The sequence below is a fragment of the Microplitis mediator genome, chromosome 6 (genome assembly GCF_029852145.1).
Source record: "Microplitis mediator isolate UGA2020A chromosome 6, iyMicMedi2.1, whole genome shotgun sequence".
Lineage (NCBI taxonomy): Eukaryota > Metazoa > Arthropoda > Insecta > Hymenoptera > Braconidae > Microplitis > Microplitis mediator.
In genome coordinates this window covers 5,163,009-5,235,097 of record NC_079974.1, presented here as the reverse complement: position 1 = coordinate 5,235,097, position 72,089 = coordinate 5,163,009, and the positions used below count along the sequence as shown (strand labels likewise).

The window sequence follows — 72,089 nt, the reverse complement described above, 5'->3', positions numbered from 1 at the left end:
GAAAGTTTATTATTTACAAAAAATATCAACCTTAATTATGAAGATTCAAGCACTTTTGGATTGTTTTGATGATAAAGATTTGACGGAAATTCATGATAAAGAAAATTTTAAAAGGAATTTTATACTTCGGTTTCTTGGTTTTGTCATGCGTAAGTCAATAAAAATATTATTCTGTACTCTTTAATAATCAAAATTAATACAAACGATTTCAGACAATTTAATTGTCCTTTATTATTAAGTTGAAATTGTGATAGTCTAGCTTACAAAGTATTTTTAAGGGATAAAATAAGTCATCTAATACTAAATTGCTAATTACATATTTTTGAATTTCATAGTTTTTGTAAGTTATTGTTAGATGAGTCACTTTACCTCTCTTCTTTTAAGTTTTCATACTCAAACAAATGTTGCTGCCTAATAAACGTTATTATATCTGTCTGAGATCAAATTGTTGATGAATATTTTATATGTAATATAAGAAATCAAAAAATTTTAAATTTTCTAAAAAGTCATCATTGTTATCGTTTTATTCGGCATCTTAATGTGCAAAATATTTATACTTTTGTAGAATTTTTTCTCTTCCAGCGGAAGAAAATATTTTAAACCTATCGATTTTACGTTTCAATTTTCCATCGTTTTGGTTAGGGAAGGGGGGAGGGGGTGTACGCTATTAGATTGGACTCGAACTTGTGAAAATGTGAACAGATGTTATGATAGGATCGGAAATATTTTACAATGATTAAAATAACGGACAAATATCTATGTATGTAGAAATATAACAAATATTTTTTTTCTTTTAACAGCTGGGGTGCTCACGTTTTCTACTTTAATAATATATTCAACAATTCAAGGGCTTTCAGAAGAAGTTTTTTACGACTTTCGGGTTTTCATACCTATTGTCACAATGATTTCTGCAGAAATACTGATACTGGGTATGTTAGTTTATAATCTAAAGCCGGAAAATCCAGGCGAGATTCTATCTATATTCAAGTAAGTTGATTTCGAAATTTTCCGATGATGGCGAGTATCTGGTAAAAATTTTGTTATTAATTTTTTTTTTTTTGCAGAAAAATGTTTGTGCCTATTACTGAATTAGCATTAATAATTCTTATAAGTATTGGTTACCAGTCTCTAACTTATGATATAATTGCACGCGATGCAGAAAGGCAAACACCTGTAGTGAAGTTGACATTGTTCACGTATTTTGCATATTTTCTGGCCACCTTTATGGTTTTGTCGGCCTATTATCGCCGCAATACACGATGTACCACTGACTTGGATTCTGAGAACTGTATTAAAGATCAAGAAATTTGTAATGTAGAATCGAATCATTTACTTATGTAAAACAATAAAATAATACAATCTCAAAAACTAATAATTGATAGCTATTGTCACTCAATAAATTTTTTTTCAATTATTTACTGCACAGAAAAAAAAATTATTTGGCTCAAAGAAATTTTTTTTGAGCCAAGAAATTTTGAGGGTATGGAATGGAAACCAAGATTTTCTTGACGGAAGTAAAAAAATTCCTTGGATTTTAAATCTTGAACGAAGAAAAAATATTTTTGACTCAATATATCTTCAAAGATTGATTCAACAGTTGAGTTACTTAATTAAATAATTTAAAGTTCTTGATTTAATAAATATTGTTCCTCACTGTAATATATTTGTTACTTTAACCAAAAAATGTAAATGTTCAGTACAAGAAAGTTACAATGTTAAATAAAGTAATGCGATGTTTTGAGTTTTTGAGTCAATAAACAGTGATAACTGTTTGAACTAAAAACATTTGGAAAATCCAAAAGTGCACGACTTATAATGCTCATTTATTATGAAATAATAAAATATTAAAAAAAATGGCGGGAAGCATGAATAAATATAAAATATATATATACACGGAAAAAAAATATTAGTAAATATTACTGAGATTCTCGTCAACATCGCGCCTAGACCGAATCTCAGCAAATATTACTGAGTAGAACGTAAGAAATTAATAACAGATGAATTTTTTTGGCAAGAGTCTTGAAGTTTTTTAAGGTTTAAGTAGTAATTTTAAATTGTAAAGCAGTATATTTCAACGGTTAACTGTTAATTATAGCAGTTTAAACATTAAAATCATAATTTTACTGATTGAAACGACATTATTTATTGAACATGACATAAATAATTAGAAGTTGAACTACAATTATTGTCAATCATTTTTATCCGTGTACTATTTTCTTTCATCCAAATTTGTTATGTTTTTTTTTGGTACGCGATAGCGGGAGAGGTTGTGCTCTATAATCGACTTGTCGTGAAAACCGGATTTTTTCTACCTTTAATCATTTCTACTGATTTTATGAATCACCTCTATGGAAAAAAACAATACACCAATGTCTGGAGGAAATTCTACAGAATAATTTGAATTAAATTAAAAGTTTGATTCAGCAACATTGTATTAATGAGAAAAAAATTATTTAAAATGAGACTACCCGGGAAAAAATGTTTTTATAAAATTTTACAAAGTTTTATAAAATTTTATAAAATTTTATTCTGAAAATGGCCGGGTAAAATTTTATGAAATTTTACAAAGTTTTATAAAATTTTATAAATTTTTATAAAACTTCATAAAATTTTATAAAATTTGATAAAATATTACAAGGCCATTTTCAGTATAAAATTTTATAAAATGCTAGTACTAAAATTTTAAAAAATTTTATAAAAACATTTTTTCCCGGGGAATATCTCAAAATCTTGCGGCCTCCGATTTCTGATTGGTGAAAATAAAAGCGCACGCGCAGCACATAGTTCAAATTTCTAGTTTTTAAGAGGTTGGATACAGCTGTAAGAAAAAATAAAAAAAAAAAAAGTATAGGAGTCTTTATGAAAAAATTAACAAATCGTAACGTAAACATTGAATCTAAATAATTCGTGTATGACACGCGCGTTTGAGGCATGCTCATTTGGATTTTTCAAACTTTATTATTTTTTATATAAATGTTTGAGTCGAGTTTAATTTTCACATTCTAAAAATGAACAGGAAATTTTTGACTTGTTAATTTACAATAAAGAAATGTTAAGATACAAATTGGTTAAAATCATTTAATGACCCATGTATCCATTTTTGCTTTTAAAACGATACGATAATTATATTACATTTAATAATTTATGAAGATTTAAGAAATTTTACTTCTTCTTAATTTTGAATCAATTGCTAATTTAGTTTTTTCGATACTCATACATATTTCGAGCATATACATTTTATTTAGTTCTAATATCGCCACTAGATGGCTCATGAGGTATAATATTTCTCCTACGTAGGAAATAATATAAAGAAAATAAATTGAATAGAAAAGTAATTTATTATTTATTTATTTCCATTTTCTTTCATTTTTATTATTCATTTATCGTCATTTATAAATCATTTTAAAATATTCATCAATTTGTCAATTTATCCTTTCTTCTCTTTTAATTCAATCCTGAATTTTAGCTCACCCCCAGGTATATATTTGGCAACACCTGGGTCGTTGAGGTCAAGAAAATCTTCAAAATTTATATTATGGCTACCTATAGTCCCATATTTTTTCTTAAAATAATTACCGTCTGTCGTCTGTAGATATATTTTGAACTCTGTGACGATCTCGGATGAGAAGGACGTTGTTATCATTATTCGTACCTTCCCATCCGAGATTTTACTCATCGAAAATGGTACCATCTTTCTAACGGCGGATTTTCGATCCTCATCGAATAACTCGCAGGAAAACTTGAAAATGTGGCCAGGAATTTTTCCACAGTTCTTTCAATAACCAGTGCCATTTTTTTTTTTTTTTATTTGAAATAATCTGCCAGAATCGTGTTACGTCCAAGATGACGAAAACACTTTTTTCAGTCCCTTAATTTTGAGTCAAAGCACTTAAGCCATTTACTCGGGTAGCGGGGACCTCGCTATTTAGTGTCGAGTATGTCAATATACGAAAATAGGATGTACGAGGTGAATGGATGTGTCTTATCACTAGATAAATGAACAATTTATTAAACTTACAGTTGGTTTATTCAATATAACAATATGTCAGGATACAAGATTTTGGCGGAGCTGGAGACCAGATCGTTGATTAGAATTCGACTCGTATGAAATTGTTGTTGATTGAAATTCGATTTAAGATGAGATGTTGTCAGGTGGCTTGATGGTTGGTTACGGTTCTTGAAGGTTGATACTTGTTGATGTGACTGAGCAAAGGGGGGTACTTATACTGGGTAATTGACAATCTGTCTGAATATACTTTTAATATGATGAAATTTTATTTAAATGTGAATAATAAAAATTAAGCAGCAATAATGTTCAATAGAAATAATTTAATTATTTAAATTATTTATAATATTGAATAAACAAATAAAAAATCGAAATTATTTTTAATTAAAATGATTCTATTTAAATTGTATAAATTCTGAATTTAATATTATAACGACTCGAGCAAGAAATAAAAATTCGATATTTAAAATATTAAGATTTTGCGTAATCAAGAGCTTGATAATTAATGGGCGCAGAGGACTGATTCGCGGCAGCTTTTATAGGCGCATTCCTAGGCGAGGGGTAACACGCGCGACCTTGATTTGAGATTTGTTACCAAAAACTAATGTTATTTGGAAGATTTGACGAATTGCGGGGCGTGGTGTGGGATAAAGGCGTACGTGACCATTTCGGGTAGAAGCTTCTAGAACAATGTCCCCACCAAGAAGAATACACCCGTTCTCCATGTTATTAGATAGGGACTATTTTAAATTATTAATTACGGATTATTAATTAGATTTAAAGCATAGGTGTTTATTGATTATTAATCTCCTTATTATTATCTTCGATTGATTATAATTATTTCTTTTTATCACTATTGGTGTAGATGTTATTCATTTTTTTAATTATTATGGATTAGTTATGAATAATTTTTATATTATTCTTGGTTTAATTAATTAAGGTGGAAATTCGGGTCACGATGACATTTTTAATTTATAATTATTTCAATTATTTATCGATTTATTCAAGGTGGTAATTCATAATAATTTCATATGTGTTAGTGAGAAGCGGAGGGATACATTATGTAGAGGAGCTTGAGCTGACCTTCACAGAGCTAATGTAAAGTCGTCTTACGATATTTTTAATTATTATGAGATAATTATGGAAAAGATTTATATCATTCTTGGTTTAATTGATGAAGGTGGAAATTCGGATCACTATGACATTTTTAATTTATAATTATTTCAATTATTTATCGAGTTATTCAAAGTGGGAACTAATGATAATTTCATATGTGTTAGTGAGAAGCGGAGGGATACATTACGTAGAGGGGCGTGAGGCTAGTCTTCATAGAACTAGTATAAAGGAGCTTCATGACATTTGTAATTATTATGGGATAATTATGAGAAAAATTTATATTATTCTTGGTTCAATGAATTAAGGTAAAAATGCGGACTATTATAGCGTTTTTAGGTTGTAATTATTTCAATTATTTATCGAGTTATTCCAAGTGGAAATTTGGGATAATATTATATGTGTTAATGAGAAGCGGAGGGATACATCTTACGGAGGGGCGGTAGGAGATGGGTCAAGCAGCACGTATCCCCAAATAAGGAGAATTTATAATGATGGCACGCGTCAAGAGAAGAGACCGTGAAAGCCCAAGCGTCAAATACAACACTTAGTTGAGTTATTAGAGACAAAACTATAGTCCTACATATGTGTTAGTGAAAGATAATGGGAACGAAATAGTAGATTCCCTGACTGATGTATACTGTTTAGCCAGTCGGTATATAAGCTTTTATCCTAATCTCGCGTTTTTTGTCGTTACCCGCTGGGCTATTATAATTCTCTCATGTTGTTATGAATAGGTGGCTATGAGGTTTATTATCTGTAGAACGTTAAAATTATTATTTATATTTCCTGTCGCGGTATGTTATAGTGGTTTCATGATATGTAGTTTATGAATGGTTATCCTATTTATTTTCTCGTCAGTACGTTAGAATATTGCGTCTCCAATTTTTAATTTGCTTTTTTTCTTATTTTATCTGGGGTCTCGTTTTTTTGTTTCACATCAACAGTCTCAACAATCATCTGACCTTAAATATATAATATACTCTTTTATGATTATTTTTTTGTTATTTATTAAATCTTTAGTTGTTTCTGGAATTTGACATGTTACGCCGTAACAATCGTTCTTAAAATTTTCATTTATAACTTTGGAATAAGTTTCTTACAAGGCCCGAGACGAAAAATTCAAGTCTCTCGGAGTCTCTGAGAGTCTCTTGGAGTCTCTGAATGAGAGACTTATTGTAGTCTCTGGGAGTCTCTGTGTTGGCAGCCACAGAGACTCGTAGAGACTCGATCTCTACGAATCTCTCAGGAAGAGACTTCCGAAGACTGTTTTAAAGTAATAGAAGTCTCCGAATCAGAGACTCTGCGAGACTGTTTCAGAATCTCCGAATGAGAGACTCTGCGAGACTGTTTCAGAATCTCCGAATGAGAGACTCGGCGAGACTGCCCTAGTAGAAATGTTCAATTTTTTACTCGATTAAGTCTAGTATCTGGCTAGCGTTCATATCTAGTAACTGGCCAGCAATCTTATCCAGTAACTGGCTAGTGAAACTAGGTAAAAACTGGAAGTTGCGCCACCTATAACTGAATCGTAAACATTGGTCACACTGATGTTCTACTTATACTAGTGTATGTGTATGTTTATTTTTTCACTTTAACCTGTAAGTTGAATAATATTTAGTAAACATCAAGAAACAATACAAATAATTAACAAAAAATAAAAATTATGTCTTTCAAAATAAAAATAATCGGTAATATATTTTAAAAAATGAATGAAGTTAAAAAAATCGACACAATAAACGAATTACGGTTGTGGGCAATCAAAACAAATACTCCAGATTGTCATCTGGACGAATTATTAAAAATTTTACGAGGAGTTATCCCAGATTTGCCAATGTGTGCAAAAACATTTCTAAATAAATGCAGTGTATCATTTGAAAAAAATAAATATCATTTTTATTGTTTTATGTTATGAATGTTTCTCGTTTTATATTTAAAAATATAATATAATAAATTAATAAATAAATTTTATAACTTTTCCGTGTATTATTATTATTATTATTATTATTATTATTATTATTATTATTATTATTATTATTGTTGTTGTTGTTGTTGTTGTTATTATTATAATTTTTAATTGTAATAAAATCAATATTTAAACTCAATAACCTCAAGATCAACAAGAGTCGCCATGTTTTATTTGCTATCTAGTAAAACTGGCCAGTTACTAGACAGTTACTGGATATTATACTAGCCAGTTCCTAGCTTAAGTCTAGTTAAACTAGCCAGTTACTGGCCAGATACTTGATAACGTTTCTACTAGGGTCGTCATGTGAGTATTCTCCCTCAGAATTTTCTACGATCTGAGGATAACGACGAGCAGGAAAAAATTGACGTATTATATATATATATATATATATATATATATATATATATATATATATATATATATATATATATATATATATATCAGGCAAACTTCACAGAAAAAAAGGAAATCTTGAAACAAGAAATAAAATGTCTTCGAAATTTTTTTCTTAAACCAAGCAAAATTTCTTACTTTATTGAAGTAAAAAAATTATTTGGATCAAGAAATTATTTCCTTCGCGGAAGACATAATTTTCTTGGTCTAAAACATAAATTCTTTAAACCAAGAAAAAAATTTCTTGGTCCCAAAAATTTTTTTTTTGGTTCGAGAAGATTTTTTTTTCAATTCAACAAATTTTTTTTTTGGCTGAAAATTGTTACGTTTTTAAGTCAAGAAAAAATATCTTGAGCTGAAACGAAAAAGTTTTTGAACCATGAAAAATAATGTTTTAAACCAAGAACAAACTTTCTTGGCCCAAGAAAGTTTGTTCTTGGTTTAAAGCATTATTTTCTCGGGCCAAGAAAGTTTGTTTTTAACTCGAGAAATTTGTTTCTTGTCTAAAGACTGTTACCTTATCGAGTCAAGAAGCAATGTCTTGAGCTAAAAAAAAAAGTTTTTGGACTAAGAAAAAAAATTTTTTAAACCAAGAAGAAACTTTCTTGGGCCAAGAATTTTTTCATTTGTCGCAAGCAAAAAAAAAATTTTCAGCCAAGAAATTAATTTCTTTAATTAAGCAAATAAATCTATCGAGCTAAAAAAATTTGTTTTTTTTTTGTTTCATTTTTTTAATGAACAATTTTTTTTTTGTTTAAATATTACAAACAATGCTGTGAAGCAAATAAATACTGTATCAGAAAGCATTTATAAGGGATGGGGGCAAGTTTCGCAATAAGCTAAATATTTAAACAAATTGAGAAAAAACAATTATCGCTTAATCGAGGAATCGAACCCAGATCGATTCGGCGTCACGCGAGAGCTTTACCAACTAAGCCATCCCAGCCTTTGCTAGGCTACGTTTACTTTGCCCACATATACTGAACCACACTGGCTTATGGTCAGTCACATTTTTAAATCCTAAACCCAGAATTAATATTACAAATGTTATCGCCAATAATTTAGAAACATGTTAGTTTTGACATTTTACCAAAATACTGAACGGATTGTATGAATCATTCATAAATGAATTTCGACATAAATATAAAAAAGTTAAAAAAAAAAAAAACAAATTAATTACAAAAAAAATTGAGAAATTATTCAATATTATATAATTACATTAATCAATTAATTTATTATAATAATATAATTTGGTTATTTAATTTTTAATTTATTTAAAATAAAAAGGTGAACCCAAATTCCATTTGCTGCGCTAGTGTGAGAAAGAGAGAGAGTGGGGAGCATTCATTCCTTCGGGTGCGAAGGAGGGAGCACCTATGAGTGAGAATCCAAGAGAAAACTTTCTTGGCTTGAGACTCTAGTAATCTTGGTTTGAGATTTTTCGTGTGATTGGTCAGAGAAAGTACACTATGCTCAAACCAAGAGTTTAAATTTCTTGAATCAACTCCCTTTATTTTTAGTTCGAGTTCGTACCGTTTATTGTTTCAAAACATCATAGTTCTTTAATTAAGTGTATAACTTTCTCGAACTAAATATTTTTATTTCTTGGTTTAAGTAAGTAACATACTCAGATTAAGAAAAATTATTATTAAACTAATAACTGCAAGTTTTTAAAACAAGTAATTCTATTATTGGACCAAGTATGAAATATGTATTGGCTTAAGAATTTTTTTTCTTAATTGAAGATTTAAAATTCAAGAAATTATTTCACTTCTTTCAAGAAATTTTCGGTTTTCATTCCACTCGCTGAAAAAGTTCTTGGTTGAAGAAAAATTTTCTTGAGTCAAGAATTTTTTTTTTCTGTGTTGAAACGGTCCAATAATGTGGAAATTTTCCTTTTAATAGAGTAAAAATTACAATCGCTTAATCCTATGAACTACATTATAAGTAAAATGACTTTGAGTTTTAGAGTACCACACAAAAGCATTCACTAAACTTTACCATTTGATTTAGTAAAAAATCTATCTTAGAATAAAACTTTCCCTAAGACTGCTACTGAATTTTTACTAATCCAGATTGTAAAAATTGTCTCCTTGTGTGTAATAATAAATTTTTTTTCCAACATAGGGGAGGGAGGGGCAAAAGGGGGTACTTAAGGAAATACCAAGTTTCCGAGGACTCAAATACGCTAAATCTGTTTTTTTTTAATGATATTCAAAGTAAATAAAAGAAATTTTCAGTTACCGTTGAAAAAAAAAATTTTTCATTTCTGCGGGCAAAGTGGGATACCCCCTAAAAAAGGTAAAAAAAAAAAATTTCTGGATTTTAAACGAATTTGATTAAGTTGAATTTTTTTTTAAGTAATTTACATGAAGAAAAATTTTATTTTACATGTTTATTGGATACAAAAAAAGAAAAAATAGTAGTTTTAATAGTTTTTATCATAAAACAAACGTCATTAATATTTTTCAATTGACAATTGATTTTTGAAAAAGTTTATCAAAAAAAATTTTAAGTAACGCTTAATTATATTTACAGAAGTGATTTTGGAATGTTTAAAAACCATTTAAAATATAAAATTTTTTTTTATCAAATTTTGGGGGTACCCCGTTTTGCCTACCCTACCTCCTTTTGCCCCCCCTTCCCATATATATATATATATATATATATATATATATATATATATATATATATATACATATATATATATACATATTGTCGGAATTTATCTGTATATTATTTAAGTATATGTCTCAATACCAATTTAAAATCCACCATCTTTTTTTTTTTACCACTGTGGGATTCGTACCTACGCCTTGCGAGTATTTTAGTTAAAGTGCAAGCATGCTAACTACTCTCGGCTACGGGTACCCTTCCAATATCTCGAAGTATATGCCAAATATACTTTAGACTTAAATTGTGGGCAATATTAAAGATATGAAAATATATATAAAAACACAAAATAGAAAGTAAGAAAATTTTTCAAAATTATTTACATTTATAAGACTCAAAAATTATTTGTTGAATTGACAAAAAGAAATTAAATTTCTCGTAATAAGTACTGCACGGAGAAAAAAATCTGGTAATATTCGTTAATTTTCAAATAAAAATTACTATTTCGCCGAGGCAAACTTGAAACGGTCCAATAATGTGGAAATTTTCCTTTTGAATGAGTAAAAATTATAATCGCTTAATCCTATGAATTACTAAATTATAAGTAAAATTACTTTCAGTTTTAGAGTACAAAACTAAAGCATTCAATAAAATTTACCATTTGATTTAGTAAAAAATCTATCTTAGAATAAAACTTTCACTGAGACTGCTATTGAATTTTTACTAATCCAGATAGTAAAAATTGTCTCCTTGTGTGTAATAATAAATTTTTTTTCCAACATATATATATATATATATACATACAGTCGGAATTTATCTGTATATATATTTATGTATATATCTCAATACCAATTTAAAATCCACCATCTTTTTTTTTTTTTACCACTGTGGGATTCGAACCTACGCCTTCCGAATATTCCAGTTTAAGTGCAAGCATGCTAACCACTCGGCTACAGGTACCCTTCCAATATCTCAAAGTATATGCCAAATATAAATAAAATACAATGACCTCTATATTATATCTTACGCATTAAAAGTCACAATGGCAAATAGTAATTTTTACCCGCTAAGTAGCAATTCACGTTATCGATGTTTTAAAAACTGCAATACTTTAACAAAATTTATTTGATATTATAATTTTTAGAATACCTGAGTTCTTTTTACAATGTTTTCAGTAATAGTTTTAAAATGTTATAAAATAAAATTAATAATCTTACAAATTGTAATAATCGGGATATAAATGAATAATTTTTGCGAAATTCATGTAAACATAACTTGAGTCATGAGTGACTTTTCTGTTGTTTCCAAATGAAAATCACTATCTACTCTATACTAATATTTTTTATTTTATCTACTGAATTTTATGGAATAGATAAAAAGAAATATAAGTTTTATAGTAATTTATTTTTAATGAATTGTAATATTCAATTTATACACTTACAAATGTTTTTAACGAAGAATTGTAATATTATCAAAGAGATTTTTGAATATTGTTATTTCCAGAACGATCGTTGTAAAATAATTATGGATTATTACCATTCTTTATTCAATTTTTGCTAATCTGTATTATAACTTTTACAAATCGTAAAATTTACAATACTGATTGTAAGAATCAACAAAAAAATGTAATTTTCCATTGATAATAGTAATTTTTGGTTTGGGATTGTAAATTTCTCTTAGGAAAGTAATTTTTATTTGACGACTATAATTATTAGCTAATTTTGAGCTGCGCTTTTTTCCGTGTGTTCTTTCGACGCAAGAATTTTCGTATGCTCCAACTAAGAAAAAAAAGTTGATTAAACCAAGAGAAAAATTTCTTGGGAGAAAAAATATACATAAAGAAAACGGCAATAGGAGTAGTTCGGTGCTCGTCACTATATAGCGCATAACATTTGTAGTGTCCCTTGTAAGAAACTTATTCCAAAGTTATAAATGAAAATTTTAAGAACGATTCTGGCAGATTATTCCAAATAAAAAAAAAAAAATGGCACTGGTTATTGAAAGAACTGTGGAAAAATTCCTGGCCACATTTTCAAGTTTTCCTGCGAGTTATTCGATGAGGATCGAAAATCCGCCGTTAGAAAGATGGTACCATTTTCGATGAGTAAAATCTCGGATGGGAAGGTACGAATAATGATAACAACGTCCTTCTCATCCGAGATCGTCACAGAGTTCAAAATATATCTACAGACGACAGACGGTAATTATTTTAAGAAAAAATATGGGACTATAGGTAGCCATAATATAAATTTTGAAGATTTTCTTGACCTCAACGACCCAGGTGTTGCCAAATATATACCTGGGGGTGAGCTAAAATTCAGGATTGAATTAAAAGAGAAGAAAGGATAAATTGACAAATTGATGAATATTTTAAAATGATTTATAAATGACGATAAATGAATAATAAAAATGAAAGAAAATGGAAATAAATAAATAATAAATTACTTTTCTATTCAATTTATTTTCTTTATATTATTTCCTACGTAGGAGAAATATTATACCTCATTAGCCATCTAGTGGCGATATTAGAACTAAATAAAATGTATATGCTCGAAATATGTATGAGTATCGAAAAAACTAAATTAGCAATTGATTCAAAATTAAGAAGAAGTAAAATTTCTTAAATCTTCATACATTATTAAATGTAATATAATTATCGTATCGTTTTAAAAGCAAAAATGGATACATGGGTCATTAAATGATTTTAACCAATTTGTATCTTAACATTTCTTTATTGTAAATTAACAAGTCAAAAATTTCCTGTTCATTTTTAGAATGTGAAAATTAAACTCGACTCAAATATTTATATAAAAAATAATGAAGTTTGAAAAATCCAAATGAGCATGCCTCAAACGCGTGTGTCATACACGAATTATTTAGATTCAATGTTTACGTTACGATTTGTTAATTTTTTCATAAAGACTCCTATACTTTTTTATTTTTTATTTTTTCTTACAGCTGTATCCAACCTCTTAAAAACTAGAAATTTGAACTATGTGCTGCGCGTGCGCTTTTATTTTCACCAATCAGAAATCGGAGGCCGCAAGATTTTGAGATATTCCCCGGGAAAAAATGTTTTTATAAAACTTTGTGAAATTTCATAAAATTTTACCAGGCCATTTTCAGTATAAAATTTTATAAAACTTTGTAAAATTTTATAAAAACATTTTTTCCCGGGTAGTCTCATTTTAAATAATTTTTTTCTCATTAATACAATGTTGCTGAATCAAACTTTTAATTTAATTCAAATTATTCTTTAGAATTTCCTCCAGACATTGGTGTATTGTTTTTTCCATAGAGGTGATTTATAAAATCAGTAGAAATGATTAAAGGTAGAAAAAATCCGGTTTTCACGACAAGTCGATTATAGAGGCAATTTCGTAGGTTATTCAATACTCTAAAATAATGCCTCCATGAATATCTCTGTACCACCAATAGTTTAGCCTCCAGACGCTCTCAAAGTCCAATTTTTTTTCAAAAATATGCTTTTAATGCACTTAAAAACGAAACTAATGGTGATAGACAAAAAGTTTAAATGACAACTTTGTCGGTTATTCAATACTCTAAAATAATGTCATTATGACTATCTCTGTACCACCAATAGTTTAGCTTCCAGACGCTCTTAAACTTAAAGTTCTCTCGGAATATATTGCGCAAAACAAAATTTTTCGATATATAATAATAATTTATAATAATTACTTTAATTATTTAAAAATATACTATAACAATAAACAAAAGTATTTTATTTTGGTGAATGTGTACAGAAAATATCAAACTTCTGTTTAGAGTCACTCTTTATTTTAACTTATGAGCAATTATCCCTGATTAAAAACTCCGATTGAATCTGATTGAAACTCAATCAGAATTCTATCAGTTTCAATCGGAAACAAATTTTCAATCAGAAATGTTCGGGAGCGTTCGGGGTCTTCGATTGACTTTCAATCGGACTCAATCGGATTCAATCGGAAAAATTTTTTTCTATTTTCTGATTGAATCTAATTGAAATATTTGAATCAGATTCAATCAGAGTCAATCGGAAAAAAATCGAGAGATAAATTATTATTTTCCGAATGAATCCGATTAAAACTGATTGAAATATTTCAATCGAATTCAATCGGAAAATAATCGAAAATTCTAATTATTTTTTTCCAAACCAAAATAAAATATTTTTGTTTATTATTATAGTATACTTTTAAATAATTTAAGTAATTATTATACTTGCGAAAAAATTTTGTTTTGCGCAATATATTCCAAGAAAATTTTAAGTTTAAGAGCGTCTGGAAGCTAAACTATTGCTGGAACAGAGAAAGTCATAATGGCATTATTTTAGAGAATTGAATAACCGACAAAATTGTCATTTAAACTTTTTGTCTATTACCATTAGTTTCGTTTCTAAGTGCGTTACAAGCATATTTTTGAAAAAAATTAGACCTTGAAGCGTCTGGAGGCTAAACTATTTGTGGTACAGAGATATTTTTGGGGGCATTATTTTAGAGTATTGAATAACCTACGAAATTGCCATTTAAACTTTTTGTCTATCACCATTAGTTTCGTTTCTAAGTGCATTAAAATCGAATTCCCACAAAAATCACAATTTGTAACGTGAATTATGATGAAGATATTGCACTTACAGACTCGACTCAATGAACTTTTTTGCAGAGCATTTAGTCTACTATAAGAACGTCAGCATGATATTTCAAAAAAAAAATTTTTTGATGAGATGCGGAAGCAAAAAATTAAAAAAAAAGTTTTCCCGTGTTATTTAAATGGAAAAACTAAAAATTCGTTGAGAGACCTCTAAAAATTAAAATTAAGAGCTCAAATTTGCTGAGAATTTTTTATTTTTCATATGCTACAAGATTTTTGAGTGGGATTTGAAAAAAAAAAATGTTGGTTTAAAATGAATCACCCTAATATCAGATACAAAAAAGCAAAATCCAGAATGAACGGCTTAATTGCATCCAAATAGTATGAGCAAATATGTAAGTCCATTTTAGAGATAATCGGCTCAAGTAAAATTAATTGATGAGGAAAAATTGTTAGATGTCATCGATTACTTTTGATCGAATTTATTTAATTTATATTACTTTCTAAAGATGGAAAAGTATATTAATTGTAAGCCATCGAGCGGTGTCATTGGAGTTACATTTATGAATTAATTTTATCTACAAATTTCATTTATTTGCACTTTTACGTGTGAGACTCTTGTCAAATAGAAATATTTTTCATTATAACAGTGTTTCCTTCTGATGGACCTGCAAGAAAAATATATATGTGAAAATTATATGCAACATATATTGACATATATGTGCGCAAAAAAAAAATATGTCAACTAAATTTTCAGATAAATGTATGAATTAGACCGGGCCAAAAAAATTGACTATTTTTTTTTTTCATAGCTATATCGAAAATATTATTCAAAATGACAAAAAAAAAAATTTCATAAAAGTTTGAGCCCTTAATATTAAGTTTAAGAGGTCTATCATCGCTATTTTTAATTTTAATTCATAATTGCATGCCTTGAGCGCGAAGCGCTGAGGCTATGCTCTATACTCGCCTGAAAATAAAAACTCGATTTCGTCATATTAAATTATTTCTAAATTTATAAATACACTTAAATGATACAAAAAAAATATATTATTACAAAGAAAAATGATTAAACAACAGATTTTTTACATTGTTAAGTCGACTAATTACGATTTTTCTATAAAATATCTGTTTTTAGTGACTTATCGCGTTAAATTCCTCAGGAGTCATGGGCTAGTAAACACTATAACTTCCGAAAAATACAATTTTCCAACTTAATTTTTTTTTTTAATATCTTCGTATAGTTAATGCGAAGACCCCTTTTGAAAATGGCAGCTAAATGTCTTATGGCTTAATTATAATTAATATTTTTAGATAGGCATAACACGACAATTTCTACCCTTTGAGCAGCCATATTACTTATTTTTTTAAATATACATTCATTTCAAGAGTGAACATAGTCAAGATTATGGGTGCCACGACTTGTGCCGAACGGAGGTTACGTAGAAACGCACACTTGCCACAAAAGTAATAGAGTGTACACGGAAAACACGAGATTGAACTGGCTCCCATCTCGGATGGGACTCACTGCCATCTATAAAAAAAAAAACGTTTTGATTGGAATCACTACCATCCAGATGGTAGTGAGTACAATCCGCATGTAACTCAGTCCTATCCAGGATGGTAGCCAGTCCCATCTTACATTTATTTCGTTCAGATGGTGGCCAGTACCACGCGCATGTTTGTGGGTCCACTCTTACATGTGAGTGGCTCCCATGTCAGATGGTAGTGGAACCGATCTGCAGATAGTAGCTATTCCTACGTTACCATGGGATCTAGTACCATCGAAAATGGATGTCACTGCCATCTCAGATTGTACTCGCTACCATCTCGGATAGTACTGACTACCATCTACACATTTTTTTCTCTTAAACTTTTTAAACGCCATCACTATGGAGCCTATATACGTAGTTTTGGAGTTCGTTTGGAACATCTTCTACAGAAGCTGTGCACATGATTGACGCGCTATTGTATTCTTAAAAGTAAGCTCTATATTTGAGTAATCATCATTGGTAATTGATAAATGAAAATTGGACTCATAAAAGATTCTTCAAAAAAAATTTTTTTTTAGCTTTGCAACTGTGTATAACTCCTTAATTATTGTGTATTACTCTAATATAAATAATTTGTAATTATGGTGTTGAGATTAATTTATATATAATTTTTCTATACATAAATTTTTCCCCGGTAAAATAAAGAGTCAGTTGAGATAAGGTTATAAATATAAAAATAACTTAGATTGTTCATATTTTTTATTTATATTTGAATTTATTCAATATACATTACAATATTCATTCAATTATTATTACATTAAAAAAGAGGTATTATATATTTACTACTAAAATTAAACCCAACGTTTAACAATATATTTCGTCGCAGTTATTAATGGAATGAATATTTACTTTTAAAAACAAATGTATTTTTCCAAATACTTTTCCAAAGCGCTGTTGAATTCACTATCAAGAACAGTATAATAATGGCGTGATGCATATGGCGTTTAAAAAGTTTAAGAGAAAAAAATGTGTAGATGGTAGTCAGTACTATCCGAGATGGTAGCGAGTACAATCTGAGATGGCAGTGACATCCATTTTCGATGGTACTAGATCCCATGGTAACGTAGGAATAGCTACTATCTGCAGATCGGTTCCACTACCATCTGACATGGGAGCCACTCACATGTAAGAGTGGACCCACAAACATGCGCGTGGTACTGGCCACCATCTGAACGAAATAAATGTAAGATGGGACTGGCTACCATCCTGGATAGGACTGAGTTACATGCGGATTGTACTCACTACCATCTGGATGGTAGTGATTCCCATCAAAACGTTTTTTTTTTTATAGATGGCAGTGAGTCCCATCCGAGATGGGAGCCAGTTCAATCTCGTGTTTTCCGTGTAGCGACCCGTCCGAATAAACGAAGGACCGACAAAAGTTAGGTTCGAATAAACGTAGGAATGAATAAACGCGGGTAACGCATAACGAGCGGTTAGTATAAACGGAGGAACGAATAACGTGAGATGTGTACAATGAGCGGAACGGTTAATGTGAGGTTTGTAGAAACGGAGGAATGGATAATGAAACGTTTGTATAAACGTAAGAACGGAAAACGAAACATTTGTATAAACGTAGGAACGGACAATGAGACGTTTGAATAAACGCGGGTAACGTATAACGAGAGGTTAGTATAAACGGAGGAACGAATAACGTGAGATGTGCACAATGAGCGGAACGGTAAACGTGAGGTTTGTACAAAGTGACATGTGTATAAAAAATTATTTGACAATACCGACCGTTAAATTGACTGAATTCAGTTGATGTAGTAGATTCCCATGATAATAAAAAATTATGGAACTCGTTCTTAAGGATTTTAATAATCTAATTGTACATGTATTATTTTTTGGTTTAAATTAAAAATTTATAAATTTATTTATTGTTCAAATGATGGTGATTTAATTTTGTAAATATTTAAATTTTATTGATAAGGCTTAAAGTTAAAAAAAATTATATTTAATATTAATTAAATAACAAAGTATTGACCGTAGAAATTATTATGAAAAATTAGACTCAATAAAAAAACTAATTTATGTAATAGTAAAATAATCTAGGATGAAAAACTTGAAAACAATTTTTTTTTTTTTTTTTAAGGAAAATAATTTATTTCTTTTTTTATATATTGATATAAAATTAAAAGTATAATTTATTCATTTTGAATAATTAAATTTAATTCTTGGAAGACTTCCATCCTAAGGTACTCCTCCATTGGTCGAAGAATGATACCTGCAACAGTTTGTAAAATTTTAATTGACATTCTTAATATTTGTAATTTAAAATTATATCGTTTTATTAATGTCATTAACGACATAATATTTATTGATTATTTAGTGAAGATTTACCTCCTATTTCGAAAATTTCTTCCTCGTCGTCTGTTCTACCGTCCATATCATTCAAATTTTCATGTAGATATGTTGGTGTTAGAAAATAACTAGCATAAGCTAGGAAATTCGGTATATCTAAAATGTTGCTATCATATAGTAGCCAAGCATTTTTAATCGCTTCATCTCTTTTTAAGCTCTCGCTCCGGGGATGACGTATAACTGGTTCACCACTCAATAATGATAGGAGCTCTAGATGAGTTACAGCCTGTAAATCTCTCAACTTCTCTGCAACCACAAACATTTTTTATTTCATATTTTTATTTTTTAAATGTAAAATTTTCTTTCTTTTAAGTAATCAATCAGTTGAAAAATATAATATCAAAAAAAAAAATTACAATTGATATTTTATTTTTCAAATTATTAAAATTTCTATAACTCGGAAACTATGGACTTTAACGACTTGACTCATAAGACTTTTTTTTAAGAGAATAAAATTTCCTATAAAATTTCTATTTACATTTTTAGTGTACTTTCATTGGTTTACGTTCTGGAAGCCAATAAAGGTCAATTTCATAAGAAAAGAGACTTCCGCAACGGACACAAGTGAAACAGCTGGAATTACAGCTAAGTAACTATGGGCACTTTTAAAGAACACAAAAGGCCCTACAATTTGCGACCAAAACCGCGTCGATATCATAAAACGCAGCTGAGTATTAGAAAGTTAAAAAAAAAAGTAATTTAATTTACGTGTAATTTTAATGGGAAATCTTTGAAATCAAATGGTAAGTACATAGGATTGGAATTAAGAGCTCAAACTTGGCAGGAATTTTCGTTTCAGCATAAAAAACAATATTTTGCTTGATGAGCAACAAAAAAAATACTTTCGCCGGAAACGAAGCACCCTAATATATATATATATATATTAGGGTGTTTCTTATTTAGGCGATATTTTTTTTCTGTTCTACCTGAAAAATTTAACAATTTATAGAACAAAAAAAATATTCCCGCTTTAAAAAAAATTCAAAGTCAATTAGGGGCTTAACGCACCGAAAAATTCGATTTCCCATTTAAATAACATGGGAACAAAAATTTTTTTTAGTTTGGAATTTTTTACCTCGGCAATGGCTCATTGTAAGAATAAGCCCAGCATACATTTTTGTAGGGAATATAACGCTCTCCAAAAAAAGTCTCTTATCATTTTTTGATAAATCCATCTGTTCAAAAGTTTTTGGACCTCGAAGTCAAGTTAGAGTAAATTTTGAAATCTTTTTACTTTTCCGGCGAAATCATCGGACTTATCATAAAATGCCATGGATTCTTTTTTGTAGACAATTTTATTTCCTACAAATTATCTCTGATAAAGTTTTTTTAAATTCTGCATTGTTTTCTAGTTATTTCTATTTTTATGCCAAGCTCTTAAAGTATATCAGAACACTATTTTTTTAGGAGCTTGGCATTAAAATGGAAATAACTTGAAAACAATGCAGAATTTAAAAAAACTATAAGCGATAATTTGTAGGAAATAAAATTGTCTACAAAAAAGTTTCTATGGCATTTTATGATAAGTCCGATGATTTCGCCGGAAAAGTAATAAGATCTCAAAATTTACTCTAACTTGACTTCGAGGTCTAATAATTTTTGAACAGATGGATTTATCAAAAAATGATAAGAGACTTTTCTTGTAGAGCGTTAAATTCCCTACAAAAATGTATGCTGGGCTTAGACGTACAATGAGCCATTACCGAGGTAAAAAATTCCAAACAAAAAAAATTTTTTTTCCCATGTTATTTCAATGGGAAATCTAATTTTTCGATACGTTAAGCCCCTAATTGACTTTGAATTTTTTTTAAAGCGGGAATATTTTTTTTGTTCTATAAATTGTTAAATTTTTCAGGTAGAACAGAAAAAAAATCTCGCCTAAATATGAAACACCCTAATATATATATATATATATAATAAAGGCTTTATATATTATATTTTTCTCAACCTTAACTTTACTCCTAAACACTGCAGTTGATATTATTGTAGTTTTAAGAATTTTTAATGTAATCGATCAACGATATCATACATGCATTAAAATAATAAACAAAAATAATATTTATAATTACAATAAATATTATTATTATTATTATTATAATTATTATTATTACTTTTATTCTGAAAATCTTGTTATTATACCTGTAAATGTCCATATTTTAGGATGAATTCCAAATCTAAGTTTGTTACGACGGTTACTAGATTCTGAATTATTATTAGTTCGATATTCTTCATTATGTACACTATATCTTATTGGTGGCACTCTAAGCAGCCACTGACGTCTAAAATATTGTATAAACGGTGCAAATATCTGATGAACATCAATGGGCAAGTTTTCGACCAACCAATTAAATGCAGTTAATATATCATGGTGTGGCAATAAAGCTAACGCCAAAAATTTTCGCATTATAATTTGACCTGGTAACCATTCTTTACAAAATTGTAATAAATTGTACTTTTTAAACTTTTTCATCAGTGCCTATATATATAAATATAAAGAAAAAAAAAAATTAAAATAATTTCTTTTATTATACGTTACGATTGAAAAGAATATTCTGTATTAATTTAATATACATTTTTTACTCACCTGACAATAATGAAAGTTACAGCCGACAATTTTAGCTAATGGGAATGCTAAGCGAGTAGCAATTTCCAAAGAACTCTCAAAATCTATAATTATAATTTCAGGTTGGATGTGAGGAGCTAACTGATTTTTAAAATATGTTAGGCCTGCTGTATAAGCTAATGATGACTTCCTGGTCATAAACATCCAACATACTGGTAAAGCCTAAACATGGAAAAGAAAAATTTTATTTATTACGAGATACTTTATTCATGTTTCCTTTTTTTCCCTACTTCACTAAAATAATTATATTATACTATTTGAAATATTATTATCTTTTGCGTTGATATAAGAAATATCATTGGTATCATAAATATAAATACATAAATATTACTGATTCTGTAGCTATTAAACACCTGACACTTTGCATATAAAAACTATAAAAATATTATTTTAATTTATTTTTTTATAATTTTAAATAATTATTTACCGTTATTTTATCAATTTCCAATATAAATATTTCAACAACTATAAATTAAAAAATTTTAACGATTCTTCTTTTTTTGTTTTCGAAAAATTAATTTTTATATAAATTTTGCATTTCAATTATCTAAGTATAAATATATTCATTATTTTCTGTATCATTAGATATTAATTTATTTTATTCATATACTTGTGTTTTGAATTCATATTTTAGTAAGCTTTCAATTTTTAATTTTATTTAGTTATAAATTTTTAGGTACAAATTAGTATTGAATAAAGTATACCGTAAGATTATTATTTTCTCATTAGAAAAAGATGATTTTATCGTTCATAAAATAAGTGGATTAGAACTTCTATTGCTGCTATCAATTATACTTATTGTTTAACAAATTATCAGAGTTATCATCAACTGAATAATATAATAATTAATCTTTTTATACTCAAATTTTTCATTGAGCTTTTTAACGATAAATTCTTACTCTTATTATGTTTTTTAATATTTACCGTATCATCTATTAATCCCATAATAGTGAAAAACTGATAAATTTGTGGCTTTTTGGGTGTAATTTTAAAAGTTGCATCCATGAATAATCTTGTAGGGTTCAACAGTCCCAAAAAGTTTACATTGCCAATAACACTTACAAATGACCCATCAGCAACTGGAATTGTTTGTACACTTAATTCACCATTCTCATAACTTTTTAAATTTTGCCATTCTGGCTGTTGAAGTAGATCCGCATATTCCATAAGATTTCTAGGCGTTAAAGGATGTTCTGGTTGAACTTGTTGACGCCATCGTTGCATTATTGGTTGCATTTTAACCCATGTAATCGTTACGGCAGCCACAGAGTATCTATAAATTTAATTTAATGTTATTAGAAAATTTTTTTTTTACCATTATCATCATTTATAATAATATAAAATAATTATAAAATATAAAAACATTACAATTGGCTAAGATTATCATAAATCAGCCGTAAGGATTGAAATGGACGAGTAATGGCAGCATTATACAAATCTTTTTGAAATTCATGTTGACAGCTTAACAACGGTTTTTTTGCATGGTTATGATCTCTTGATAGCTTTGGTACAGCATTAACCATTTTTCCAATTGCATTACAGCTATATTGTTTATGATCACGGCACTTGATATAACTATATTAATAAAAAAGATATCCCTGATTAAAAAAAATGATTAAAAAGTATTTAGAATGATTTGTTTTTTAATCATTTTAAATACTTTTTAATCCTTCAAATCATTTCTAATCCTGTCTCTTATGGACATTTAACGTGTGAAATCATTTTTAATCATTTTTTTTAATCAGGGATAGAACAGAATTACTAATTACTAATTATTATTAATCCTACGTATTATATTATCTATGCATATCCTTCATAAGTAATATCTAATGGAACTGATTAATTCCTATAAAAAATCTGTCTGATTTAATCGAAGTTTTTAATTAGGGATAAACATTTATTTCATTTTCGTATAAGTATGTATGCATGTATATGTGATAGTATAACTTATAATTATCTCTAAAGTTAATTGTGCTTCTATCTTTTTTCGTACACTGTAAAAAATCCGGAATGAATTCGGATTTAATTTCAATCCGAATTTACTCCACCACTCGGAGTTCCGGAGTTTTAAAAGAAATCACTCCGCATGCGGAGTGAATTAGGAGTTTTTTTTTAGCGGAGTGATCTCGGAGTCACGTGGATTTTATTTAACTCCCAATTCACTCCGGTCCGGAGTTTCAATAATTAAATAAATTTATATTAAGTTACGATATTAAACTGTTAAACAATGTGTGTGTGTGTGTGTGCGAGTATGTGCTTCCGTGCATGTGTTCCGGTGTATACGAGTGTGTGTGCGTCTGTGCAATAAGTTTGAGCAGTGATTACCTGATGATTGTGCAATTGATTGGGATAAGATTAAAATCAATAGGATAGGTAAAATGACGGATGGCAAAGCTCGTCCTGTAAAAATTGTTTTAAAATCTAAGGAGCAGGCTAGACAAGTCTTAAGAGCAAAACCGAAGGATGAATCAGTCTGGTTTAAGCTGGATCTAACACGGATGCAGAGAGAAAAGCTGAGCGAGCTACGCAAAGAGATAAAAAGTAGAGAAGGAGCTGGGGAAAAGAATTTAATCATAAAGTATAAATTTGGCGAACCATTTATTGATAAAAAAGATAATTTTCGGCGGGATCAGCTAAAAAACTTGATAAATTAAAAAACATAACAATTGCATACCAGAATGTTAGAGGTTTACGCACCAAGTTGAAGACCTTTTTAACATCATTAGCATCTAGTGGATCTGTTATTGTGTGTATTACGGAGTCATGGCTCAATAATAGTATATCCGATGGTGAAGTGGTAGATTGTACATACTCATTGTTTAGGAGAGACAGACATTACTTACCAACGCAAAAACAACGTGGTGGTGGTGTTCTCATTGCAATTAAGAAAAGGTTTCATGCTGATCAAGTTCATTTAAGACATCAAGATGTTGAGCAAATTTTTATCAAGGTAAAGTTGGATCATGAGGAACTTACTATTGGCAATGTGTATATGCCCCCAAACAGTGAAGCAAGTATTTATGAAAGACATATTCAGGACGTAGTTAGTATAGCTAATAGTCATTCTGGATGCAGGATAGTACTCTTTGGTGATTATAATCTCCCAGATGTTAGATGGAGGAAGACCAATGCGGAGAATTTCTTCGGGGATTCTGTGAAAGCGGGTATTGTATTGGAAGAGTGTTCATTATTGGGCTTAAATCAAGTTAATCTTATGCAGAACTGTGATGGCAAGTTTCTCGATTTATGTCTGACCAACTGTGACGTATAATTGCCGAGGGACGTTAAATAATTAAATAAATAAAAAGAAAATATTCATTTTTCAACAAATATATTTCATGAATATCTTCAAATATTTTATAAAAACGTATTTATTTATTTATTGTATTAAATATTATGAACAACTAAATTGTCATTCGAAAAATAATAATTAAAAACATGAAATTAAATAATTAAAAGATATGATAGTATATAATTATCGTATTTTATATTATTAATTCGACAGATAACACCTCCGCTCTACAATAGCTGCAAACAAAAACCTGCCCCGTGTTTGTGATTTCTGTTACGTAGTTCTTCTGACAGTTTTGACAGAACATGCAGTGGTCACATGGCTTGTAAACCACCTCTGCCAGAGCATCGTCATCACAACAGCCGATACATTGCGTACGCGCTAAAAACATAAATTATTTTACCTCTCAATATATCGCGTGCCAAATGCCAAAAGGGCGTATAAAAATTATACGCCCTTTTGGCTTTGAGGAACCAAAAGGGCGTATAACTTTTTTTTTTTGGTGCCAATCGTTTTGTAAACATGTTCAAAGCCTAAAAATGAAAAAAAAATTTCCAAAGCCAAAAGGGTGTATGTCTCAAATATTAGCTCTCCATCATACGCTCCGTATGGCGTTGAATAGAAGAACGAATATTGAACTTTATTATCTCTAGCTTATAATTATTTATTATTTGAGAATTTCCTAGTTGATTAAAAATTAAAGTTAATGATTATTTTAATTACATTGGACTGTCCAAGATGATAAAAAATTAAAGTTACTACCATCGAAATAGTTGACTTTTTCGAAATTTTTTTTTTTACAAACCTTCTCCGGGCAATTTTGAAGACTGGTTTTCGAAATTTTTAAAAATTCTGATTTTTTTTATACGCCCTTTTGGCTTTAGACCGACAATTTCCTAAAGCCAAAAGGGCGTACATCTTAAGATACGCCCTTTTGGCGTTAGTAAGTCAAAAATTTTTTTTTCTGCAGATCTTTGCGTTTTGAGCGATTCTAAAAAGAATGGCAAAAAAAAATTTTTTTATACGCCCTTTTGGCATGGAACCCTATCTAACTGCTGTAATACGCCCTTTTGGCATTTGGCACGCGATATAAATGAAAAAAAAAAAAAAAAATAAACAAATACCTGCATTATAAACATTAGGCTGTAAATTTTCAAGTACAGCAGCCACATCTCCGTGCGCTTGTTGAATAACAACTCCATAGTCATGATCGAGTTCTATGTTATTCATAGTAACAGCAGGCGGATTATTAACAACAGCAAGCGGATCCTCATTTCTTCGCCGCGTATTTTCTCTCGGGCCAACTGTAAATTAATAAATTTTTATTTATTAATATTAATGCAAAACATCTTAATTTTTAGGGACGTATAATTTATCTCAAATATAAATTTATAAATATAAAAGTAACTTGCCAGAGGAACTGTCGGACTCGTTTCCACTTTGAGGATTTTCTTCTCCAACATCTAATAATTGCAGCGGTATTTCTCGCTCCAAACTTCTTACCTGCTCCCATGTCATAACTGTAAATTATATAAATGATATTATGTACTTATTAAAAAAAATACTTATTTTGCAGTTCAATACCTACCCAGTTTGTGGTCAATGGGCACAAGGTCAACGATCGAAAAATCGGTCCTCGCACGTGGATTCTTAAATGCCAAGTCTTGAATATAATTATTAATAACAATGGTCCCTCTGGATATGAATTCTAAAATTGTTATTTTTTTTCCTTCGAACAAACGATGCAGCCTTTGAATTTTTGATACCTCTACCAAATTTCCGGCTGGCAGTGTTCCTTTGTTAATTCTTTTTTTGCTCATTGCCAGTTTTATGTCCCGACTACTTTCTGACTGTAGATGGATAATTGTTTCTGAAACATATATGCATCCATACATATATTTAATATTTTATTTAAAAAAACCGAAATACTCTGGACTCTGTTAGTTAAATTTATAAAAATCTTTCCTTTTGCTGCTAAATTTTATCTCTTGAATTCTAATAAAAACCAGTATTTTCATTCGTTCTAATCATTTATCATTTTATCGATTTTCAAATATATTAAAAAATCAAAAGATATCGAAAAGCTAGCTAACTTTTATTCTCAAATGTAAAACAATTGTTCCCTGATTAAAAAAAAAACAATGATTCAAACCGATTACTAATGATTGGAAACAATTGAAAGCTATACAATTTCGATATAATATACAGATTAGATTGTGTCAGAAAAGAAAATTTTTTTTTCATTTTAATTTAAAACATCTGAAAAGGTATTTTAATAACCAAAAAAATTCCCCTAAAATTTCTGCTCCATATCTCTAAAATTAGGCTGGCGCACGAAGGGGGGGGGGGGGCTTTCCCATTTAAAATACATTAGAAAATATTTGTTTTTTCTATTTTGTAAATAACTATGTCAAACAAATTTTTTGTGATTTTTGAATTCAGCAGTCTTGTAGGAAATTAAATTCTCTAAAAAAAAGGTCTCTTGTGTCATACGGTCAAAGTTGATAGGAAAAAAGTTATAGAGGTTGAAACTTAGGAGGAAAAAATCGAATTTTGAACATGAACATAATTTTTTTGTTTTTTATTCGTTAACTAGCAGGATTTCATTTCTTTATTATTTTGCAATTAAAGTCCTTATAAGAAATGTAATTATCTACAAAAATGGTCCTTACAGTCGTTTTAACAAAGCTCATAGAAAGAAAGTTACAGAGCTCTAAAGTTAAGAAAAATTGAATTATTGAGAAAAAAAATTTTGTAATCAAATATTATTTTGAAGGATTTTAAGTCCAGGAAACATAGATACAATGAACCTGAATTTTTCATTTCAATTACAATTTAATGTTGTAGAAATATAACGGAAAAAAAAATATTTTTTTTCTCAAAAATCCAATTCTTCTCAACTTTAAAGCTCATCTGTAACTTTATTTCTGAGCTTTATTAAAACGACTCTAACGACCATTTTTGTAAATTACATTTCCTATGAAGACTTGAACTGCAAAATAATAAAAAAATGAAATCCTGTTAGTTAACGAATAAAAACAAAAAAATTGTATTCATCTTAAAAATAAAATTTTTCCCTCCTAAGTTTCAACCTCTATAACTTTTTTCCTATCAACTGACCGTATGTCACAGGAGATCTTTTTTGTAGAGAATTTAATTTCCTACAAGGTCTCAGAATTCAAAAATCGAAAAAAAATTTTTTTGACATTGTTATTTACAAAAAAAAAAAAAAAAAAAAAAAAAAAAATCTATCTTCAATGTATTTTAAATGGAAAAGGGACCCCCCTCCCTACGCCAGCTTAATTTTTGAGATATGGAGCTGGAATTTTAGAAGAAATTTTTTTTTTTTTAAAGTAACTTTTAAAGTGTATTTTATGAAAATAAAATATACATTTTTTTTTTCACACAGTTTAATACGGATATACTTAATATTGAGTAAATTGTTATGTTTTATACGAGTTGTCACTTACCTAAAAGAGTCCATGTGTTCGGCTGAGTTCCACAAATGTTTTGTATGCGAGTGGAGTGAATTTGGCTGCAGTTACTGATTGCGTCGGTGTCATTGTGGAATGACAGGTTACTTACTCCAACTTTATTAACCCACTCGTCTAAATAATATTGAAGAAATGGTTTGAAAGTATTAAACAAATCTTCGCTCAAATTTTTTACAGTAATTATTAATCCCTCTACTATGTTCCCAGGCGGTAGGAGACTCAGAAATAAAACCTTCCCGAACACTTGTAGCTTATCTGTGTTATTCTGTCCACGCAGTTCTGGTACTAATATTACAGCTTGAGAGTACAATAACTGTAACAGTTAAATAAAAGTCAAAAATCATTCATCTAATTTGTTATAAGAATTATAACTTTAAAATTTTTATTTTATTGTTTGTATTTATTTAAAGTCGCATTAACCGTATTTTCAAACGTATTTTTCGAGTGGGAGATTTCACAGTACTCATTCTAAAAACGATTCGAAAATCGAAATTTGAACCTCAGCCTTTATTGTATCAATACTTTTACTTGTATGTTAGACATTAAAATACTATAAGCATGTGTTAACTAAGTTCCAAGTCATAGCACGCCTATATATGACATGAATGATAGAAAGTGCTTTACGTTCAGAATTTTTTGTACAATCATTTGCTTGTATTATGTGCTTTTGTAACAAAAAAAAAAAAAAAAAAAGAAAAAAAAAACAATTTAATTTGATACATGAAAGAACATAATTTCTTATCGAGACACTGAATTTTTGACGTATGAATTTATTTTTGGTCTTTATGTTAAATTCTTACACGAAATCAAATATTTTTTTAAGACATATTATTTTCCACGAAATCCTGAACTATAATAATAATAATATTCATTATTATTATTGCTAACGGAAACAATAATATGAATAATTTTTAAAATGAATATTTTCTGATTATTTTCAACTTACGTTGGAGTGATCATAAAAAGTTCCTTTTGATCTGGACGCTGGATATATTTGTTTCAGTGCTGAAAATATTTTTCCATCGAAATTGTAATAAAAAGTGTTCGGCTGAACATTGCCAATGAATTCGGATAAGCCCTCACGAACAAATTTATTATACATAAAAGTTTGCTTGTCAATCATTATTGCCCATAGACTTGGAAAAACCTAATGATAATTAAAAGAAAAAAAAAAAGAAAAAATTAGTTGCTTATACAATTGTATATGGGGCATTCCATGCCAAATCACCGAGATTTCGGCCCGACCCCCTTCGATTTCGCTGAAAATTTTTTATCATTTTCTACCCTACCAAAGACATTTTCCTGAATTTTTTCAGATTTTTTTACCCAACCCAAAAAAAGTTACGAATTTTTGAAAAAAAACGCTCTTTTTTTTTCAAATTGCTGTAACTTTGACACAAATTGACCTTTTGGCACTTTTTTTTTTTGAAAAATTTTGTTTTTAATTGTAGTTTTCAGAAAAAAATACAAAAAATTTTTCGGAAGTCACGATATATAAAATATTTCAGTTTTTTCAATAAAACCGTAATTTTTTCGAAGTCGGAAACCTTCGATTCTCAATTTTTTTGTCTCAAAAAAAACTTCAACCAAGACAGTATTTAACCCCGCCATTCCCATTTTGTGCCGACTTTCCTTTATATTTTTTTTTTTCGATTAAAATTAAAAAAAATTCTAAATTTGGCTTATTTTTTATGACTTTGCGCTGAAGTTTCTTTGAATTGTTTTTAAAAGCTCAGAAGTTGAATAAAATTGGACCAAAACAACCGTAAAGTGTATTAGGGGCAAGGATTGATTTTTTCGGAAGAAAATTCCCAATTATTAAATACAGTAAAACCTAAACCTACAATTAACCTTCTCAATAAGACAATTTATAGATAAACTGAGAAAAATATCGATAGCCTCCCGGGGAAAACGATTTAGATCTGACCATATATAATTATATCTGATCAGATCTGATTTGTCAGATCTGGCCAGATCTTTAAATTGTCTCTATCTGACGAGATCTGATCAGATATAATTATATGTGGCCAGATCTAAACCTTTTTTCCCGGGATCCCTATTAAAAAAAAAGAATTAAATTGCAAAAAAAAAATAACATAGTTTTCATTCGATCCGAAATGTAATCTAACGTATTAGAAACGTTACTTAGAAGAGTTATACATGAATTTGATTGATGAAAAAATCCCGATGACTGCTGGGCTCGAACCTGCATCCTTCAGATCCAAAGTCTTTGACGCTATCCACTGCGCTGCCCCACGTATGTGATCGCGTGAATGTAAATAATCAGATATGAACAATTTTCATGATTATATCTGAGCAGATATAACAAGATCTGATTATGTTAATTGTTGTATTTAGTTCAGATATAGTTATCTGATCAGATCTTACGACATATGCGCAGATCTGACCAGATATAAACAGTTATCTATAAAAATAAGACATACATAATTATATCTGAGCAGATGTAATAGGACCTGACTATGTTAATTGTTGTATTTAGTTTAGATATAGTTATCTGATCAGATCTTATAAGATATACGCAGATCTGGCCAGATATGATAAGATCTTTTCATGTCTAATGCATTTTGCAATCCGGATATAGTTATATCTGTTTAGATCTGGCCAGATATGATAAGACCTTTTCATGACTAATGTATTTTGCAATCCAGATATAGTAATAACTGTTTAGATCTGATCAGATATGACTAGATCTGATCATGTCTGATGAATTTTTTAACTCAGATATAGTTATATCTGTTTAGATCTGATCAGATATGACTAGATCTGATCATGTCTGATGTATTTTTCAATTCAGATATAGTTATATCTGTTTAGATCTGATCAGATATAACTAGATCTGATTATATCTCAAATCCCATATCTAACCAGATATAAATAGATCTGATCAGATATAATTAGATCTGACCAGATATAATTATATCTGGTCAGATCTAATCCGTTTTTCCCGGGCTTATAGACAATTTTAGATCAAATTGAACGGAATATAGTATAGTACCGGATATCTCAACTGGTAGAGCACTCGGCGCGATACCGACATGGTCTAGGTTCGATTCTCAGTTCGGGCTATCGATATTTTTCTGAGTTTATCTATAAATTGTCTTAGTGAGAAGGTTAATTGTAGGTTTAGGTTTTACTGTATTTAATAATTGGGAATTTTCTTCCGAAAAAATCAATCCTTGCCCCTAATACACTTTACGGTTGTTTTGGTCCAATTTTATTCAACTTCTGAGCTTTTAAAAACAATTCAAAGAAACTTCAGCGCAAAGTCATAAAAAATAAGCCAAATTTAGAATTTTTTTTAATTTTAATCGAAAAAAAAAAATATAAAGGAAAGTCGGCACAAAATGGGAATGGCGGGGTTAAATACTGTCTTGGTTGAAGTTTTTTTTGAGACAAAAAAATTGAGAATCGAAGGTTTCCGACTTCGAAAAAATTACGGTTTTATTGAAAAAACTGAAATATTTTATATATCGTGACTTCCGAAAAATTTTTTGTATTTTTTTCTGAAAACTACAATTAAAAACAAAATTTTTCAAAAAAAAAAAGTGCCAAAAGGTCAATTTGTGTCAAAGTTACAGCAATTTGAAAAAAAAAGAGCGTTTTTTTTCAAAAATTCGTAACTTTTTTTGGGTTGGGTAAAAAAATCTGAAAAAATTCAGGAAAATGTCTTTGGTAGGGTAGAAAATGATAAAAAATTTTCAGCGAAATCGAAGGGGGTCGGGCCGAAACCTCGGTGATTTGGCATGGAATGCCCCATATTTACCTATAAAACATTAATGTTATTTTCTTTCCATGATAAAAAGAAGCTTCGTTTGCAAATATATACTTTTATTAAACGGACATGGATAGTTATTCAACTTGTATCGTTTGTTGTGATATATCAATCAGTTTATCAAAAAATGGTGTTAAAATTTCCTTTTAAATCATACTGTAAACTACATTTTCAAAAAAACAATTATGACGCCATGGTTGTGTATTAGAGTGGACCAAAAAAATCAACTATTATTTTTGTTTCTTTTTTTTTTTTTAAGTGAATATTGAAAATAATATTTGGAACCACAGAAAAAAATTTTTGTGAAAATTTGAGCCCTTCATATTAATATTAAGAGATGTATCATCGCAATTTTTGATTTTTTTTGCTGAGCGGTTTACGTGTTTGCGAGGAATACATTTCTTGTAGGAATGCTCTACAAAAAAAATCTTTTGACAATTTTGGATAAATTCACTCCCTCAGAATTATTTATTATATTTCAGTCGTTTTGACTTCAACTTTACCCCTGAATAACTTTTGAAGGAGTGAATTTAGCCAAAATTGTTAAGAAACTTTTTTTGTAGAGCATTAAAATGCCTTTAAGAATTTTCATTGGGTTTTTTTAGAATATTGATTTTAACAGGAATTACAAAATTTTAAAGTTAAAAAATCAAGCTGTAAAATTATACCAATGTTCAAGGCATGATTAAAAGGAAACAGTTCATCTGATGAAAAATTTTAATCCGACATTTTCTGTCGGGCATTTAGTTTCCTTCAAGATATGTGGTCAAGTCAATTTTGTTTATCTTGAGGGCTTAGGAGTTATAAGACAAAAACCCACTCAGAAAAAAAAAAATTGCGATGATAAACCTCTGAATTTTAATATTAAAAGCTCAAATTTTACCAATAACTTTTCTTACTTAGAAAAAAAAATATAAAATCATAAAAAAAAAAATTTTAAATTTCTTCAATCGAATTAATATTTTTTTGTGGGTACAATTACTCGATCAAAATACTGTAATGTTATTAATTAACTTACATAGTTACTATACCGCACTGTCAAGGTTATTATTGGTGCTGTAGGAATATCTTTTAATGAAATAAAAGTTTCTTCGATATAAACTGCAGTTTGAAAGCTTTCAGTAATTGATCTCAAAAATTCGAATTCCCCAATAGTAACTCCAACAATCGTGTCCTGCTCTATTTTAATTATTTTTATTGCCATCGCACCGTTATCATAAGACAGGCTTTTCTTCCCAAACTGATCATTGTTAATATAATTAACAAATTCAGGTAATCCGTTCTCTATCTCGGGAAAATTTATAACGGTGGGCCCTGGCTACTGCGTGTCCAGATAGCCAAGAACCACAGTCAATTAAATTTCCCGAGATTATTGATTTTACTTAAATTTTCTATCATTAATTCTCCTTAATTTATTCTAAAGTTCTGGTTCCGAAAGACGGGAAAACTCTCAGGAAGCAGGTACTCGTCCTGACCGGACACGCGGCTGAAAGAAAATCTTTATGCTAAGTGACACTGGTGATAATTAAATTTAATCAAGAATTTACAATCAAACTTATCCTTTATTTAACCAAGATCCCAATTTATATACAGTTTTCCCCTTCAACTTAAAACTAATGTAATTTTATATATATGTACAAATAATTCAAAAGAATTTGTCGACTCGAAACGCGCGGGAATAAATTGGTAACGAGTGAGAATAAATGAGCAAAATTGGCGGGAAACTACCGCGTTGAAGAGAGAGGCATTATATAGAATTGTTATAGAAAATTTATATATATAAAGGCGAGCAATTGACCGGACTTACTGCTGGTATTGGGCGGCGTTCCATTCTCCTGGTTCCAAATGAATCACCTGGTTGACGGGAGTCCGGTTCGTTCAGCAATTTTTCCTCCTGGGAAATATGGATGACAGCAACCACTTGGTTTAACTTAACCACTCGAACACAACCCAAAATCCACTGTATAAAATTTTAATATTCACAAAGAAATAAATTTTCAAAAGAAAAAAAAGCGACTGAACAGTAGGCGCACTGGAGTACAAGTGTACTTAAACTTAACTATTCTTTATATAAATTGATACACGGAAAAGACAAATTTTATAGAGTGTAAAGTGGATAAGACCGATCGGTTCAACCACTTGAACTTGAGTGTCGTCTTCAGATTAATTGTCTTGGGTCAACACCTCGTGTTGACCCCTCCAAATTATGCGCAGTGACCGAAAATCGCTCACCTGCTGCGCTAAGACTAGCGCCGAGACTCAGCCAAACTCGCAAACGAGAAAATTATACGAGAGAGAGAGAGAGAACAAATAGAAGCGAGAGAGCCTCACTCTCACGTCTTAAAATCGCTGCTGCACGGTTACACTCCCCGTCGCCAGACTTGAGATTGGGGCTCGGAAGCTGAAAAAGATTAAGTAAATTTTCCCTTGATTCGGCGGTCACTCTCTTCTCTTGTCAACAAATTAAACGGTCTTCATCAGCCTCTGACTGCGTCTGGGCAATTTTAAATCGGGTACATAATGATTGCCCAAAATTTTCCCAGTATCTGATTTTAACTCAACAACTAAAGGACTGATGATTTTATTGACAATGGCTGGTCCCAAGAATTTGTTAGCCAAACTAGACGAATATTTATCAATTTTCTTACTCAATTTTCTGTTTGGGTAATATACCGAATCACCCACTTGTAATTTAGGTGGCTCTTTAAGTCCCTTATCATGATATACGGCTTGTTTTTCACTTTCTGTTCTCATTGTGTCTTCTATTTTGTGACGTAACTGATCAAGACGATTTACCCGATCGCGCCATGAATTATCATCTGAATCTAAATCATCTATTTCTAGTCCGGTTATTTTACCCGACAGCCGCGGTTCTTTACCATGAACCAAATAATATGGTGACATATGTAATGAAGCATGGTAACTACTATTATAGGCGAGCTGGAATTCACCTAAGTGCTCATCCCACGACGTCTGATCTTTTGAAATAAATGCCCGTATCATTGGTTTCAGAGTACGGTTAATTCTCTCAACCGGGTTACTTTGCGGGTGCGCGATCGCTGTAGGCACAGATTTTATTCCCGTTTCTTTTAAATAATCTTTGATTTCATGATTAATAAATTCTTTCCCATTATCGGTGATTAAAAATAGAGGGTATCCCCAACGTGAAAAAACGCGACGAAAACTTTTCTTGACATTTAATCCAGTCTGCTTACGAAGTCTGAAGACCTCAATAAATCGCGTGTATAGGTCTTGTACTATTAACACATATTGATAGCCGGTTTTAGATCGCGGAAATGGGCCAGTCACATCGGCTGCGACTATGGCCCAGGGTTCAATTGGTTGTCGCGTGCGCATCGGCGCTTGAGACGAGGTCTGTTTATATTTGACCTTTTTACACGTCTCACAATTATCTACATACTCGCCTACATCGCGATACATACCAGGCCAATAATAACGTGTACGTATCCGATGGTACATTTTATCGCGACCCAAATGTCCCGCATCTGGCACATCATGGTTTGCTTTCAAAATATCGGGAACCTGGTTTTCAGTTAAAACCAATTTCCACGCGTCTTGATCATCTATACATTCTTTTAAATAATCCGGTTTATAGTATTCTAATTTATCCTCATTATTTATTCGCCAATCAACAAAATTTTCCGGGTATTTTCTAACATTAGCTTTCTTTACGTCGTACCACGAGCGAACTTGAATATGTACAAAATCTACACCTTTATTTTTAATTTCATCGAGGACTTCGGACCACTCCACGGGCTCCTGGTCCTCGTATAAGCGCGATAAGGCATCCGGGCCTTCGTTCTCGGTCCCACGACGGTGTTCAATCGTGATCTGGTGGGCCAAAAGTTCCATTGCCCAACGGGCAAGCCTACCGTTCGGGTTTTTTAGTGTATGGAGCCATTTTAACGAAGCGTGGTCAGTAACTACGACAAATGGAAATCCTTCCAAGTAACATCTTAATTTTCTTACGGCCCATACAACCGCCAAACACTCTTTCTCGGTTGTGGTATAGCGTGTTTCGGCGCCTCGCAACGGTCTACTTAAACATATAATAAGAAACTCTTTCCCGGTATCTGGTTCTTTTTGAACCAAGAACGCGCCTAGACCCGTATCACTCGCATCGGTGTATATATAGTACGGAAGATTTGGCTGAGGTACAGCCAACGGTTTCGCGTTGACAAGAGCTTTTTTAAGATCTTGGAAAGCCTTTTCTTCCTCATCTCCCCACTTCCACTCAGTATTCACGCTACATAATTTATTTAGAGGTCCTTGGACCTTCGCGACGTTTTGTAAATGCCTGTGGTACCAGTTAACTAATCCACAAAAACTGCGTACCTGTTTTCTAGTCGTCGGACGCGGGAAATTCGCGATAGGTGCTATTTTCTCAGGGTCAGGTCGTAGACCCTCCCTATCTACTATAAAACCAAGAAATTTCACCTCCGACCTCGCGAATTTACATTTACTTGGATTTATTAATAGTCCAGCCTCGCGAAATATTTCAAAAACTAGAGTTAAAATAGCTTTATGTTCGCTATAGGTCTCGCTTATTATTACCCAATCGTCCAGGTACGCGAAAACTTTGTCTATCCAAGACCTCGGTAGATTTCTTTCATGTACTCTAGCTACAAAACGTTCACGGAGCTTATCCATCGCTTTTTGAAAAGTTGATGGTGCACCCGCGAGCCCATAAGGCATACGAACCCATTCAAATTGCCCCCTACCCTCTACGGAGAAGGCAGTGTAAGGAATGGACTCCGGTGCCATTAAAACTTGATGGAACGCCTCCTTGAGGTCCATCGTAGTTATATATTTTGCATCATGTAAAGCACTTAAAATACGTAGCATATTTGGAAGAGGGTGAGCAGGTAAAATAGTATATTTGTTGATTGGTCGATAATCGACGCAGAAACGCCAATCGCCGGAGGCTTTGGTCACCATGACCGGAGAACACGACCAGAAACTGTTACTGGGCCTTATATAACCCTTCTCGAGCAGCTCGTCTATTTGTTTATTTAATTCCGCCGATATAACAGGACTACGCCGATATGGACGGATTTGTATGGGTTTTATTCCCGGCTGTAAAGTAATCGTATGCTGCACGAGGTCAGTTAGACCTTGGTTCGGTAACTCCGCGAATTTTGACATTTCCGATTTTAAAAATTCATCGAAATCTTTTTGTTCATTGGAAGTTAGTGATTGACAACGGGTTTTATTATCATTACAATTTATTAATTGAAAAGGATGACTTTCATCAGTGCCTTTAAATTTCCAAGTTTTATTAGCACAATCGATTAATAAGCCAAATTGAAGAGCAAAGTCCATACCCAGGACTACTGAATAGCTCAGGTCCTCGAGGACACTCAGATACTGCTCTCCGGCTATCGTACTGATTTGAATAATGAATGGAGCCCCGCCGATAGTTTTACATTCGGTGTGATTCGCGAGAAGAACTCCCCGACGGTTCGTATCGTCTGATTGTAATTGACCAGAGCTTAGCTCACGTATTTGGTCATAAACTCGCCGATTGATATAGGACCTTTCACTTCCCGTATCAATTATACCGTTTACTTGCACCCCGAATATCCAAATGGACACAGGTATTCGTGCTGTAATTATAGGTGGTGCTGGACCAGTACCGGAATAAAATTTGGTCCGAGATGCAATACGATTTGCGATACGTGAGGGTAATATTTTATCTTTAAATATTTCTGGTAAATACGACGCACGTGGGGATGAAGGACAAGACGGTGGAGAGTCAGTTAACGCGGGATCTTCAGGTTCAAAACCTGGATCCAATTCTTCCTCCCACGTCTCTTCGGTCTCCTCATCATTTTCGAGTGGCTCCAATCCACATAAATATGGCACCCCAGGAACATTAACGGAACCTGGTTCCTCAGATTCATCAGAACCAATTGACTCAATGAAATCACTAACTTCAAAATTTTCCAAAAGATTTAGAGGAACTTCATAAGAATTATCCCGATTAAAATTTTCATAAATATCTTCGATTAAATTATTAGAATCTGGTAAATTAACCGTGGGCTGTGCTTCTTCCCTCAAGCCTTCCCATCGGTTAATTTCGTCAGTATTTAAAACAAATAAATTATTTAAAATAGGGCAATCTTTATTTAAAACAGACAAATTATTAAAGACCGATAAACCGTTTACGTTATCGTATATTTTACAAAATTCCGAGAAAGTGTCTTCCTCGACACACCTTTTCTCAACTCTATCATTACTACTTTTATCATCCTCATTTTCGAAGCTAATTAAATCAACTACTTCTTGATTAGAATTATTTTCGACCATAACTGGGTCGCTTAGGTCGATTAAATCGACCTCAGTCTCAAATTTATTACTATTGAATATATCGGAGCCAATGCAATTTAAATTTTGATTTTCTAAAATTATTTCACCGATTTGTTCACCACTGGTTAGAACAACTTGACCGACAGTACTCTCTATGCTGTCAGGTCTTAAATTTTTCTCAATTGGATTTTCATTAATAATTTCCTCAGACGAACCGACAGTACGCACCGAGCCGCCGTCTGGTTCTAAATTTAAATTTAATAAATCTGGTAATTCATTTTCTTCAATCGGGTCGACAGTACGCACCAAGCCGCCGTCTGACTCCGGATTTAAGTTTATTACATTTCCAAAATTAAGATATTCAATCGGGTCGACAGTACGCACCAAGCCGCCGTCTGACTCCTGATTAAAATTTATAAAATTTTCTGAATTAAATTGAGCATTCGAATCGACAGTACGCGCAAAGCCGCCGTCTGATTCCGTATTTAATTTATTTTTGTTATCTACAGTATTCTTAAATTCATTTGGTTTATTTAACCAGTTCGCGTGTGAATTATGGCTACTAGGACTCCGATTTCCCCATATTATTTGTTCCCTAGATCTTCTGGATTTCGCGCCCTTTCTCCTCGGGGAATAGGAGGGCGAAATTAGTTTTTTGACGACTGAGGGTAACTGGCATCGCCAGCACTGGTCGACTGAACTTCGACGCGATTAAAGGGGTTATTATTACGATTATTATTTACATTATTATCGCCTTGAGAATGAGAAATTGCCCGATTAATCTCATGAAACTGATTGCCGCTTTCATTGCCATTTTCATTTACTCTAAAATTAGATTGCCCACGATTTTGATTAAAATTATTGCTATTTACATACGAATTATTATTATAATTATTTCTATTTACATTATTGTTATTATAATTATTTCTATTATTATTATTATAATTATTTCTATTTACATTATTGTTATTATAATTATTTCTATTATTGTTATTATAATTATTTCTATTATTAAAGTTTACTTGGGCAGGACCATTCGACCGACGGGAATTAAAATTTTGGTTAAACCCTTTGTTGGGTGGACCACCGTTTGCTTGAAAGCAGTTTTGTTTAATATGCCCTGCTCTAAAACAAAAATTACAGACATCAACTCTAATGTTGTTACACTGGTCAAATGTGTGACCATTTTGTCCACAATTGTGACAGAAATCTTGGTCTAAATTTCGACCAGCAGTAACTTCACTATACGAGCGCGGTGCGACGTTAAAACTACCGTTGTTACTCGCGTTATTTGAATTTCGCGCTCTATTATTTTGAGGACGATAGGATGAAAAACTTTGTTGAGGAGGTTGTACCGTTGCTGCCGACGCGCAAACAATAAATTGACCGTCCTCACCCTCACGAATTTCTTCAATAATCAGTGGTTGTTTCCCGTTCATCATATCAACCAAAATAGAGTTACGCGGTGACGTATGTACTGCTGAGAAACGCGATTTTTCTTTCGTTTTGGAACTCGACTTCTCGGATGACTCTAACGTGCGTTTGTTCTCCTCTAATAATACGGCAGCTTCATGTAATACCGATAACAGGTCATCATAATTATTTACTAGCCTAGAAAATACCAACGTTGATAAGTTTCTAGGTAGATGGTTACGTATACACGTCACCTGTTCAGATTCGGGAGGAGGGTTGCGCATTTCACCGTATTTCTGTTGTACTCGGAAAACAAAGTCGGTTGAAGATTCACCGGCTTCTGGTCTTAACTGACCAATTTCCATTTAGAGTTGCGTATCTGTTTTATGTGAGCCAAATGCTCGTAAAAATTCCCGCTTAAAATGGTCATAATCTATCCAATGCCTACTGTAAGTATCGTACCATTTATTAACTTTACCGACAAAAATATAGCCGAGGATTTTTATTAAATCCGTAATTAACCAACCCTCGCGAAACGCCATGGCTTCAAATGAAGCCAGAAAACTATTGGCGGATAAATCGCCTTGCGGGTATCGTACAGGCCAAGATCTCACGATTTCTCTTATATCCCGCCATTTACGTAACGAGACCGCCGCGACATCTGGTAACGCTAAATTATTCGCTCTGGGTTGCTCGAAAAACCCTTGGTATCTCTCACTGCCATTATTATTTAAATATCTGTCATGGTAGCCACCGGTTCCTAAGTTTTCCCCCAATATATCATAATTATCATTACCGTTATTCCCGTAATTATTCATCGGGCGATAATTATTATTATTTCTTAGTTCGCAATAATTATTATCGTTTACATTATTAATTTGTGACCCGATCGGGTGATTATTGTTGTTAAAATTATTATCTACGTTAATATTATTGTTTAAATTGTTGTTTTGTGGTGGGTAATTATTTGGATTTGCATTCGAATCAATATTTGAATTATTATTTATATTATTATTTATTCCTGCTAAGTTACTGTGGACATTCATGGTTCCACTGGTACCAGGTTGTTCGTACGCCGGGAGGGCTGAAGACGTCATAGCCCTAGTATCTTGTGTCAAGTGTCCTGTACCACACTCCCCGTCGCCAAAACTGTGAGTTACGGTGCGAACAGTTTGTGTGTTAAGTTGTACAGGCACTTGTAAAGTATTTTCCCGCTGCGAGTTTAAAGCAAGGGTCAAATTTTGGATGCAACTCATAAGTTGAGTTATCGCTGTTTGAGAAACCCCTTGTTCAGCTTGTGCGGAAACTGAAGCGGTGCCAGGATAAGAAACGAATCCCGCATTAGGCTGAATCTGTGGTAAATGTACCGGTGGGGGGTTTTCAACAAATACCCCGTCCACAGACGCTTGTGAATTATTATTATTTATTCTTTGGTTTATTTGCGCATTCGAATTTATTGCCGGTGAATTATTCGTTCTGACTAACCCCGATACGGTAGTAGTTGTTATCGGTGGATGTATTGTTGTAACCGGTGTAGTTGTTACTGTACTCGGTGTGGTTGTAACGATAGTTGTGGTCATCGTGGTGACCATTGACGTGGTACTTGGTACCGTCGCTAAATTATTTCCTAAACTACGCCTGACTGGTGGTCTGTTTTGCAGCGGCGTGCCTGCAGTGACAACCAAGCTTGGTATACTGGGTACCGTGGGAGGGGGAACCGACATTGTCGAGTTCGCGGACGAAACGGTAGTACTCGAAGGTGGTGAATGTACTACCCTGGATTGATTACTCTGGTTCGATGAACCAACCCCGTCAAATATTACCTCCCCGCTATCCTGCCTATTCTGTTGTTTAGAATTTTGGCGCGTCAATGGTCGCGTATTACTCATTTTCAAACAACTTAATTCCCAATTATTTATTTTTACTCGATGGCTATTATCAGCTTACGAGCCCAAATAGACTTAAATTTAAACAAATAATGACGAAGCACAATTATTAATATATACACGGATAATTTTTATTTCCGGATTAAAATTTTATTTTATCTAAACCGATGACTAATATTTAATCCCCAAATGACAGCCTTAGTTTTATTTGTTCTCAAGAAAATTTATTATTTTACCGGAATTAACTTCCGGAGAACGTTTATCCGATTACTTGGATAATTATTGTCAATACTAGGATGACAGTATTGTCTTTATTTTAATTATTTATTTTATACTAAATCTAATTATTCTTTTAGAATAAACTTCCTCAAACAAATATCTTAACGACTGTTCTCGACCGGTAATTACTAATTTTAATTTATTATACTACACAGAAAAAAAAATCAACTTGAATCAAGTAATATTTACTTGAACCAAAAATATTAGAATGAAAAAAAATTTTTTTCTTGGCTCAAGAAAATATTTCTCTTGAATTTGATGTTCTTGGTTTAAGTATATTTTTTTGTTAATTGATAAGTTTTTAACCTTCACTCGACAAAGAATTGCTTTCAATCGATAAAATCAAATTCTTCACCCAAGCATAATTTACTTTTATTTTAAAAAAATAAAACTTCCCTAGAGAACCTGCAGTTTTTCATTGGAGTAGTAATTTATTATTTTAACAGACTTACCAACTTGAGTCGAGAGAAAGAAAAACTCAGCCCAAGAAAATATTCTCTTGGTTTTTGTAATAGCTTCATGTATATATGTATACATATATTTAATATTTAATATGTATATATATATATATATATATATATCTATATAAATATAAAATTTTGTCATTGCATGTCATAATAATAAAAAAAGGTATGAATTTAGCAGATGTGAGATAATTTATAAATTTTAAATAGATAAATAAATTAATGAAAATAATAAAATGTATTGGACTTTCAATCATCTAAGTACGCATTCTTTAATTTTTATAAAACATATTTATTATTATTTTTTTATAATTTAAATAAATTTATTTATTATTATTACATAAAAAAAGTATAAAAAAGTTTTCTTAATTCATAAATTATCAATAACATTGATAATATCAATAATATTCAGAGGCAATATATCTTGACGAGTTGTCACTCTATATACGCATCTCTGAATTAATAAATGTAAATGCGAAGAAGCTTTTGGATATTGGGCTTGAAGAACATGGAAACATTTGAATAAGCAATCAAATGCATTTGTTGCTGACGTAAATTGATATTTTATATCATCAATAACTAATAAAACTTGATTGTGTTCACGCATGTTTCCCTGTATGATGACATACGGTTGTACGGAATCTTTTTTCTCTCGTGCTCGCTGTTTTTGGTTTTCTATTTCAGTCGTTATATCACCAGGATTCTGAAAATAAGGATATAAGTTAGTTTCAATTGTACTGTATAGTTGATTAATGAAACTTATCTACTCAATCGTATCATAATTAGAAAATTCATCACATACTTCTACAAAAATTAGTATAGATTCCAACGACTCCTTGGTGGAATATTTGATTTTTTTTGATGCTCTTCCTTTAGGTGGAATCAAAAATGCCAAAATCGATAGTTCGATTGCAATTTTAACTATAAATAGAAAAAGCTTTAACTGATATACATGTTTAACAAATATTGAATTAAAATTAGAAACTGTACTTAGCTAACGATAATATTTAATATTAATGTTAAAATTAAGCATATTAACTTACGGTCGTTAAACGCTGGACCGTTTCCTAATTCTGTAATAAGTTCTTTCCATGGCTGAATAACTTTTTCATTTGAATATTTCAATATTCTCAAGGTTTTAACTCTGTCAAAAAAAAGTGACCACCCAGTAGCAAAATGTCCACTTTTGCCCGGGTACAGCTGTTCAAAATCCAATGAAATCTGTAAAATAAATTTGTTTGCAATTAGTTGTTTAGATGATATATTTTGTTAGTGAAAGACTAAATAAAAAGAACGAAGTAAAAAATTATTACCAAGGATTTACTTCGTAAATCATTGAGTATGGTCCACTCTTTGATAAAATCATAAACTGAATTATGTTTAGAATTTAATCTGACGTTAAAAGTATTCGACCATTTTTGTTCAACAAGGTCCCATGGATCCCTGTTATTTTTCAACCATTCGATATCCTCCTCATGCGTACCTATACAGAAATTAATTGAATATTTGTGGAAAATTTATAATATATTACATACAGTTAGATACATGTAATAAACTCTCTGAAAATGACGTAATGAAATTCACTAGCAAATAATGAATATTCACTACTTTTCACTAATTCACTTGTGAAAAAAATGAGAATTGAAGGAGAAATTGATAAGCATTGCTAATTTAAATATACATAGCTCAATACTAAATTACTCACCTAAAAGTTCAGTGTATCGCTGCTGTCTTTCATCAGTAGATTCAAAATTATTTGGTAATTTTCGCTTACAGTTGATGCCAGTAGTGTACTTAATATTTTTTATCTTGTCTGGTAATTTACCTCTCATTGGAATCGGCTTGTTTATTGGGGACAATCGCTTGGGAACGGGGGGCATATAATAAACTCCTATGGGTTCTTCAGGAAAACAATCGTATAATTTTTTTATTATCGAAAGGTAATGATGTTCTTTCATTTGGCTATAATGAGATTAAAACGTAAATGTAATTAATATAAAATTAGTGAGACCGGTAAATTTACAAGAAAAAATTGGGGTAAAAACAATAACTTCCCGAATTTTCGAAAATTTACAATTTTTTTTAGCGGGAAGTTAAAAAAATTAGTGAAAAAAATACATTAAAAAACCATTGATATTGGATTAAAAAAAAAATACAACTATGCAAAAGAAATTCAAATACTTCATGGACAAAAAAAAATGTTACTTTAGATTTATAATTACTTGTTTTTCAACCACGGATAAATCCAGCGACCAATAACGTTCATCAGTAATTGCTGGTTGGAAGAAGATAACATTTCTCTTGTCTCATATTCTTTCAAAACGCTTGGTCCTTCTGGTGATGATTCTAATAATTCTTTCACATTTAAATCGGGGAAATAGTCTGGTACGTCCAAAATACACTCACTATTGTTAGGAGTGTCCAATGCATCGACATCACTAATAGTATCAGTATTATTGTTATTTAGGTCACCATTCGATCCGCGTTCTTTCTAAAATTTTATAATTCAGATGAATTAAATTAATTGATATGCGATAAAATATTTCAAACATAACAGTTAATTTGTAAAAATAACTAACTTGGCATACGAGGAATTCTTCAATTTTTTTTTTCAGCTTCAATCTTGTTGCCATATGTGGACAAAGTTCCTTCATATTCGCAACAGTCAACTCTTGCAACAAATCAATTGTAATTCCATTATCTGAGAAAAGAAAGAAACATTTATAAATAAATATATATATATATATATCATAGACTGAAGTAAGTTTTGTGTCCAGTGAAAATTTATTTCTTGATAAAAAATTCTAAATAAAAAAATTACTCTTCGTAAAATTTATTAAAAATAAATAGAATAATATAAATGATCATACACAGTGACCATTGCTTACTTGATTTATCACTATAAGTTGTTAAAGTAAATGTGATCATTCGTAATACTTGAATATTATATATTTCTGAGTAATTATACTTTTATTGCAGTGTAAACAAGTCTCAAATAAATAATTATTGACAAAAAATATTTCACATTGACAAATATTGTATACAGGCTGACATTCATATTTGATTTTTTATGTCTCGATCAACGTATGTGTCTTAAAATTTCTCTCTCTCTCTCTCTATTTAAATTATTGTAGAGTTTTGAAAGGATAAGGAAAAAAAATATGATTTCAATAAACGTTACCTAGAAAATTATTTATGACATCTTCGGCGACATCCCATTCTTTAAATAAATCAAATAATGATCGAGTTTCAGGATGATGATCACCCGCCATTGCTTTTATCTTTAACCTAATATTGTTTGTAAAATAATTTAAATAATAAAACACAAACACTAAATTACTAATATAAAGTTTGAAAATATGTATAAAAAGTTAAGTATAATTTTTTTATTTTGATTAAAAGTTTATGATATCTAAATATATCACGAACGCGTAGAAAAAACACAAACCGACATTTGATAACCAATAAAAATTTCAAAATATATACAGTAAGTTAAATAATAAAATTTAATAACCACAATAAAATTGTAAAAATATTTCCAGTTAGTTTAGTTACATATAAATAATTTTTTTTTTAATAACAGTTTAGAATCGTCGAATGTATCATGCATATAGAAGAAAGACAATTGCCCCACGATTTAAAGAGTCTTCTGAAGATAGAAACTGTAGGTGGGGTACTAGTACATTTAAAAAACCCGGCATTGTAGTGCGATTGCCTTTTTCTACATGCGTGATACATTCGACGATTCTAAACTGTTATTAAAAAAAAAATATTTATATGTAACTAAACTAACTGGAAATATTTTTACAATTTTATTGTGGTTATTAAATTTTATTATTTAACTTACTGTATATATTTTGAAATTTTTATTGGTTATCAAATGTCGGTTTGTGTTTTTTCTACGCGATCGTGATATATTTAGATATCATAAACTTTTAATCAAAATAAAAAAATTATACTTAACTTTTTATACATATTTTCAAACTTTATATTAGTAATTTAGTGTCTGTGTTTTATTATTTAAATTATTTTACAAACAATATTAGGTTAAAGATAAAAGCAATGGCGGGTGATCATCATCCTGAAACTCGATCATTATTTGATTTATTTAAAGAATGGGATGTCGCCGAAGATGTCATAAATAATTTTCTAGGTAACGTTTATTGAAATCATATTTTTTTTCCTTATCCTTTCAAAACTCTACAATAATTTAAATAGAGAGAGAGAGAGAGAAATTTTAAGACACATACGTTGATCGAGACATAAAAAATCAAATATGAATGTCAGCCTGTATACAATATTTGTCAATGTGAAATATTTTTTGTCAATAATTATTTATTTGAGACTTGTTTACACTGCAATAAAAGTATAATTACTCAGAAATATATAATATTCAAGTATTACGAATGATCACATTTACTTTAACAACTTATAGTGATAAATCAAGTAAGCAATGGTCACTGTGTATGATCATTTATATTATTCTATTTATTTTTAATAAATTTTACGAAGAGTAATTTTTTTATTTAGAATTTTTTATCAAGAAATAAATTTTCACTGGACACAAAACTTACTTCAGTCTATGATATATATATATATATATATATATATATATATATATATATATATATATATATATATATATATATATATATATATATATATATATATATATATATATATATATATATATATATATATATATATATATATATATATATATATATATATATATATATATATATATATATATATATATATATATATATATATATATATATATATATATATATATATATATATATATATATATATATATATTTATAAATGTTTCTTTCTTTTCTCAGATAATGGAATTACAATTGATTTGTTGCAAGAGTTGACTGTTGCGAATATGAAGGAACTTTGTCCACATATGGCAACTAGATTGAAGCTGAAAAAAAAAATTGAAGAATTCCTCGTAAGCCAAGTTAGTTATTTTTACAAATTAACTGTTATGTTTGAAATATTTTATCGCATATCAATTAATTTAATTCATCTGAATTATAAAATTTTCAGGCTGCCCGCGTATCATCAATTATCAGCAAAGTTCCGATTGATGAAACATCGTCTTATCGAACCTCAAATTTTCAAGAAGACTTAAGTTTGATCTGTCCATCATGTCATCGACTCCAAACATCTTTCGACCAATATGTTTTGCATGTTGCAGAATTCCATCCTAATAGATTTTCTTGCCCTGTAAAAAACTGTTTTCGCACGTTCCACACAAAATACAGTCTACACTATCACTATAATCACTCTCATCAAAATATTACATCGGTCGTACAAAGTCAGTTACAAGAAAATTTAATTCCTGCACAGAATTGTAATTTACTTGACTTAAATTTAAATAACCCCGTTTTGAATACTTCGAAAAGTCAGTTTGATATAACTGATCACAATCCGAATAGAATTAATTATGATTTTGTTTCATCTCAAACTCATAACGACCCAATTAAAACATGTAATATTGATAGCTCTAATAATTACTTTGCTATTATTGAACAATTCGTAGCTCAAATGTACGACTTCTTAAATATGCCGAGGTCATTGATTCAGAATTTATTAAAAATTGTTGCATCACTAATCTCAACTTTTGTTTCTGACATTGTAAGTTTAATTAATAGTTCAGATTCTACGTTAGACAAATTAAAAAACCAAGTTACTCTAATACACTCTAAAATAAATGACGCCTTTACTGATCTTGGCAGTGAATATAAACGTATTCAACATTTTGAAAGTTCAAAATTTTACGTAAGACCTGTCAGTGAAGTTGCTGGTAACATTCAGAAGGAAAAAAAAGTTGACGATAAAATAATTTTGACTTTAAAAGAAATCAATATTTGTATAATTCCCCTAAAAAAATCTTTAAAATTATTTTTAGAACTTCCTGGAGTTTTTCAAACTATTTATAATTATCAAAACCAGTTAATCGAAGAAAATAAAAATAATACGAATAAAGTGTTACGAAATATTGTTCAAGGTACTTTGTGGGACAGCTTAATTAAGAAACATGCGAAAAATGATATAATATTGCCACTGATAATGTCCTTTGATGATTTAGAAACTGGGAACCCTCTTGGTAGTCATGCTGGAGTAAATAAATTAGGTGCAGTTTATACATCGATAGCTACTATACCACCAAATATGTCGAGTAGATTAGAAAACATAATTTTAACACTTTTATTTTATTCTAAGCACAGATCTACTTTAGGTAATGAAGCAATATTTAAGAAATTAATCTTAGATTTTAAAGATCTTGAAAACACTGGTATACACATTTGTGTTGACGGCAAAGAATTTAATGTCAAGTTCATAATGGTCACAATAGCAGGAGATAATTTAGGTTTCAATAGTATTTTAGGTTTTTACGAAAGTTTTAATGCCACTTTTTTTTGTAGAATATGTCTAACAAAAAAATCTGATTCAGAAGTACAAACACATGAAGATAATTCTGCAATAAGAAAAATTGAAAATTACGATGAACATGTAAAAGAAAGAGCAAATATCAAAGAACCTTGTGTGTGGCATGCTCTACCGAATTTCCATGTTTACAACAATTGGTCCTTCGATGTTATGCATGATCTTATGGAAGGGATAAATAGATATTCAATGGCATTAATCATTGGAAGGTTTATACAATTGAAATATTTTTCTCGGGAACAACTTAATTCCAGAACTAAATATTTTTTGTTCAATGATTTAGAAACTGTTCCACCACCAATTATTGATAATCATTTAAAAAATAAGTATATTATAATGTCTGCTTCCGAAATGTTGAGTCTCGTTAGGAATTTCTGTTTTATAGTAGGTGATTTAGTTAAAAGAAATGATGAAACTTGGCAATATTATCTTCTATTGTTAGAAATCAATGAAATCCTTACGTCACAAGCATTTTCATATCAATTATTAGAATATTTAGAAAATATAATTAGTGAACACCATAAGCTATTTATAAAATTATTCAATGAAAAATTGAAGCCTAAATATCATATTCTTCTGCATTATAGTAAAATAATTAAAAAGCTTGGACCACCAATTTTCGTGAGTTCGTTTAAATATGAATCGAAACACCGAGATATTATACATATATGTAACGTAATGACTTGTCGAAAACAATTACCTTTATCAGTAGCTATTAGGTGTCAACAAAAATCTTGTTTTAGATATTGTACCAAAGTGGGATTTAATGATTCTATCAAATACAGCAAGTACATACAGAATAATGATCAAACTGTGAATTCCTATTTTGTTGATTGGTACGAAATAAATGGTATAAAATTTAAAACAGGAATGGCAGTATTATATAAATTTGATAATTGTAATGAACCAATATTTTGTAAAATAAATGAGATATGCATCGACAAAACAAATGACAAAATGGTTATATTTAATTGTACGATACTTGAAATTATTGAATTCGATGCACATTTTCATGCATATAATGTAGTACAAACATCACAAAAACAATCAATTTCCATTGATGACTGTGGTTCCCAATCGCTAATGATAAGGAATATAAAGGATAAGTTGTTAATTACCATAACAAAAATGTAAAAATAATTATAAAAACATTATTTATATTGTAAACTGTTTTCGAATGTATTATAACAAATTTCAAATTCAAATATATTAGTCATATAATTTATTACAATTATTTTTATTGCTTTAAATTTTTTTACTCAAGAAAAAATATTAATTTCTTTAAGAAAAAAATTCTTTTTTTTGAGAAAATAAATTTTTTTTTATTCGAAAAAATTAAATATTTGATATAAATAAGCTAATTATTGGAGGAAGTCTAGTTTTGCTCTATTCAAATAAATTTTTGGTTTGTCCCAAAAAGTGACGTCTTCAACCGAATCGTCAGTATCTCAAACCAAGAGAATGATTTTCTTGGGACAAGGAAATGACGTTATCGGCTGAAGAATAAAATACTATTGGCCCACGACTGTCACATTCTTCAACTAAAAGTAAAATACTTGAATGAATAATTTTCGGAATTAGACCCAAGAGTTTATTTACTTACTTCAAAAAAATATTTTTTTTAGCGTAAGAAAACCAAAATATTTAAAACAAGAACTGCATTTTGGAGAATGAATTTTTCTTGATTCAAGTTATTTTTTTTTTCTGTGTAGAATAATTTATTTATGGTGACTCATATGTCAAATAAATTCAAATTACCGGTTATTTGAAAGAATGGTTTATTCTAAACCAGAATAAACCAGATAAGTACTACTTTATTTATTTAAAATTTTATTTTGAAAATTATTTTCAACAAAATTTTTATTTATTCTTCTGATTTTATTTTGGATGACACTGTCACCAAAGAAATTTTATTTTCTTTGTTATTTTACTAAAGAATTTACTTTATTTTATTTTATTTTACTTTATTTTATTTTATTTCATTTTATTTTATTTTATTTTATTTTATTTTCTCTACCGGTGTTTGTTATTGTTTACTGATGACGCGTGCGACCGATGCGTAAGCCGGTGAGTATCGCTTTGTCTAGCCGGCGCTACAGGAATTTATCGATTTTTTTTTTCGCGCGCTTTATACTTAAAATTTTATTTCACCCAGTTATTATTTTATTATTAAAATTTAAATTTATAACATAATTAAATTTTTGGGCAACCAATGCAATAAACACAATTTTTGGTTGTATAAAATTTCTCTCTTCAACGGTAATAGGGGTGTTACAAGAAAATTCAAAATTTATTTGTGATTATTATAATTATAAATTGGTATAATTCTAAATTATCTACTATCACCAGGTCTAAAATTTTTCAGGACGAGGAACACGAGTTGGGCGCCAAATATAACGGTGGGCCCTGGCTACTGCGTGTCCAGATAGCCAAGAACCACAGTCAATTAAATTTCCCGAGATTATTGATTTTACTTAAATTTTCTATCATTAATTCTCCTTAATTTATTCTAAAGTTCTGGTTCCGAAAGACGGGAAAACTCTCAGGAAGCAGGTACTCGTCCTGACCGGACACGCGGCTGAAAGAAAATCTTTATGCTAAGTGACACTGGTGATAATTAAATTTAATCAAGAATTTACAATCAAACTTATCCTTTATTTAACCAAGATCCCAATTTATATACAGTTTTCCCCTTCAACTTAAAACTAATGTAATTTTATATATATGTACAAATAATTCAAAAGAATTTGTCGACTCGAAACGCGCGGGAATAAATTGGTAACGAGTGAGAATAAATGAGCAAAATTGGCGGGAAACTACCGCGTTGAAGAGAGAGGCATTATATAGAATTGTTATAGAAAATTTATATATATAAAGGCGAGCAATTGACCGGACTTACTGCTGGTATTGGGCGGCGTTCCATTCTCCTGGTTCCAAATGAATCACCTGGTTGACGGGAGTCCGGTTCGTTCAGCAATTTTTCCTCCTGGGAAATATGGATGACAGCAACCACTTGGTTTAACTTAACCACTCGAACACAACCCAAAATCCACTGTATAAAATTTTAATATTCACAAAGAAATAAATTTTCAAAAGAAAGAAAAGCGACTGAACAGTAGGCGCACTGGAGTACAAGTGTACTTAAACTTAACTATTCTTTATATAAATTGATACACGGAAAAGACAAATTTTATAGAGTGTAAAGTGGATAAGACCGATCGGTTCAACCACTTGAACTTGAGTGTCGTCTTCAGATTAATTGTCTTGGGTCAACACCTCGTGTTGACCCCTCCAAATTATGCGCAGTGACCGAAAATCGCTCACCTGCTGCGCTAAGACTAGCGCCGAGACTCAGCCAAACTCGCAAACGAGAAAATTATACGAGAGAGAGAGAGAGAACAAATAGAAGCGAGAGAGCCTCACTCTCACGTCTTAAAATCGCTGCTGCACGGTTACAAATTACGAGTCGTCGAAATTTCCAATGTCTCATTCTCGAAGCGATAGTACTATATGGGAACTTGTCTGCAGAATTTGGATATCTGCAAAATGAAAATGTAAATTGTAAATAATCAAGAACACAGACACAGATTATTTTATTCAGTCTACTTACAAGTCTTTCATCTGGTCGTAAATGGATTTTGTACGTAGGAAAGATTTTTGAACCATAATATGCATCTCTTTTAAAAAAGTTGCATGAGATTGCAAATCCATATCTGGAGCATGGTTGTGAGGATTTACATCGGCGTTGATTTTTTGAACATAAGTGAAATTTTCTTCATTGTTGACATAACCGCGAGCATTACACCCACGGCTCTTTTCTTTTGAACAAATTAAATATCTGTAACAAAATTAAAATATCTGTATACAAATTGTTGTAAAATTTGTTAATACTTATATGAATGATCAATTTTATTCATTTGAGGTAAAAAGTGAAGGGAATGAGTAAAATAACAATAGGCATAAACTTCAATGGTGAGGGTGGTGATTCTTAAGGTATAGTCCAAATTTAACTGGCTGAAGCTTAAGCTGATATCGTTCTCGATGAACACCCGAGAACGTTCAGTGACGAAATATTTTACTGCGTGGGTAATTAATAAACGAATCGACATTTGTAGTAGTGAAGACTTCATAGGGTAACCATCACAAATATGATTGATACGAATTTAACACGTATACGTAAATATCATCATGTCATGAAAGGTTTATGGGTGCATTCCGAAATGCGCTGCGTGTAACTGTAGCGTAGCTCAGCGCTGCAGCTCAGTTGCAGCAGACCGTGCAAGTGCAACATGGTAGCAGCAAGATCTTTGCGCGAAATTTGAAATATTAAAATTAATTGTATTTTTAAAATTTATTTAAGCGTAATCAATTGATCACCTAATTCACTTATATTAAGAATTAAATTGTTTAGAAGCAATGGATCCAATAATATTTGTTCAATAAATATTGTGATAAAGATGGTTTTCTCAGAAGAAAAAAATTAAGATGAAGGATAGTCGCAAGCTATTAATGCTCTGAGATAAAGTAGTATAAGAACTTGCTTTGACGGAAACATAGGAAATATTATTTCAGCTTACGATGATGTTGAATTCCGATGACATTTTAGGGAAAATACATTTTATTTCTATTTTATTACATAACCCAGAGAGGAAAGTACCACGGGCCCAGGCTTGGCCCAGACTTGGCCCAACTTTGTAGAACCTTGGGCCAGGCTTGTAAGCCAGTCTTGGCCCAGCCTTGGTAGAAGCCTGGAATGATAATCTCGGGCCAAGCCTGGTTGCCAGACCTGGCCCATGCTTGGTTACCAGACCTGGCCCATGCTTGGTTGCCAGACCTGGCCCAGGCTTCCAGGAAACAAATAAATTTAATTAAAAAAAATTTATTATTATTAACCCCGTAGAATTCATGATCATTAACGTTTTAATTATCTAAGGGAGGTGAATGATGTGAAAAAAACTCGGTGGAAATTCTGCTGGACTCTGGGCGCGAACTGCCGTCCTTCTGATTACTGGGTCCGAACGGTAGCTACTGGACGAACCTACTAACGTTGAACTGGTACATTTATATGATCTACTTATATAAACCATAGGTATATCCAAACTTAGGTAATCCTACCTTGGCCCAAGCCTGGCTTGCCATTGGATGGCCAAGGCTAGGTTACCCAGTCTTGGCCTAAGTCCGGGTAATCATTGTAACGGCCAAGGCTAGGTTACCCAGTCCTGGCCCAAGCCTGGCTTGCCATTGGATGGCCAAGGCTAGGTTACCCAGTCTTGGCCCAAGTCTGGCTTGCCATTGGATAGCCAAGGCTAGGTTACCCAGTCCTGGCCCAAGCCTGGGCCAATATAGGTGAGCCAAAGCTAGGTTCCCCAGTGCTGGGCCAAGTAGGGGCCCGTTGTTCGACTCTGGCAGCTCCTGTATGGGAAATTGAAAAATTAAATTGATTATTACTTATGAATTAAATAATAAAAATGAAAGTAACATGTATATTAGAGTGGTCCTTATTTTGGACATTTTTGAATTTTTATGCTCCCAGAGGCTTATGTGGTTCGAAATAAAAAAAAAAAAATATCCTCAAAGTTTCAGGTCTCTATCTCAATTTTAACCCGTGCCGCACAGCAATGTAAGTTTCCCATTTAAATAACACGGGGTTTTTGGCATTGAACAATTAATTTTTTATTCCGGCTAAAGTACTTGTTCGAAAAATTTAAAACTCTGTAGTCTTCATCCTTATATCAGCAGCTGCTCCTCAGAATTTTTACAGATTTTCAGCTACTATAATTTTGGGGGTACAGCATGATCAAAAAAAAGAAAAAAAATATTTTTTATTTCGATCTAAAATTTTTTTTAAATAACATATCAAATCACTCTGCATGCTTATCAGAAGTTCTTACTTTTTTTCATTCTTGCACCCAATTGGGTGAACAGCATATCTTTGTTGCACTAATGCAGTAATCAGGAGCTTTGGACGAGTTTTTCTTATAAACAAACGATTATTTTCAAAAAATTAAAGCGCACTTCGCTAAGTAAGACAATAGTGCGTTAATGTGCAGTAGAGTGTATCTTAAAAGGATTTTTCTAATTAATTACGATCACCTCTCAAAATAGTTTCAATTACAACAGAAAAAATTCCCTTAAAGTTTAAACTCTTAATTCTAACAGGAAGAGTTACCGCAAAATTATTTTTGTGATTTTTTCAAGAAATATTTTTGTTTATGTTATTTGACTTTGTGTCTTTTTCAAAAATACATAATGCATCCAATTAATATCAGAGATCGGTATATCTATGCCGTATGTCTTAGTTTAACATTTAGTGAATATAATCAATAAATTTCTTTCAATATTTGCTTAAATAAGTTCGTCACCTTTAAGTTTATTATTTGTTTTAAGCATTAAATAATAAACAAAATGTTAAAAGTTTTGTGTATCATAATGTCGAAATAATTATTAATTTACAATTTTCTAACTATAATAAATTATTAATAAAATAGATCTCTTTGATAAATAAATATAATAAACTTAAAAAATCACAAAAACAAAATTTGTGGCACGTTGTCCCGTTGGAATTAAGAGCTCAAACTTTAAGGGAATTTTTTTCTGTCGTAATTAAAACCGTTTGTGAGGTGATCGTAATAAATTCAAAAAATCCTTTTAAGAAACACTTTACTGCACACCAATGCAAAGTTCCTGATGACTGTATTAGTGCAACAAAGATATACCGTTCACCCACTTAGGTGCGAGAATGAAAAAAAGTAAGAACATCTGATAAGGATGCAGACTGATTTGATATGCTATTTGAAAAAAATTTTAGCTAAAAATAAGAAAAATAATTTTCTTCTTTTTTTTCATCATGCTGTATCCCCAAGATTATAGTAGCTGAAAATCTGTAAAAATTCTGAGTAGCTGCTGATATAAGGATAAAGTCTACAGAGTTTCAAATTTTTTAAACAATTACTTTAGCCGGAATAAAAAATTAATTGTTCAATGCCAGAAACCCCGTGTTATTTAAATGGGAAACTTACATCGCTGTGCGGCACGGGTTAAAATTGAGATAGAGACCTGAAACTTTGAGGATATTTTTTTTTATTTATTTCGAACCACATAAGCCTCTGGGAGCATTAAAATTCAAAAATGTCCAAAATAAGGACCACCCTAATGTATATATACTAATTCAATCCATTTTTTAGTGCGCTACTTGCAACACTGTGAAAAATCATGATCATAGAATTAAAAAAAAAATACAAAATCAAAAAAAAATTATTATTCAATATTTATCATTGAATATTTGAATTTTCGAAAATAATACTTACTATTTTTTTAAGTTCAAATTTCTATTTACCGATCGCTCCGGTTTTTTCGATCTGTGTAACCGCCTCGAAATTTTAAAAGAAAATTGAGATAAGCGTTAATGATAGACTGGACGTTATAATAACAGTAAAATAAAGAAGCGCACATATAAAAATCATTGTAGTAAGGATTGATGTACTTCGAATTTTAAAAATTACCAATAGAATCTAACACCTATAAATTTCTTATAACTAATCGTTATACTAATTTTTATCATACTAAAATTCAACGAAATTCGCAAACTTGTATGAGCTTGAGAGAATGTCGTGTAAACTCATGTAATGAATATTAATAATTTTATTGAATTAAGGTTATTTTTAAGTAAAATCATATGTATTTATTCTTGAAAATTAAAAATTCTAAGATTTGAGCTAATGATAAATTACTAAATTTTCAGTTTATCAAGGAAAAATATCGAAATTGAAAGAAATTAATAATGACTGAATTCACTTACCTTTTGTTTCCAAACTGATTCCCGAACTTATAGGCATAGCCATCAAAAATTCTATCAGGCAATGATTCCACCGATGATCTACTTCCACCGGTAGCCATCGTAAAATGACTATAAAGTTAGCAGACAGCTCACAAATAAAATATTTGACCAAGCATATCTTGGTTATATGTCATATTATTGAAAATTTAAAAATGGAAAATGGCGCGTAATTTGAAAACGTCAATATCCATGAAAAAAACTTTTCTTTTTTTAATACAGTTGTCCAGCAATTTAAAAAATAAAAATTTACGGAGGTCTTACGACTTTAAATTTAGATAAAATTCGATGAAATTAACACATTATGATTAGCTAGTTACAATCTAAAGGCCCATTTTACAATTTTTTAAATTTTTGGCTTAGAATCTTTAGAACGTTATAACTTATGAAATAATCATCCAATCTGATACAAAAAAAACTCAAATTGTTTATTTTTAAATTCTCTAGAGGTCCATTTTTTTTTTTTTTGTTGTTTTCATTTTTAATTTATTGTTATTAATAAAAATAAATTTTAAAACATTCCAAAACGAACATATCAAACTCAAAATAAATAAAATTCACAAAATAAAAAATAGGGCATTTATATTTTTGAAAAATTTAAATGTCCATTTTTTTTTTTTTTTCACTTTTAAGCTTTGTTCACCAATTAGCAACCAAAATAAATTTAAAAGAAAGTAAAAATAAGCATATTAATTTGAAAATTGATCCAAATTATAAAATTAAAAAAAAACTTTTGTAACTTTAAAAAATCTAAGTATCCATTTTTTTTTTTTTTATTCCTCAGTTTTATTTTCTAAATAATAAAAAAAAAACAAATTCCAAAAAATTTGAAAATAGAATATCTCGGTCAAAATTAATAAAATTTATAAAATAAAAAACTGAATATTTAGAATTGACAAAAAACTAAAGATCCATTTTTTTTTTTAAATTCCAAATTCATTTTTAAGTTGGTAAAAAAAAAAAATTGATTTTAATAAAGAAAAAGAATCTAGACTTTTATGTCTTTAAGAGGTCCCAAGACTAATTTTAATTTTTTTTTATTTTAAAATTTATTTTTCAAACGTTTAAAAAAAAATATCTGAAAGTAGAAAAAAAAGTAAGTAAGAAGACAAGATAGAATTAGTTATGGTATATGAATCGAAAAGAGAGTAATTTATTTTAAAAAAATGAAAATTTTAATTTATTTGCTACTTAAGTAGAAATTTTTTCGAACGATTATTGAAGTATAAAAAGTTATTTTATAATAGTAAATACGCTACTTTTAATTTGTTCAGAGTATCCTCTGGTATAATATTCTATACTTAAAATATAAGTATACCAAAAATAAAAATTTTCTTCTTTTATATTCTTAAAAATACTAATTCCAACACTGTTTAATTCAAATAACTTAAGAATTTGAAGAAAGATAGTGACAACAAAGATCACAATTGTACAGAAAGAAATTGCTAGTCATATCTTCAAATGAGATCGAGTAATTATTTATACAAGTATAATGACACCATCTCGTGCATGTATGGCACTGTATCATTCCAGGATTTCTTCTTATCTCGGCGTTTTCACAAGCTAAACATTGATTGAGTGTAAAGATTTGTCCAAACATTGAGTTTTCAAATTTTCCCGAATATTCAGTGGATTGATCTCAGCAGAAATATCCTTTAGCTTCATTTTTGAAATTTCCATGATCAAATGTATGACGAATATCCCACAATTAAAAGTATCTTGTTGTGTACCCATACAGAGCACGGTGATCGGTTGATCATCGGACTATGATAGCCGTCCGATCCTCGAGCATCGGCTGAGGATCGGAATATGTATAGGAGCAAGACTCGCTGGGCATCGGATGTTAACATCAGCGCGAGGCTGCCGATTGAGCATCGGCCGAGGATAGTAACCGAGTATCGGCCGAGGATAGGATACGAGGATTATCCTATTGTAGTTGCCTAGGATCGGCTCATCCTAATAATTTTGTCTCAGCCAAGAATATTGACCGACCAAAATTTAGTATCTAAAATACTCCAATTAAATAATAAAAATTCACATCTAGTAGTTTAAATACTCAAGTTCAATAATTAAAAATTGAAGATTAGTATTTACAATACTCGTGATCGATATTTAAACATGTTAATTTAGCATTTAAAATTCTTAAATTTAATAATTATATATTTTCATTTAGTATTTGAACAACTTAAGTTCAGAAATTAAAAATTTATCATTAGTAACTACAATACTTGAGAAACATAATTAAATATTCTCATTTAGTAGATAAAATATTCAAGTTCACTAATTAAACATTTATATTCTGTATCTAAACATAATCCGTATGGATTCTCCTTCGGATTCCTCTACGCTGTTTGATATGACTGAAAAGTATTCCAAAAATCTACTCTTAAGTATTCTCCCCAAGGGTACTTGTTCTTTTCTACTAGGATATTTTCCTGTAGCGAGTAGTTGCCAGAGCGACTTTTTCACTCCTTTGAGCGGAACTTATTACTTCTATTCTAACTGTCCAACTAGGAAAATGTTGCAGCGCTCTTCTGCGCCTAGCGGTGACTCTTGGTACTAATTTTTTCTTTTGCACTCTGCGTCTGCACACTTTGTTATTTTCACTCGCTTTATTTTTTCTCTCTCTCTCTTTATTCATTTAAATTTACTTATTTTTTTTACACGCATTACTTTTTTTTGCGTTTATTTGTTTTTTTTTTAATAATTTTTTTTTTTATATGTGTAACTGTTGTGATTTGTCACACCATGAAAAAAAATCCCTTAAGCTGAGAAAAAAATACTCTCGAACTGAAAAAAAAAATCACTTGGGCTGAGAAATTTTTTTACTTAGTTTAAAATTTTTTTTCGTTTTAGTTCAAGAACTTTTTTTTTGACTTAATACAAAAAATGTCTTTAGCCAAGAATAAGTTTCTTGATTTGAGAAAAAAATATTTTCGAACTTGGAAAAAAATTGCTTGGTCAAAGAAAGATTTTTCTTGGCTTACGTAATTGCTTTTTTTTAATATATAAAAATATGTCAACACAATTCAAGAAATAATTTCTTGTTACAAGTAACTTATGTATCTAGTAATATATTGCTAGATCGAAGCAATAGTTGCTAAAAATAAGAAATATTATACTTCAATTCAGGAAAAATTTCTTGTTTTAAGTATTTACACAAATAAGTATAAAAAATACTCGAAAAAAATTTTTTTTTCTCTGAGTGTATCATCTCCACAATCACTAAAACTATTCTCATCACTTTCATTATTACTATTAAATACACTATAATTAATTTCTTTATTCACAACATTATTCACAATTGTTTCACCGTGTAAATTATCATGATCACCATCATTTATAATATGATGATTAACAATTAACACTGAGGGTGTATTAGGCGGTTGAGATCTATTATCCATGTATTTTTATAATGCCCGATGTTTTCTTACACGGTCAGACATGATTTTATAAATTACAAAATTTTTTTTAATCACAACGATAAATTTATTTTCGGTTATACTCAGTAAGAATTGCTTCGGTCTAATAAAAAGTATTACAGGTAAATAATGCTTAAAAATAGCTGATGTGATATTTAGTGCGCATGCGCAAAAGAAAATTTATCATATCGTCGACCGAGAATCGGTTGATGATCGGATTTCATTGTTATTACTATAGTTCGGTTACCGATGGTGTCACAGCCATAGGCTGATAATGGAACACCGACGCTCGATCGAGCATTGGTAGCCGAGCCTCGGTCGATCGTAGATTTTTTTTGAGCATCGGCGACTCCGTATGGGTACTTAAATGGTTCATTTTATTTAAAAAAAGTCTTATTAGAAAAAATAAAAAAAGTTTCTGTCAGAGTGCATCCCAACAAGAGCTGTGAGTAGCTGTAGCGTAGCGTAACACTGCAGCTCAGCAACAGATCGCGCAAGCGTAGTGTAGTAGTTATACGATCTCTGCGGGAAATTTGAAATATTTAAGTTCATTGTATTTTTAAAATTTATTTACGCGTAATCAACTGATCACCTAATTCATTTATCGCTATTAAGAATTAAATTGTTTAGAAGCAATGTATCCAATAATATTTGTTCAATAAATATTGTGATAAAGATGGTTTTCTCAGAAGAAAACAATTAAGATGAAGGATAGTCGCAAGCTATTAATGCTCTGAGATAACATTGTATAAGCACTTGCTTTGACGGATACATAGGAAATATTATTCCAGCTTACGATGATGTTAAATTTCGATGACATTTTAGGTAAAATACATTTTACTTTCATTTTTATTATATAAATTGAAAAATTAATTTGATTATTACTTATAAATTATATAATAAAAATGAAAGTAAAATGTGTTTTTCGGAATTCAACATCATCGTAAGCTGGAATAATATTTCCTATGTTTCCGTCAAAGCAAGTTCTTATACTACTTGATCTCAGAGCATTAATAGCTTGCGACTATTCTTCATCTTAATTATTTTCTTCTGAGGAAACCGTATTTATCACAATATTTATTGAACAAATATTATTGGATCCATTGCTTCTAAACAATTTAATTCTTAATATAAGTGAATTAGGTGATCAATTGATTACGCGTAAATAAATTTTAAACATACAATTAACTTTAATATTTCAAATTTCGCGCAAAGATCTTGCTGCTACTATGTTGCACTTGCACGGTCTGCTGCAACTGAGCTGCAGCGCTGAGCTACGCTACAGTTACACGCAGCCCATTTCGGAATGCACCTATAAACTTTTCATGACATGATTATATTTACATACGTGTTAAATTCGTATTAATCATATTTGAGATGGTTACACTCTAAAACCAAGTGTGTAGTCAAAATTAACACACTTCCCAAATATCATTGAAACGCCATAAGCAATCTATAGATATTTAATACACCGTGAAACGTGTTTTAAATGACTACAAAAAACTATAGTTTCACTTATGGCCTTAAACATAGAACACATTTAATATGTGTTAAAATAATACACTTGTAACACACTTGGTTTTAGAGTGTACTCTACCAAGTCTTCACTAATAAAAAAATCGATCAGTTCATAAATTACACACAGAGTTAAATATTCATTTCTAATAAAAAAAATTGTAGTATACTGTCCAGCAATTCTTAAGCAGGCCAATTTCAATTCAGATGCTATAATTCAAATATTATTCAAATTTGCTATTTGCAACTGTATTTAATATACCGAAAAATCTAAAGAATTACGAAAAGTAAGCATCGATAAATGTAAGTTCAAAAACTTGTTTTAACAAAATTTTGTTGTTTTAGCAATATTAGTACGTTTTACACCGAATTTAATTACAGAAAATTTTAATATGATTAATCATTTTGACGATAAAAGAACCAAAAAAATAATTATACTACAAAATCACAAATGCGAAACTGTGATAATCCTAATATATATAGTTATATATATATATATATATATATATATATATATATATATATATATTTCCTCTATTTTACTGTCATTGGTCATTGGGCGTTCCCGGGTGTTTCTCGAGACCGATATTAGCTTAAGCTTCAGCCAGTTAAATGTAGACTATACCTTAAAAGTCATCACCCTCACCATTAAAGTTTATGCCTATTGTTATTTTACTCATTTCCTTTACTTGTTACTTCTAATGAATAAAATTGATCATTCTTATAAGTATTAACAAATTTTACAAAAATTTGTATACAGATATTTTAATTTTGTTACAGATATTTAATTTGTTCAAAAGAAAAGAGCCGTGGGTGTAATGCTCGCGGTTATGTCAACAACGAAGAAAATTTCACTTATGTTAAAAAAATAAACGCCGATGTAAATCCTCACAACCATGCTCCAGATATGGATTTGCAATCTCATGCAAATTTCGTAAATGAGATGCAAATTTGGATTAATAATTCTTTTCGGTGTACCAAATCCGTTTACACGCAGATGAAAGACTTGTAAGTAGACTGAATAAAATAATCTGTGCCTGTGTTCTTGATTATTTACAATTTACATTTTCATTTTTCAGATATCCAAATTCTGCAGACAAGTTCCCATATAGTACTATCGCTTCGAGAATGAGACATTGGAAATCGACTCGTAATTTTCCCGAGATAGAGAACGGATTACCTGATCTTGTTAATTATATTAACAATGATCAGTTTGGGAAGAAAAGCCTGTCTTATGATAACGGTGCGATGGCAATAAAAATAATTAAAATAGAGCAGGACACTATTGTTGGAGTTACTATTGGGGAATCCCAATTTTTGAGGTCCATTAGTGATAGCCTTCACAAGGCAGAGTATATCAACGAAACTTTTATTTCATTGAAAGATATTCCTGCGGCATCAATAATAACCGTGACAGTGCAGTATCATAACTACGTAAGTTAATGAATTTCATTATATTATAGTGATCGACTAATTGTATCTAGAAAAAATATGAATTCGATTCCAGAAATTTTTTATTGCGACTTATAACTTCTTTTTTCCGTGTTTATATAGACAAACATGGCGTTATTTAGTATATATTTATTCGTAACCTAACCTTCTTATTGTCATCGATGAAAAGAAACATTCATTTTTTATAAGTGGAGATATGATTATAAGCTACTTAATTGTTTTTTTTTTTAATTATTAGGTTTTTCCAAGTTTATGGGCCATAATGATTGACAAGCGACCTTGCACTTACAGTCAATTTGTTCGTGATGGCTTAGCCAAATTCAATGGCTCTGTTCAGCCAGAAACTTTTTATTATAATTTTGAAAGAGACATGTTTTCAGCTCTGAGACTTAGATACCCAGCATCCAGATTAAAAGGGACTTTTTATGATCATTCCAACGTAAGTTGAAAATGATCAGAACATATTTATTTCAATTTTTATCAATAGTATTGTTTTTATTAATAATAATAAAAATTGTCATAATAATAATAATTATAATAATAATAAATAGATAATCAGAGTTCAGGACGTTGTTGATTAGCAAATCCTGGATCCTGGGATGGCAGCATTTTGATAAAAAAAAAAAAAAAATATCGCTATGTATGGGAAGTGCTGTTAATTTAATTGAAAATTAAAATTCGAAGCAAAAAATACCACCAATTAATAATAATAAAGTAAAAACAATAATTATACATAAAAGAAAAATTTTTTTTTTTAACTCTGGGAGCTTGGAACTTTTTTGATATTCTAGTTACGAGCATGACAATTCAAGACATTTTTGTAGGGAATTTAATTTCCTATAAGGTTGTAAAATTCACAATTGAAAAAAAAAATCTTTTCTTTGATTTTTCTTCGAAAAACTAAAAAAAAAATAAACATTGTTGAGTTTTCAAAGCCTTTTTTTGACATGTGGATACAAAATATGTCAAGACAAAAGTTTTGAAGATGAAAATTATAATAATTTTTTTTTCTTTGTTTAGTTATTATTTTTAATCATGATTTATTTTGTGTGGGCTAAATTCAAAATCCAAAATTCATAGTTTTCACCCGAGTTGAAATTTAGAGCCTATATAGGCCCCTCTAGCCCTATATAGATCGAATTGAGAGCCCTGTTGTCCTCTAGCTCCGAATTTGAACCCAGAGGTTCGAACATTCACTGAGAGGTCCGATTTTAAACCTTCAAGTCCGAGAATATTTAGTCCTGTAATAAATTTCGATTAATTATAATTAAATTATTTATGATAATTTCTAAAAGTCATGGTTTTTAAAATTAATTGTAAACATTATTTTTTTGACATGCAACGAAATTTATTAATAACAATAGTTAGATAAGCAGGTGGTTAATTAAATTTCAAACCTTTTTAATGGGGAAAATTTTAGTTTAATTTATTTACACGTAAAAAAGAGCAGTTGAAAAATTACATTTTTTACAGTGAAAAAGGCCTTCGGGGCAAAAATCTTTAAACATTAAAGCTTAAACTGTAATTTGACAAATTTGTCATAGTAATAAAATCAATACAATTTTAAGCAGCAAATTTTACAGTTTAAAATAAAATTTTAGTTAAATAAATCTCTAAAGTATTATTTACTTTTAATTTTGAATTCTTGCTTTCTTTGAAAATTAATAATTGATAGGTGAAACTGTAAAAATTAAGATTTATTGGTGATGTTTTTTTTGCTTTCTGAAATACCACCTCTTATTGATTCGTAAAATAAAAATTACACTGTGAGTTATCAATTGTCGAGAATAATAAAAGATCTGAGAAAAAGCACAACTCACACTGTAATTTTTAAATTCTGTATCTTAAGAACATTACTATGCTGAATAGTAATATTAACGATCGAAAATGTAATTTTCACAAATTTTAGAATAAAATTTAAAATTATAAAATCTGTTTACTATAGAGAGCTGGACAATATCGAGTTTGAAACTGTCATATTTGTTGTGCCTGGATAACAAATGTAATTTTACAGTTTCAGAGTCGCAGCGCTTTACTACTATAGTAATAAATACTCAGATATGAGCAATTTTTCAAGTGCTCTTTTTTCCGTGTACTTGATTAATTTATTATAAAAAATTGAACTATTGACAGCATTTGCTATATATCTTGACAATTTTAATTGAAATTATTTTAACCATTGTAAATGCAAATAAAATACAGAGTAACATAGATTATTATTAATCATAATTTTAATAATGCTGCTGATATTAATAATATGAATATTATTATTAATATTATCATTTTTAATATTACTATTATTACAAAAAAATGGGATTCAGAGGTTCAAAATAGCATCTAATTTTAATTTTCATCAGATCCAATTTTGAACCCTGAAGTGCTGAAAACGGAAATTTGTAGCACTTCAGGGACCAAAATCGGACCTAATTTAACATGCCCTGGCGGTTTTAAATCACTCTGGAAACACCCTGGGAGTGGAAACACGGTGGAATCACGCTGGATCCACGGTGGTTACACGGTGGTTTTGTGCCATTTTACCACCGTGTATACACGGTGGTTACACGGTGTACCCATCGTGATTCCACGGTGTATCCACGGTGATTACGCGGTGTTACCAGGGTGTTTCCAGAATGATTTAAAACCGCCAGGGTGGAAACAGACTCTATTTTGAGCCTCTAAGTCTGAAATAGGTCCGACTTCAGAAAGTTCTAAATGGGCTCTAAATTTCGACTCGGGCATCTATATATATTGTAACATGAGAAAAAATTCGACATCGACCCGAGGTTTGAAATTATTTAAATAAAATAAATAGTTATCCGGTGAGCCAATTCTGGTGACACCTATGAGCAAAAATTTCGACTTCGACCGTGCAAGCGATCCAACGCATGGATTGTCAAGAGAGATCCGGGATAGACACCGAACTGAACGGCCACGTTGATTTTTATTTTTTGAACAATTCTCCTCCGACCAACCGAACAATTTCGATTCCGAGTTCAGAACAATTAAATTATTGATCAAAGTGACCGACAAGTAAATTCCGAGTGAACAATAAACCGACGATTGTGAACAAGCCGAAGCATCGGCGCGATTTTAAACAAAGTGTATATGTGATTTTATTATTGAACAAGTGAACCGCGTTTGTGTAATAATTAAAAAATTAATTAATTGATTACGCGCAATAATTATTTGATCGTGTAATTTAACACGTTACCGAAATAAAATATTATTTTATATTTTATTTTATTTCTTCGAGCAATTCTGAGAACTACGGCTTATCCGTGTCTCATTCGCAACAGCAGTCTTGTCACCTCGCCGTGTAAGAATACTCTGACGTCACTCGTCAAGTATTTCTTTAATACTTCCGCTGTATGTGTGTCTCCGGACAATAAAATTATATTTTTTTAATTTCGTAAATCGACTGTTTCTCCGAGCAATGAACTAATTGTGTTTTCGATCAACTACGATTTTTTTTTGATAATATTGTTTATATCGAGTCAAGCCGACAACGGCATTTATATTTTTTTTGTAACCGATAACTTTATTTGTGAAACCGATCAACGATTTTGTTTGATTAAATACGACTGATTATTTGTTTAATTCTGATCAATTATTTATCGTAATCTTAAGTGCCTGACCTTTCCCCGATCCGCCACCCTGAGTCGACATTTTTGATAATTCTTTATTTGGTGATAGTAAAATCACCTGGCGCCCAACTATAAATTTTGAACAAGGTTGCCAATAATCGTAAGTGTATTCGGACTTCACTCCGGTAGATCCCCGGTGGTGAAAAACCCGTTACAATATACTAATAATTAAAAGGGAAATTTCGATTGTAATGCACTTCTTATTGTTCATGCTATAGATTTTCATTCAGTTAAAACAATAGTAACAAGAATTTATAACTTTTCAATATTTAGAATACAAAATTAAATCTACAATTTACAATGAAATACCTATATATCAATGTCTATATATTCTATATATATGTATACTTTACGATAGTGTGTTGAAAATCAAATTTCTTTTTCTGGGCCACCATAGAAATCGTTAGGATATGCCAAAACAAAAATCCTATTGAAATATGAGCTTTTACCTTCATCACTTACATCTAATCAGATCTAATTATATATATAGACTTATATATAATTAGACCTGATCATATATGTATAGGTTTATATATGATTATACCTACCCTCGCAGATTAGAATCGCGGTGGAAACACCGTGGAAGTGTAAAATCCGTGGATCCACCGTAGTTACACGGTGGGTTTGTTCCATTTTACCACCGTGTATACACAGTGTATCCACTGTGATTACGGGGTGTATCCATCGTGATTCAGATCTGCGAGGGTAGCCTTCATCAGTTGGATCTAATCAGATCTAATTATATATAGACTTATATATAATTAGACCTGATCATATATAGGCTTATATATGATTATACCTATAGCCTTCACCAGCCAGGTCTGATCAAATCTAATTATATATAGGTTTATATATAATTATATATAGGTTTATATATAATTATATATATAGGTTTATATATAATGATATATAATTCCATGTATAGCCATGTATAATCATATAAGTCCATATATGATTATATATAATTATATATGATCTCATATATAATCTGATAAAATCATTCTTTATCGGGGAATGATTTTTGACTTTTACTTAACTGTTACAGTTATTATACTCTCAAGCTGTAATATTGATACCAGAACTGCGTGGACAGAATAACACAGATCTGTCACGAGTGTTCGGAAAGGTTTTGCTATTGGGTCTGTTACCACCTGAGTCGATTATAGAGGGATTAAAACTTATTATCCAACATTTGAGAGAAGATTTGTTTAATATTTTCAAACCATTTCTTCAATATTATTTAGACGAGTGGGTTAATAAAGTTGGAGTAAGTAACCTGTCATTCCACAATGACACCGACGCAATCAGTAACTGCAGCCAAATTCACTCCACTTGCTTACAAAACATTTGTGGAACTCAGCCGAACACATGGACTCTTTTAGGTAAGTGACAACCCGTAAAAAACAACGATTGATTCAATAATAAGTATATCTGTATATAATATCGAAATTGTATAGCTTTGTTTTCAATCATTTCTAATTGGTTTGAATCATTTTTTTTTTTTTAATCAGGGAACTATTGTTTTACTTGTGACAATATAAATTAGCTAGTTTTTAGGTATCTTAGTATATTCAACATTTTTTGAAATCGATAAAATAACGAACGATTAGAACGAATAAAAATTTTTATAAATTTAACTAACAGAGTCCACCGTATTTCAGTTTTTTTAAGTAAAATATTAAATATTAAATATTATATATGGGGTATTCCACGCCAAATCCAAATCAAAAATATTTATTTTGACTATATATAAAGCAATGAGCGTAGAAGAAATTTTTTTTAATTCCCAGCATTTGTCCAAAAATGAACCAAACGAAAACTTTTTTTTTTTTCATTTTCTTCGTTTTTGAATGTAGTTTTCAAAAAAAAATACAAAAAAATTATTCAGAAAGTCCTTCTATTTTTTAGTTTGATATTTCGAACAAAATTCAAATTAAATCGATAATTACCATTTAAATTTATTGTTTTTATTTTTTTTTTCCCAAATTTCAAAGTTCTCTGAGCATTCTCAAAAATTTTAAGCATGGTGTTATGAGAAAAAAGGCTAGTTAAAGAAAAACTATTTTTTCAATTGCAAAAAAAAAATAAAAATCGACAAAACGACACTCTGAAAAAATTAGAGGATTTGTAGAAAATGTCAAATTTATGTAAAAGAAAAAAAAATCTAACATCAAAAATGGTAAACATCAAAAAATTTTTGATTTTTTCCAAAAATCTACAAAAAAACAATGAAGATAGGTTGTAATAATTTTTTGGTATTTTTTTTCAAAAAGTACATTTAAAAACGAAAATTTTGAAAAAAAAACGTCCCAATCAGTCTAATTTTCAAAAAGTTATAGCTATTTAAAGTAACAAAAGGCATTTTTTTCAAAAATTTATAACTTTTTTTTGATTGGATGAAAAAATTTGATAAAATTATGAGAAACGTGTTTGATGGGATAGAAAAAGAGAAAAAATTTTCAGCCAAATCTAAAGGGGTCGGGTTCAAAAGTGGTCGATTAGGCGGGGAATGCCCCATATACATATATATATATATATATATATATATATATATTGAAACGATGTTGAGGTCCACCCCTCTAGTAGGGATGAATCAACCGTCCGTTACCCATTTAAATTAAATGGGCCCGTGTCCCTTTTAGCTAGGAAGCTAATTATTTGGTAACTGATCCTGGTGTTACCCGGTTCGTAAGGACCAGACGACCGGTTGGCTATAAATTTATATATGCAAAAGGCATATAAAGGATCGGGAGTCGTGGGGCCTTTATAGGGTATTAATATACCAGAAAGAGAGATAGTAGACTACAGGTGTTTGCAAAATAAGCCAAACTAGTGAGAAGCACAAGAATTACAAAGGTATAATAATAGTGTTATTATACTTACCTGTGAGATGTTGATTCACTGGTGTTGATAATTGAGAGCAATAAATAATTAAGACAATTGTGAGCTCTGTATCACAATTGTCTGGTATAGCTACAAGCAGGTATTGTAGATGATAATCGCGGCAGGTACGCGCTTCTGTAAGCAGGTATTACAGGGTAAATCGCGGCAGGTACGCGCTTCCACAAGCAGGTATTGTGGGATGAGATCGTGGCAGGTACACGCTTCTACGAGCAGGTATCGTAGGAAAGGAGTGCAGCAGGTATGCACCTCTACAAGCAGGTATTGTAGGAAAATGTCGCGGCAGGTACGCGCTTCCACAAGCAGGTATTGCGGGAAAAGGATGTAGCAGGTATACATCTTACGGGGTTACCGTCTTCTATAGGCAGGTACTATAGGCTAGGATGAGGATACAGCAGGTATGCACCTCTTCGGGGTTACCGTCTTCTACAGGAAGGTATGTAGGCTAGGAAGTGTAGCAGGTATACACGAGAATAATCATTGAAGTTAATGATTATTTGAGTAATTAAAAAGTATACTTAAATACTACTGAATACTCAGGCGTAGACAGGTAAAAGTTAAAAGAAAAGAGTTAAAAAGAAGAAACTTATTTATTATAAATTCATTATGAATTTAATGGTGAGAATACTAGTATAAATCTAAATCTGAATAATTAACGGCGCGCAGGCCTTCTTATAGATTCACGTCGATGCTTATGCGTCGACGTGATGCGCATCCCTTCCATTTAAAATTCAAATGGAGAGGGATTATTAAATAATAATAATAATTGAATACAGTTCAGCGGGTAAACCAGGTAAACGTGGTAACTACCCTAGGTAACGGCCTATTATCATGGTGCGATAATGAGGATTTCATAAACCTGGTTACAATATATATATATATATATATATATATATATATATATATATATATATATATTTATGTTACAGAAACAATTATCCATCTACAGTCAGTAAGTAGTCGGCACCTAAAACTAGAAAAAAACAATAATCAGATGAACAGCGGAACGCTGCCGGCCGGAAATATGGTAGAAGTATCAAAAATCCAAAAACTGCAGCGTTTGTATCAAGATAAACAAATAACGATTTTACAATTTTTGTCAAGAGGAATAATAATAATCAGAAATTACGTTCAGGACTTAGCAATTCGGAATCCACCTTTTAGATCCGATTTTTCGATTGTTGATCTGGTGCCAATTCATCACAAAATGTGTAAGTATTGAACTTCAAGAAATTGTATTTCTTAACATACAAATAATGAGTTCATATAATTTACAGTTATGAAATTAGAGCTGGTCAGAAACTTGAAGCTTGAAAGACCGGAGCAATTACTATTTGTGGTAGACAATTTTGAAGTAGAAAATCTTGATGACGGAAACGAGTCCGACAGTTCCACTTGTATATTACTCTCATATTAATTAATCTATTTTTAAGAAAAATTAAACGTCCCTAAGAATTAAGTTGTTTTATGTTGATACTGATAAATATAAATTTTTTAATTTTCAGTTGGCACGAGAGCAAATGTGTGGCGAGAAAATGAGGATCCGCCTGCTGTTGTTGATAATGAAAGTAAGGAAAACTTTTGTTATAATTAATATTTTACGAAATTGAATTGTTTATGTTTTCAGATAATACGCAGTGTATTGGCTGTTGTGATGACGAGGCGGAGGTCATCTAAAACCCTTGTCAACACAGCATGTTTTGCTATAAATGCCAGAAAGCCTATGTGGCAACATTTATGAAGAAAAGGACGAGTTTTCTTTGCTGTTACTGTAGAGCGGAGGTGTTATCTGTGGAATTGATAGTATAAAATACGATAATTATATACTATCATATCTTTTAATTATTTAACTTCATGTTTTTAATTATTATTTTTCGAATGACAATTTAGTTGTTCATAATATTTAATACAATAAATAAATAAATACGTTTTTATAAAATATTTGAAGATATTCATGAAATATATTTGTTGAAAAATGAATATTTTCTTTTTATTTATTTAATTATTTAACGTCCCTCGGCAATTATACGTCACAGTTGGTCAGACATAAATCGAGAAACTTGCCATCACAGTTCTGCATAAGATTAACTTGATTTAAGCCCAATAATGAACACGCTTCCAATACAATACCCGCTTTCACAGAATCCCCGAAGAACTCATTCTCCGCATTGGTCTTCCTCCATCTAACATCTGGGAGATTATAATCACCAAAGAGTACTATCCTGCATCCAGAATGACTATTAGCTATACTAACTACGTCCTGAATATGTCTTTCATAAATACTTGCTTCACTGTTTGGGGGCATATACACATTGCCAATAGTAAGTTCCTCATGATCCAACTTTACCTTGATAAAAATTTGCTCAACATCTTGATGTCTTAAATGAACTTGATCAGCATGAAACCTTTTCTTAATTGCAATGAGAACACCACCACCACGTTGTTTTTGCGTTGGTAAGTAATGTCTGTCTCTCCTAAACAATGAGTATGTACAATCTACCACTTCACCATCGGATATACTATTATTGAGCCATGACTCCGTAATACACACAATAACAGATCCACTAGATGCTAATGATGTTAAAAAGGTCTTGAACTTGGTGCGTAAACCTCTAACATTCTGGTATGCAATTGTTATGTTTTTTAATTTATCAAGTTTTTTAGCTGATCCCGCCGAAAATTATCTT

At 30.5% G+C, this 72,089-nt stretch overlaps 4 protein-coding genes across 4 annotated transcripts in view; 1 reads left to right on the top strand and 3 right to left on the bottom strand.

Annotated features, from left to right (window-relative positions):
• LOC130670408 (uncharacterized) overlaps window positions 1-1,341 on the top strand; it is a 1,407-nt gene extending 66 nt beyond the window's left edge. The window contains exons 1-3 of the mRNA XM_057473810.1: window positions 1-149; window positions 801-987; window positions 1,065-1,341. The exon at window positions 1-149 is cut by the window's left edge and continues 66 nt beyond it. Coding sequence (XP_057329793.1) covers window positions 38-149; window positions 801-987; window positions 1,065-1,341 — 576 coding nt within the window. The 5' untranslated portion in view covers window positions 1-37. The remainder of the gene's footprint in view (window positions 150-800; window positions 988-1,064) is intronic.
• A 17,006-nt stretch (window positions 1,342-18,347) lies between these two features.
• LOC130669498 (uncharacterized) lies at window positions 18,348-22,488 on the bottom strand. The gene is made up of 5 exons (XM_057472441.1): window positions 22,146-22,488; window positions 21,183-21,383; window positions 20,738-21,074; window positions 18,578-18,844; window positions 18,348-18,461 (listed from the first exon to the last, which is right to left on the bottom strand). The coding sequence occupies exons 1-5, from the start codon at window positions 22,455-22,457 to the stop codon at window positions 18,382-18,384; spliced, it is 1,197 nt and encodes a 398-aa protein (XP_057328424.1). The 5' UTR covers window positions 22,458-22,488; the 3' UTR covers window positions 18,348-18,381.
• Window positions 22,489-25,902: 3,414 nt separating this feature from the next.
• LOC130670407 (uncharacterized) lies at window positions 25,903-33,928 on the bottom strand. Its single transcript, XM_057473809.1, has 5 exons — window positions 33,608-33,928; window positions 28,954-29,154; window positions 27,984-28,320; window positions 26,102-26,383; window positions 25,903-26,033 (listed from the first exon to the last, which is right to left on the bottom strand). Exons 1-5 carry the CDS (start codon window positions 33,629-33,631, stop codon window positions 25,903-25,905), a joined length of 975 nt encoding a protein of 324 aa, XP_057329792.1. The 5' UTR covers window positions 33,632-33,928.
• Window positions 33,929-42,421: 8,493 nt separating this feature from the next.
• LOC130670405 (uncharacterized) lies at window positions 42,422-44,758 on the bottom strand. The gene is made up of 8 exons (XM_057473807.1): window positions 44,752-44,758; window positions 44,395-44,659; window positions 43,878-44,134; window positions 43,486-43,655; window positions 43,216-43,393; window positions 42,975-43,093; window positions 42,561-42,875; window positions 42,422-42,442 (listed from the first exon to the last, which is right to left on the bottom strand). Exons 1-8 carry the CDS (start codon window positions 44,756-44,758, stop codon window positions 42,422-42,424), a joined length of 1,332 nt encoding a protein of 443 aa, XP_057329790.1.
• Between the last annotated feature and the right edge of the window lie 27,331 nt (window positions 44,759-72,089).

Excerpts from the sequence above, each read along its gene's own strand:
- LOC130669498 (XM_057472441.1), bottom strand. The coding sequence starts at position 22,457 with ATGCAACCAATAATGCAACGATGGCGTCAACAAGTTCAACCAGAACAT. Across the intron at positions 21,384-22,145 it reads TGGGATTAATAGATGATACG|GCTTTACCAGTATGTTGGAT; the intron begins GTAAATATTAAA and ends TTCCATGTTTAG. Across the intron at positions 18,462-18,577 it reads AGAAATTTTCGAAATAGGAG|GTATCATTCTTCGACCAATG; the intron begins GTAAATCTTCAC and ends AAACTGTTGCAG.
- LOC130670405 (XM_057473807.1), bottom strand. Across the intron at positions 43,656-43,877 it reads GCGATACACTGAACTTTTAG|GTACGCATGAGGAGGATATC; the intron begins GTGAGTAATTTA and ends ATTTCTGTATAG. Across the intron at positions 43,094-43,215 it reads CGGTCCAGCGTTTAACGACC|TTAAAATTGCAATCGAACTA; the intron begins GTAAGTTAATAT and ends TTCTATTTATAG.
- LOC130670407 (XM_057473809.1), bottom strand. The coding sequence starts at position 33,631 with ATGGAACGCCGCCCAATACCAGCA. Across the intron at positions 28,321-28,953 it reads CTTTTTATGATCACTCCAAC|TTATTGTACTCTCAAGCTGT; the intron begins GTAAGTTGAAAA and ends TAACTGTTACAG. Across the intron at positions 26,384-27,983 it reads GAACACATGGACTCTTTTAG|AAACAATTATCCATCTACAG; the intron begins GTAAGTGACAAC and ends TATATGTTTCAG.